Raw genomic sequence first — 72,089 nt, forward strand, 5'->3', positions numbered from 1 at the left:
CTAGGACCCATGCGGGTACCCAAATCGACACCTTTTACTTGAAGGAAATGCATGGAGTTGAAGGAGAAGTTGTTCAATGTGAGAACAAGTTCAGCCAGGCGGAGGAGGGTGTTGGTGGATGGGGACTGGTTGGGCCTCTGTTCCAGGAAGAAGCGGAGAGCCCTCAAACCATCCTCGTGGGGGATGGAGGTGTAGAGCGATTGGACGTCCATAGTGAAGAGGAGGCGGTTGGGACCAGGAAACTGGAAATTGTCAAAATGACGTAGGGCGTCAGAAGAGTCACGGATGTAGGTGGGAAGAGACTGGACCAGCGGAGAAAAGATAGAGTCTAGATAGGAAGAAATATGTTCAGTTGGGCAGGAGCAGGCTGACACAATGGGTCTGCCGGGACAGTCCCGTTTGTGGATTTTGAGAAGGAGGTAGAAGCGGGCTGTCCGGGGTTGCGGGACTATGAGGTTGGAAGCTGTAGAGGGAAGATCTCCAGAGGAGATGAGGTCAGTGACAGTCCTTTGGACGGTGGCTTGATGTTCGGTGGTGGGGTCATGGTCCAGAGGGAGGTAGGAAGAGGTGTCTGTGAGTTGGCGTTGAGCTTCTGCAAGGTAGAGGTCGGTACGCCATACAACAACAGCACCACCCTTGTCTGCAGGTTTGATGACCATGTCGGGGTTAGACCTGAGAGAACGGAGTGCCTCAAGTTCAGAGGGGGACAGGTTAGAGTGAGTGAGGGGGGCAGAGAAATTGAGACGACCAATGTCTCGCCGACAGTTTTCAATGAAGAGATCAAGAGCGGGTAAGAGGCCAGGGTGAGGGGTCCAGGTCGAGGGAGAATGCTGGAGGCGGGTGAATGGGTCTGCTGGTCGGGGGGAGGACTCCTGGTCGAAGAAGTGAGCCCGGAGGCGGAGGCGACGGAAGAAGAGCTCAACGTCATGCCAAGCGCGAAATTCATTGAGGTGGGGGCGTAAGGGGATAAAACTGAGACCCTCAGTTGAAGGGTCAGTTCCGAGGGGTCACAAGTTTAAGGTGAGGGGCGGGAGGTTTAAGGAGGATTTGAGGAATAACTTTTTTACCCAGAGGGTGGTGACCACCTGGAATGCCCTGCCTGGGAGGGTGGTAGAGGCGGGTTGCCTCACATCCTTTAAAAGCACGTCATAACATTCAAGGTTGTGGGCCAAGTGCTGGCAAATGGGATTAGGTAGACAGGTCAGGTGTCTTTAATGCATCGGTGCAGTCTCGTTGGGCAGAAGGGCCTCTTCTGCACTGTATTACTCTGTGATTCTGTGAGGCAGTTTGTATTCGGAGTTTGAATTCTACTCTGTGACAAAGCCTGAAACTCGAGCCAGGTTAATGATGCAACCAAGAGAACTTTGGAAACTGGTGACATTTCACACAACAGTTCTGGCACATATTTACGGTTATATTTGTCAATAATTGCTTGTACTTTATTTGATGCTGTTGTATTTATGTATTAACCGGTAATCATTGGAAGACAACTTCCTTAACATCTACCACTTCAATGTTACAAGGGTTTATAAAGCTGGAAACTGACCATTTAACACAAACTTCCACTTTTCACTTCCAGTTTATATAAATCTCAGCGATAACGAACTCCACATTCTGACAAAGGGTTTTTGCTGCTGCAATGAAGTGTCACTTGTTTCCCTTTGCTTTCTGACTGTTTCTTTCCTCTGCTCACCTGAGGGATTCAGAGGGACTTTTGTTCATCACTTGCCCAAATTCAGGAGGTTGCAGCTCCTCTGCAGCATCTGCCTTGGAGAAAATAATTGCATTCAAAATATTTCTCTCAGTTTGGCGACATGAGGAGAGACTGATAACATTAGCAGAGGGGTGAGCCAAATAGTCAGGGAGGTGTTATGGTCTGGAATTCACTTTCTGACCCTTTTCTGAAAGCAGATTCAATATTAACTTTCAAAAGACAATTGGATCAAAACTTCAGTTACTCTTAGTTATAGTTCAAACGTTATCACCATGGAAAGAGAAGTGTGAGAGAGAGATGTCATAATGTTAGTGATGAAGAACTCAACACAACTTATTTAGAGAGTTTTTATTTGGAAATGATTGTTTCAATTTTATTTGATGCTGTTGGAACATGTATGGATTATTTTTAATCACTTAAAATAATTTTCTTGACGGATACAGTATAATGTTACAAGTGTTTACATAATTGGAAAACAGTCCTATATCACAAATTCTACATGAAATTATATTATGAAGTATCCCAAGTTTACATAAAGTAAATTTCTAAAATTTGAGGAAACTTTCAAACTCTCAGTCAAAGAGAATTTTCCATCAGCAATGGCGCAGCATCTCCATCTGCTGTGTCCTTGACTCACTGCAGTTCTTGCTCCCCACCTCCCCCACCGCCCTACCCGCACGCCCTCTCACTATCCCCATCTGCTGGTGTCATTGTCTCACTGCAGTTAGTGCTCCCTCTCACAATCTCCCTCTGCTGGTGTCCCTGTCTCACTGCATCTAATGTCCCTCTCTCACCACCTCCATTTGCCGGTGTCACTCTCACTGCAGTTACTGCCCCCTCTCATTGCCTCCATCTGCTGGTGTCCCTGCCTCACTGCAGTTACTGCCACTCTCACCAGCTCACACACACTGTGATTTTCTGCTTTGTCTATTTTTCTCAGTGTCCAGGGTGGGTTTAGTTGAATGCACCTGAGCTTTGCAATGGCGCCCTTTTTGAGAAACAATTCCCGAATCTTATACAGAACAAGCTCCGCCTCAATAGGTCAGATTATCGATAAAATGTAACCTCACAATCTGATTTAAAATCATTTCAGTGTTCCGTGCTGTAAATATAAAATGTTCTTTCTGTCCAGTGATGACAGTAGGGAATGGAATATGAAATGGGATGTAGTTCCAGTTCTTGAAACCCTTCATGCTCTTTCTATGATTTCACTGATTTAACAATGATATTGAGAGAGTATTTCAATGTGTTCTTCAGCTCCTGTCTGAATTGAGTCTGGGTCACAGTGTAAATACACGTGTTAGTGCAGACACTGAGTACCTGCAGCATCTGTGATGTGTGTTCTGTGATGAAGAGAGGGTCAGTGCAGGATGAATAATACTGAATATCGGCAATTTGCGCAGAAATAATAAGCACAAGCAGTGTCATCTGTAACAATAAAGAACTGCTGGAAATATTGAAGAGCAAAATAATTGATTTTCTGCGATTCTCTATCTCTGGGTCCTTGTGATTCTTTCCATTGTTGTGGCCCCGGAATTCCCTGCGGACTTTACTGGAGAATAAAATCCGTCTGACTGTCAGAACTATGAGGATAAAAATCAGAAAGACCGAGACGCAAGACGTTAAAATGAGGTCAGACAATTTAAATGCCCCCCATATGGGGGAAGCATAGAAGCTCAGTTTATAATCACAACCCATGGGAACATTATCAATAATGTAACCTTGTTCCAGTGCAAAGTACCAGCTGAGAGACTCTAAACAGCCCAGCACACTCACTGTTCCGACAACCACAGGCGTCATTTTCTCACTGCAATATTTTGTTTCCAGCTTCTCACAACAAATGGCCACAAATCGATCAAAGGTAAAACTGGCTGTGAGCCAGACAGTAAAAACTGTGGCTGCATTAAGCCGAACAGCAATTAGAGAACACACAGGAGTAAATCAGGAATGAACATGGGAAATAAATTAAAACAATCCTATGCAATATGTGATTAATGATAATGACCAGGAAATTAGCCACTGCCATTCCCACCAGGTAGACAGTGATACATTTGGAGAGACAACACTTTCCTCGGGACAGGATGACAATCGCCACCAAGTTAACTGGAAGAGAGAGAAATGGAAGCAGAGAAATTACTGATCAAACCTGGAGACAAATCAGCAGTTTGACAGGAATTGGACTGAAATTTCCAGCTTTGTTGCTGCATCGAGCAGTGTAAACTGATTCATTGACCGGGCAGTGCTTTGTCACAGTGAAATGTTTGAAAACACAATTATTAGTAATGAATTGGGAAATTGATACGGAAAGTGAATAAAGTCAGCACCGGATTTACTGGAAGGACTGAGTGAGGACGTAGAGCCAGTGGGGAAATGAGAAGGGGTTTTTCAAAGATTGGATCCAATGGGTTACTGGAAATTTATCTCCAGACTGTTGGTTGAGAAGGTTTTTTCGAGAGCGAGATGTGCAGCTTGTTTGTTGCTCTGAGTTCAGGGAACCCACAGGAACTGTTACCAAATGGGAAAAGGTTGAAAACTGCAGTGCTGAGTTTGAGTATCAGCCCTGATCTGGAATGGCGGAGCAGACTCTATGGGCTGAATGGCCTCCATATGCTCTAATGCATTACAATCAGGTTGGACGAGGCAGCTGGAGACGGAGCATGTGAGTGTGATTGGGAGGATGGAAAATGACATGTTGGAGCCGGAGGGGAGACTGGAGCAGATGGTTTGGGACAGTGGATAAACTGAAGCAATGGTTGAGGAGACTGAGGATTTAATACAGTGAGATTAGAGGCTGAGATTCACAGTGATAGACTGCAGCAGAGTGTTAGAGGAAATCTAATCTATAGATCCCAATAATACAACTCAATTAATACATTCAAACAATAATCCCTGTGGTTATTGCTGTTGGAGAACAGTTCATTATTTATAAAATATAGTCATTATATTTCGACTGTACAGGCAATCAAATGTACATTTAAATATATATCTGATATCAGTCTTGCTCTTTATTGAAATAAAAACAATAAATGCTGGTACCACTCAGCAGGTCTGTCAACATCTGTGGAAAGAGAAGCAGAGTTAACGTTTCGGGTCAGTGACCCTTCTTCGAAGAAGAAAGCACAATGAACAAAGAACAGTACAGCACAGGAACAGGCCATTCGGCCCTCCAAGCCTGCGCTGATCTTGATGCCTGCCTAAGCTAACACCTTCAGCACTTCCAGGGAACATATCCCTCTATTCCCTTCCTACTAATATATTTGTCAAGATGTCTCTTAAACGTCGCTATCGTATCTGCTTCCACCACCTCCCCTGGCAGCAAGTTCCAGGCACTCACCACCTTCTGTGTAAAAAACTTGCCTCGCACATCCCCTCTAAACTTTGCCCCTCACACCTTAAACCTATGTCCCCTAGTAACTGATTCTTCCATCCTGGGAAAAAGCTTCTGACTATCCACTCTGTCCATGCTGCTCATAACTTTATAAACCTCAATTATGTCGCCCCTCCACCTCCGTCGTTCCAGTGAAAACAATCCGAGTTTTTCCAACCTCTCCTCATAGCTAATGCACTCCAGACCAGGCAACACATTGGTAAACCTCCTCTGTACCCTCTCCAAAGCCTCCACATCCTTCTGGTAGTGTGGCGACCAGAATTGCACGCAATATTCTAAGTGTGGCCTAACTAAAGTTCTGTACAGCTGCAGCATGTCTTGCCATTTTTTATACTCTATGCCCCGACTGGTGATAGTTGAGCCTAGGTTGGTGAATTCTTGGACCACCTCCAGAGCGTGGTCGCCAATATTGTTGGATGGAGCATTTCCGAAGTCCTGTCCCATGATGCTCGTTTTCTTGAGGCTGATGGTTAGGCCAAATTCATTGCAGGCAGCCGCAAACCTGTCGATGAGACTCTGCAGACACTCTTTCGTGTGAGATGTTAAAGCAGCATCGTCAGCAAAGAGGAGTTCCCTGATGAGGACTTTCCGTACTTTGGAATTCGCTCTTAGACGGGCAAGGTTGAACAACCTGCCCCCTAATCTTGTGTGGAGGAAAATTCCTTCTTCTGATAACTTGAACGCATGTGAGAGCAGCAGGGAGAAAGTAATCGCAACAAAGTGTGGGTGCGAGAACATAGCCCTATTTCACGCCACTCAGCAAAGGAACGGGGTCTGATGGGGTGCTGATATGTTGAATTGTGCCTTTCATATTGTCATGGAATGAGTTGATGACACTTAGTAGCTTTGGTGGACATCCAATCTTTTCTAGTGGTCTGAAGAGATCACGTCTGCTGACGCGGTCAAAGGCTTTGGTGAGATCAATGAAAGCAATGTAGAGGGGCATCTGTTGTTCGCGGCATGTCTCCTGTATCTGCTCGAAAGCCACATTGTGCCTCAGGGGAGATGCGCTCGGACAGCTTCTGGAGCCTGTTTAAAGCGACCCGAGCAAAGACATTCCCAACTACGCTGAGCAGGGAGATTCCACCATATTTGTTGCAGTCACCGCGGTCACCTTTGTTTTTATAGAGCGTGATGAGATTGGCATCGCGCATGTCCTGAGGTACTGCTCCCTCGTCCCAGCACAGGCAAAGCAGTTCATGTATTGCTGAGAGAATAGCAGGCTTGGCACTGTTGAATATTTCAGGGGTAATGCTGCCTTTCCCAGGGTCTTTTCCGCTGGCTAGAGAATCAATGGCATCACTGAGTTTCGATTTTGTTAGCTGTCCGTCCACCTCATCCATGACTGGGAGAGGCTGGGCTGCATTGAGGGCAGTCTCAGTGACAACATTCTCCCTGGAGAACAGTTCTAGGTAGTGCTCAACGCAGCGGTCCATTTGCTTGCGTTGGTCAGTGATTATGTCCCCTGATTTAGATTTGAAGGGGCCGAACTTCTTGAAGATTGGCCCAAAAGCTCTCTTAATGCCATCATACATTCCTCTGAGACCAGCTGAATATGACTGCATAGGTGTTGCCTGTAGTCATTTGTGCAGCGCCTGGCTGTTCTTTGTGCAGTGCTTCTGGCTGCTTTAAGTGCTACAGATGTTAACTCACTTGGGGCTTTCTTGTAGTACAACCGTGCAATGCACTTAACGGCTATGACAGGTTCGAGCTCCTCAGTATGAGATTGAAACCAGTCTGCATTCCTCTTCGCACGTTTGCCGTAGGTGGTCAATTTGACTCATAGATGGCGTCTCTAATGAGGGCCCACTTGGTCTCAGCATCCCCTGTGGGAGTGTTTTGAAGGGCTGTTACAAAGATTTCTGAACTCTCTTGTAACAGCCCTTCAAAACGCTGAAACGGAACACAAAAGTCCGTGTGTATCAAGCCTGTGTCCTCAGTACCTTGGTCTATGGCAGCGAGGCCTGGACAACGTATGTCAGGCAGGAGCGACGTCTCAATTCATTCCAAATTCGCTGCCTCCGCAGAATACGTGGCATCAGGTGGCAGTACCGTATCTCCAACACAGAAGTCTTCGAGACGTCCAACATTCCCAGCTTATACACACTACTGAGTCAGCGGCGCTTGCACTTGAGATGGCTTGGCCATGTGAGCCGCATGGATGATGGCAGGATCCCCAAAGAAACATTGTACAGCGAGCTCGCCACTGGCATCAGACCCACCGGCCGTCCATGTCTCCGCTTTAAAGATGTCTGCAAACGCAACATGAAGTCCTGTGACATTGATCAAAAGTCGTGGGAGTCAGTTGCCAGCGTACGTCAGAGCTGGCGGGCAGCCATAAAGGCGGGGCTAAAGTGTGGCGTGTCGAAAAGACTTACCAGTTGGCAGTAAAAAATACAGAAGCACATGGAGGGAGCAAACTGTGCAACAGCCCCGACAAATTTTTTTTTTGCAGTACCTGTGGAAGAGCCTGTCACTCTAGAATTGGCCTTTATAGCCACTCCAGGTGCTGCTCCACAAACCATTGACCACCTCCAGGCGCTTACCCATTGTCTCTCGAGATAAGGAGGCCAAAGAAGAGAAGAATGCCCCGACCGATGAAGGAAGGCATGCCATATGCCTTCTTGATTACCTTATCAACCTGCGTTGCCACTTTCAGTGACCTATGAACCTGTACGCCCAGATCTTTTTGCCTGTCAATACTCCTAAGGGTTCTGCCATTTACTGTATTCCTCCCAACTGCATTAAACCTTCCAAAGTGCATTGCCTCGCATTTGTCTGGATTAAACTCCATCTGCCATTTCTCCACCCAAGTCTCCAACTGATCTATATCCTGCTGTATCCTCTGACAATCCTCATCATTATCGCAACTCCACCAACCTTTGTGTCGTCCACAAACTTACTAATCAGACCAGCTACATTTTGCTCCAAATCATTTATATATACTACAAACAGCAAAGGTCCCAGCAGTGATCCCTGCCGAACACCACTAGTCACATCCCTCCATTCAGGAAAACACCCATCCACTGTTACCCTCTGTCTTTTATGACCGAGCCAGTTCTTTATCCATCTTGCGTGCTCACCTCTGATCACGTGTGACTTCACCTTTTGCAACAGTCTGCCACGCGGGACCTTGTCAAAGGCTTTACTAAAGTCCATACAGACAACATCCACCGCCCTTCCCTCATCAATCATCTTCGTCACTTCCTCAAAAAACTCAATCAAATTAGTAAGACACGACCTCCCCTTCATAAAACCATGCTGTCTCTCGCTAATAAGTTCGTTTGATTCCAAATGGGAGTAAATCCTGTCCGGAAGAATCCTCTCTAATAGTTTCCCTACCACTGACGTAAGGCTCACCGGCCGATAATTTCCTGGATTAGCCTTGCCACCCTTCTTAAACAAAAGCACAAAATTGGCTATTCTCCAGTCTTCTGGGACCTCACCTGTAGCCAATGAGGATGCAACGATTTCTGTCAAGGCCCCAGCAATTTATTTCCTTGCTCCCTCAGTATTCTAGGATAGATGCCATCAAGCGCTGGGGTCTTACCTACCTTAATGCTTTGCAAGACACCCAACACCTCCGCCTTTTTGATAATGAGATGACTGAGACTCCCTGCACTCCCTTCCCTAGGCTCATCATCCACCAAGTCCTTCTCTTTGCTGAATAATGATGCAAAGTACTCATTTAGCACCTCACACATTTCTTCTAGCTTCACACATAGATTCCCATCTCTGTCCTTGAGTGGGCCAAACCTTTCCCTGGTTACCCTCTTGCTCTTTATATATGTATAAAAAGCCTTGGGATTTTCCTTAATCCTGTTTGCCAATGACTTTTCATGACCCCTTTTAGCTCTCCTAATTCCTTGCTTAAGTTCCTTCCTACTGTCTTTATATTCCTCAAGTGTTTCATCTGTTCTTCGCCTTTCAGCCCTTACAAATGCTTCCTTTTTCTCTTTGACTAGGCTCCCAATATCCCGTGTTATCCAAGCTTCCCGAAACTTGCCAAACATGTCTTTCTTCCTCACAGGAACATGCTCGTCCTGGATTCTATTCAGCTGACGTTTGAAAGACTCCTACATGTCAGATGTTGATTTACCCTCTAACAGCCGCCCGCGATCTAAATTCTTCAGTTCTGAAGAGGGGGTTACTGACCCGAAACATTAACTCTGCCTCACTTTCCACTGATGCTTCCCGACCTGCTGAGTGGTTCCAGCATTTCTTGTTTTTATTTCAGATTTCCATAATCCGCAGTATTTTGCTTTTATTGCTCTTTATTGAATTCAGCAGTCACAGAGATTTTAAAGTGCGGTATTTAAATCATGACTTACCATCAGTGAAGAACTGATTCTATTCTGTTCATTCAGTCACTAAGTAAAGAATAGGAATTTTCAGCAAAACGAAATGTGGACCTGACAGAAATCAACACAAAGGATCAAATCCAACAGGAAAATGAACACAAACTGACAACAGACAACTTCATCTCCCAATTTATCTAATTACTTTTTCTGGACATGCCAGCACTTTCTGATAGTGAATTATTCACACTGCTGCTATTTCTCTTCCTCTCTACTTCTGCGTATCTCTTTCCCTCGGTTTCATTCTCCTTGCTGCTTTCTCCTTCCCTATCTCTCTGGAGTACTCACACCCTGCAAACTATTATTTAATTCTAATTTTCACATGCAGTTTATTCAGCCCCTGTGCTCTTTTCACATGCTCCAGGATCATTGATTCTATTCTGAGAATTAGTTTGTTCAGTGGTGAAACCTCTGTGAATAATATAAAGTATCTGCAGAACACTCACGTCTCCACCTGTTCACCTACACTCTTCACATCATCTACAATGCATGGAATAAACAGGATCTAAAGATTTCTCCAGACAAACCTCACAGTCATTGAAATTACTTCTCCTCCAATTATAAAGTAATCCATTAGAATGTGGGATTGTTTAATTAATAAAACACCAACATCAGCGCTGTGGCTGATAATCTGCAAGAAAACGGAAAGACTCTTGATTCCAACTGATAGAGTGTCGACCAATAAAGCATCACATCAATACTTTCTATTTTACAATGTCGTCCAGTGACTCTGATGGCGCCACTGTGAAGAAGAGGAGAGGTGAAAGTGTCAGCAACAAACTCAGTTCAGTAGCCAGACCTCTGAACCAGCGTCAGACACACACAGAATGAAATGATCTTTGATAACAGTTATAACCAGTAAAGACATATAAATCCCAGTTAAATTGAGCCATGTTGTTGGGGAGGGAGGGCATTGTGCTCTCCCATTGGAACACTGAGTCGGCGAGATGTCTCATTATCACTGAAAAAAAAAAATCATAAAAATATTCCAAGGCCGGTTAGATTCACATCATGAAACTGTTAAAAACTCCTGATGGTATGATATATGCCCCTCGTAATTGTGCTACCTCAATCAGGTCCCCTTCAGCCTCTCTACTCCAAGGAAAACAATCCTAGCCTATCCAGTCTCTCTTCATAGCTGAAATGCTGCAGCCAGGCAACATCCTGGTGAATCTTCTCTGCACCCTCTCCAGTGCAATTACATCCTTCCTCTAATGCGGCACCCGGAACTGTACACAGGACTCCAGCTGTGGCCTAACTAGTGCTTTATACAGCTCCATCATAACCTCCCTGCTCTCATATTCAATGCCTCGGATAATAAAGGCAAGTATACCATATGCCTTCCGAACCACCTTATTTAATTTTGCTGCGGCCTTAAGTGATCGATGGACAAATGCATCAAGATCTCTCTGACCTTCTTTTTTTCCTAGGGTCCTACCATGCATTGCATATTCCCGAGACATGTTAGTCCTCCCAAAATGCTTCACCTCACACTTCTCAGGATTACATTCCATTTGCCACTGCTCCGCCCATCTTCCAGCCCATCTGTACCGTCCTGTCATCTAAGGCTCTCCTTGTCACTATTTACGGCACCATCAATTTTCCTGCCATTTGAGAACTTACTGATGATACCTCCTATATTCACATATAAATCGTTAATACACCCTACAAACAACAAGGGTCCCGGCACAGATCCCTGGGCTACACCAATAGAACAAAAATCAAAGAACAGCACAGCACAGGAACAGGCCATTCGGCCCTCCAAGTCTTCACCGATCTTGATGCCTGCCGAAACTAACACCTTCAGCACTTCCGGGGCCCATATCCCTCTATTCCCTTCCATTCATATATTTGTCAAGATGTCTCTTAAACATCGCTATCGTATCTGCTTCCACCACCTCCCCTGGCAGCAAGTTCCAGGCACTCACCACCCTCTGTGTAAAAAACTTGCCTCGCATATCCCCTCTAAACTTTGCCCCTCACACCTTAAACCTATGTCCCCTAGTAACTGACTCTTCCATCCTGGGAAAACGCTTCTGACTATCCACTCTGTCCATGCCGTTCATAACTTTGTAAACCTCTATCATGTCGCCCCTCCACCTCCGTCGTTCCAGTGAAAACAATCCGTGTTTTTCCAACCTCTCCTCATATCTAATGCCGTCCAGACCAGGCAACACCCTGGTAAACCTCCTCTGGACCCTCTCCAAAGCCTCCACGTCCTTCTGGTAGTGTGGGGACCAGAATTGCACGCAATATATTAAGTGTGGCCCAACTAAGGCTCTGTACAGCTGCAACATGACTTGCCAATTTTTGTACTTTATGCCCCGACCGATGAAGGCAAGCTTCCAATTGCAAAAGGAACCCTCGAGCATCATCCTGTGCCTGCTGCTACTGAGCAAATTTTGGATTCAATTTGCCAAACTTCCCTAGATCCCATGGGCTCTTACCTTCTTGACCAATCTCCCATGCGTGTCCGTATCAATAGCCTGACTGAACCCCAGGTAGACTACATCAACTGCTTTCGTCTCATCTGCACACATCGTCACCGCGTCGAAAAATTCAATCAAGTTTGTTGGACATGATCTCCCCCTGACAAAGCCGTGCTGTCTATTGCTGATTACTCCCTGCCTCGACAAGTGGAAATTAATCTTGTCCCTCAGAATTCTTTCCAATAGTTTCCCTACCATTGAGGTTCGGCTCACTGGACTGTAATTACCTGGTTTGTCCCTACTACCCTTCTTGTATAATCGTACCAGATTCGCTGTCCTCCTGTCCTCTTGTACTTCATTGGTGGTCAATGAGGATTTGGAATTCTGCGTCAGTCTCTGTAATCTCTCCCTTGCCTCACATAGCAGCCTGGAATACAGTTCATCTGGGCCTGGGGAGTTATCCACCTTTAAGCCAGCTAAAACCGCTAATACCTCCTCCCTTTCAATGCTAATTTGTTCAATTATAATCACAATCCCTTTCCATGATCTCTGCACCTACATCGTCCTTCTCCATCATGAACACAGATGAAAAGTAATCATTTAAAATCTCAACTACAACCTCCGGCTTCACACACAGATTGCCACTTTAGTCCTTAATGGTTATCCTAATGCCCTTAATATACTTTTCGAACACCTTGGGATTTACCGTTAACTTGCCTGCCAGTGATTTTTTCATGTCCCCTCTTCGCTCTACACGTTCTATACTCCCCTCGGTCCTCAGTTGTTCTCAGCCTTTGAATTTTCAATAGGACTCCTTTTTATCCCTTCTCCAATCTTCTATATCCCTTGACATCCAGGGTTCCCTGGACTTACTGGTCCACCATTCACCTTGATGGGAACATGCTGGCCCTGTACTCTCGCTATTTCCTTTTTGAATGGCTGCGCAGCCGACTGGCAGACAGTGGACCTTGGAGGAAACAAACCCGAGCGGGAGCTCTAAAAACCAAGACTGAGTCTCGAGGCACTCAGTCAACTGGGAGCTGAGCGGAGTGGCAGAGAGCGGACCTAGAAGGAAACAAAACCGTGCTGGAGCTGTAAAAACCAAGACCGGGGTCAACGCCCTCTTCTCACCTGGGGCGGAGCGGAACAGCAGACAGCAATCTCTCTTTCTCTCTCTTTCTCTAGCTGTGTACGCAAACGCTGAGTTAAAAAAAAAACTTAGGTGAGATCATAGGAAATCTGTAAGTGGATTGCTTTGATCCTCGTTACAGGGGAAGAAGTTAATTGGCTTGTAATTGTCTATGTGCAGAGAAGGGCAGCGGTGGTGGGAGGTTAAATCCGGCAGCAGAGAGCTGAAGTGTGACGTCACGGGAAAACAGGTAGGTGGGTATCTCTTCCTTGTCTCTTTTTGGCCAAGTGGTTTATATCAGGAGACGTTATTACAGCTGATGTGTACAATTAATACATTAACTTTTAAAATATTTAACATCTAAATTAATTAATTAAGTAGAATAGAGATGGTTGGGCAGGCGATGTGTTGCAGCTATCGAATGTGGGAGCTGATGGACGCCAGTGTGATCGACGGTGACCATGTCTGCAGCAAATGTTGGCTGCTCAAGAACCTTCGACTCAGATTTGATGAGCTGCAGTCCGAGCTGCGGACACTGAGACACACCATTGAGGTGGTGAGTTACCAGGACATTTTGCTTCAGGAGACACAGTGAGTGGAGTGTCACAAAGATCAGTCTTAGGACTTCAATTATTTACTGGCTATATTAATGACTTGGAAGAGGGGGCAGCGTGTAGTATATCCAAATTTGCTGATGGAACAAACATAGGTGGGAGGGCGTGTTGTTATGAGGACATAAGGAATCTGCAAGGGGATATAGATAGGTTGAGTGAGTGAGCAAAAACGTGGCAGACGGAGTTTCATGTAGGAATGTGTTAAGTCATGAACTTTGGTGGGAAGAATCAAAAGGCAGACTATTATTTAAATGGAGAGAAACTTCAAAAATGTGCAGTACAGCGGGATCTGGATGTTCTTGTGCACGAAACACAAGAAGTTAGCATGCAAGTGGAGCAAATAATGAAGATTGCAAATGGAATGTTGGCCTTTATTGCTGGGGAGTTGGAGTTTCAGAATAGGGAAGACTTGTTGCAACCGTACAGGGTATAAGTGAGGCCACACCTGAAGTACTGTGTACAGTTTGCTCCCAGTATTTACGAAAGGATATACTGGCATTGGAAGCAGTTCAAGAGAGATTCACTAGGTTCATTCCTGGGATGAAGGTGTTGACTTATCAAGAACGGCTAAACATGTTTGGCCTTTATTCATTAGAGGTTAAAAGAATGAGGGGCGATCTTATTGAAAAATACACGATTCTGTGGGGGCTTCACAGGGTAGATGTCGAGATGATGTTGCCACTTGTCGGGGAGTCTCGAGCTAGGGGACATAGTGGTAGAATAAGGGGCCACTCATTAAAAACTGAGTTGCGAAGACATTTCTTCTCTCAGATGGCAGTGAATATCTGAAATTCTGTGCACAGAGAGTTGTGGCGGCTAGAGCACTGAAAGTACTTAAAGAGAGGTAGATAGATTTTTGAAATATTGGGAATTGGAGGGCCTTGAGGAGACGGCACGAAAGAGGAGTTGAGGTCTGGGGCTGATCAGCCATGAACTTACTGAATGATGAGTAGGCTTGAGGGGCCGAATGGTTTACTCCTGTTCTTATTTCTTATGTTCTTATGTTCCCACTGGTCTGATGTAGACTTTCCTACAGATAGCTGATCCCAGTCCATTTTGGCCACATCCTGTTTTATCATACTTCCCCCAATTCAGTACCTTTATTTCTTGTCCATCTTTGTCCTTTTCCATAACTAGCTTAAATCTTACAGTTATGGTCACTATCCACGAAATGTTCCCCACTTACACTTCTACCATTTGTCCGGCTTCATTCCCTAAGATTTGTTCAAATACCGCCACTTCTCTTGTAGGATTTTCTGCATGCTCTCTCAAAAATCTCATTTTGATCCGCTTTAAGAATTATGCCCCCTTTAAGTCTTTTGCCCTATGCTATTACAGTTAATATTGGGGAAGTTGAAATCCCCTTCTCTTATTACCCTATTATTTTTACACCTGTCTGAGATTTGCCTACATATCTGCTCTTCAATCTCCCATGACTGTTTGGCGGCCTTTATTACACACTCCCAGCACAGTGATTGACCAATTTTGTATTTACGTTCTACCCTCCATTCTCCAACGCCATAGTTTCCTTTGTCAAAATTGTTCGTCATTTTGAACAGCTTTATCAAATCTCTTCTGAACATTTTCAGGCAAAAGAGAAAAACACGAGTTTCTTTCATTCTTAGAAGTAAGTGACGTCATGCAGCGCTATTCCCATTGCGTTAAACCTTCACTGCATTCACTCAGTCTGGAAAAAAACAATGTGCTGCCCAGGTGGGTTGGGACACGCCCGGCAACTTATCAGTTCTACACATTAAGGGTGGACGAGTGTCCTACCCCCAGGGGCTTCAATTAGGGCGTGTTACAAGATCTGCATGGTTAGTCAAATGACTGTGCTTCCCCATGTGTTTTAATACAGACAGGGCCCTGTCATGTATACATCTAACCACTCCAGATGTATAACCATACCATATGTAAAGCAAGTCTTTATTCAATTCATGTAGACCATCACCTCTGATCACAAATATGTTTTGCACACGAATCAGCCTCACTTCTTCAAAGCTGAAAGGACCTGAGATGGCAATTGATTGCATGCATCAAAAATGGCATGTCAGCAGGACTGATTGTGGATTTGAACTCAGGACCTCTCCCATCTCAATCACTCAAAATTCTTAAGTGGAAAGAAAAAGAGGATAGCAAGCCATTGGTGATATTACAGTGCAGATAAGTTGCAAAGAATTTCACTGCCACATATAGGATCCTTTCAAGCCACGTTTGTCCATCCACTCTCTTTTTTATTTCGACGTGCAGCAACATCAAGTTGTACACTAATGATTTCAAGATGAAAAATACAAGCTTCTGTTCAAAATATTCTCTTCCATGGGATAACAATTTTATCAAAACCAATTGCTCTGAAGCTACATTGACTTCCCTTTGGCTAATGCTGTTGGGGAACGTTTAAACAAACTTGGTAAAGGGATGGGAACCTGGATGTATCATCAGGAAGGATAATCACGTTTCACAGAAGGTTGGGAGCAGTAGCTAGCACTCGAGTGGCAAATAATAAACTAGTAGGTGGGATCAGGTTCATAAGTAATTTAGTAAGGCCCAAATTCGGTTTACTATGCATGTATATAAACACATGGATGAGGCAAATAAGGTTAATGAGCTGCAGGTGCAAATAGGTACAGTTGAATACGATGTCGTGACGATAACAGATACATGGCTCAATCGAGGACAGGACAGAGTAATAAATATTTCTCGCTGCACAATGTTCAGGAAAGATAGGGATGGAAAGTTATGAGGAGGGATGGCAGTATAGATTAAGGGGTACATTACCGTTCTGGAGACTAAGGGGTCAGGGAGAGAAACTATTTGGTTGTAGGTTAGAAAGAAGAGAGATACCATCACAATACTGAGTGTTTTCTATAGGCCAGCAACCAGTGGACAATACATAAAGTAGCACATTTGCAGGGAAATTTCAGAAAGGTGAAAAAACTATACATTCGTGATAATGTGTAACTTTCATTAAAATAATATAGACTGGTAAAGTAATAGGGTAACTTGGTGTGATGGAGAACAACTTCAGCAGTGTCTTCAGGCTAATTTTGTTGATGAATATGTTTGAAGCTCAACATTAAAGGAGACATATTTGGATCTGTTTCGGGGGAATAATGTGGCCGACCAAGGATCTTTACCCGAACCTGATAACCTAAAGGCTATGGAAACTTCTGACAGGATACTTCAGCGGTTAACTCAAATGATGTGTTAAGGGAGAAAAGGTTAACTGGTGAGTGGCCTCTCTTTGTACTGATTGTAATTGGGTCGCGTCTCAATTGATCCTACAATAAAATCAGAGAATTGAAGGGCAGAAAAGGTGGACAATCAGTCCATTGCTCAGGTGCTGGTGCTTTTGGTGGATACAATTTCATTCTGCAAACTTTTAGGAACAGGAATCATAGAATTATAACGTTTATGTTATTTATGGAAAAGGGCAAAAAAGACAATTTGAAGTAAAAATACTGGATTGACTAGGGTCAATTTCACTAGAGGGAGAACGGATCATCCCCAGTAAAGTGGAATCAAAGATTACCAAGCAAAAATGCAAATGATCACAGGATTACCTTTAAAGAGGATATGGTTTTGGGACAATCGAGTTACATTCCCACGACTGGGAGGTAAACACAACCAAAACCAAAGCTCCCGAGAGGACGAAAGAGATAAAGATGAAGATGAATCAGAAAAATGGTGCCCATGCCAGATTGCAGGTTGATAACACAAGTGCCAACCAGGCTGATAAGAGGAAGCTCACGGGGGAAGTGAAAAGGGAAAGAGAAACGATTGACAATGTGTGAGTATTAAAAGAGAACAGCAGCTATCATAAAAGGGAATTTAAAAGTTGTACATAGGTATATACATACTAAAATAAAAGCAAAATACTGCGGATGCTGGAAATCTGAAATAAAAACAAGAAATGCTGGAACTACTCAACAGGTCTGGCTGCATCTGTGGAAAGAGAAGCAGAGTTAAATATTCGAGTCAGTGACCCTTCATCGGAACTGACAAATATTAGAAAAGTCACAGGTTATAAGCAAGTGAGGTGGGGGTGGGGCAAGAGATAACAAAGGAGGTCGAGATTGGACCAGGCCACATAGCTGACCAAAAGGTCACAGAGCAAAGGCAAACAATATGTTAATGGTGTGTTGAAAGACAAAGCATTAGTACATATTAGGTGTAAATACACTGAATATTGAACAGCAGCAAGTGCAGACCTGAAAAGAAAAGTGGGTAAGCAAACTGAACAAACTAAGATGAAATGAAATAAATGCAAAAAAAAGGATTGTAAACAATGTAAAAAAGAATGTAAAAAAAGGAAGAAAAAATAACTAAAAATGAAAGTAAAATGGGCGCTGTCATGCTCTGAAATGATTGAACTCAATGTTCAGTCCGGCAGGCTGTAGTGTGCCTAATCGGTAAATGAGATGCTGTCCCTCGAGCTTGCGCTGATGTTCACTGGATCACTGCAGCATTCCCAGGACAGAGATGTGAGCATGAGAGCAGGGGGGAGTGTTGAAATGGCAAGCAACCGGATGCTGAGGGTCCTGCTTGCGGACTGAGCGGAGATGTTCCGCAAAGCGGTCACCCAGTCTGCGCTTCATCTCCCCAATGTAGAGGAGACCACGCTGTGAGCAGCGAATACAGTATACTACATTGAAAGAAGTACACGTAAATCGCTGCTTCACCTGAAAGGAGTGTTTGGGGCCTGGGATAATGAGGAGAGAGGAGGTAAATGGGCAGGTATTACACCTGCTCCCGCCCCGAACTGGAAAACTTTATCAACTTTGCTTCCAATTTCCACCCTTCTCCCACCTTTACATGGTCCATCTCTGACACTTCCCTTCCCTTCCTCGACTTCTCTGTCTCCATCTCTGGGGATAGGTTGTCTACTAATATCCATTATAAGCCCACCGACTCCCACAACTACCTCGACTGCACTTCTTCACACCCTACTTCCTGTAAGGACTCCATTCCATTCTCTCAGTTTCTCCATCTCCGACGCATCTGCTCTGATGATGCTACCTTCCATGACGGTGCTTCTGATATGACCTCCTTTTTCCTCAACTGAGGATTTCCCCACACTGTGGTTGACAGGGCCCTCAACCTTGTCCGACCCATTCCCCGTACGCACCTCTACCCTCACCCCTTCCCCTCCCGCCAAGAACAGTGACAGGGTTCCCCTTGTCCTCACTTTTCACCCCAACAGCCTCCATATCCAAAGGATCATCCTCCGCCACTTCCGCCACCTCCAGCGTGATGCCACTACCAGTCGCATCTTCCCCTCCCTTCCCCTGTCAGCATTCCGAAGGGATCGTTCCCTCCATGACACCCTGGTTCACTCCTCCATTACCCCCACCACCTCGTCCCCGTCCCAGGGCACCTTCCCCTGCAATTGCAGGAGGTGTAATACCTGCCCATTTACCTCCTCTCTCCTCACTATCCCAGGCCCCAAACACTCCTTTCAGGTGAAGCAGCGATTTACTTGTACTTCTTTCAATGTAGTATACTGTATTCGCTGCTCACAGTGTGGTCTCCTCTACATTGGGGAGACCAAGCACAGACTGGGTGACCGCTTTGCGGAACATTTCCTCTCAGTCCGCAAGCAGGACCCTCAGCTTCCTGTTGCTTGCCATTTCAACACTCCCCCCTGCTCTCATGCTCACATCTCTGTCCTGGGATTGCTGCAGTGTTCCAGTGAACATCAACGCAAGCTCGAGGGACAGCATCTCATTTACCGATTAGGCACACTACAGCCTAACGGACTGAACATAGAGTTCAATCATTTTGAGCATGACAGTCCCCCATTTTACTTTCATTTTTAGTTATTTTTTCTTCCTTTTTTTTTACATTCTTTTTTACATTGTTTACAATCCTTTTTTTTGCATTTACTTCATTTCATCTTAGTTTGTTCAGTTTGCTTTCCCACTGTTTTTTTTTTTCAGGTTTGCACTTGCTGCTGTTCAATATTCTGTGTATTAACACCTAATCTGTACTAATGCTTTGTCTTTCAACACACCATTAACATATTGCTTGCCTTTGCTCTGTGACCTTTTGGTCAGCTATGTGGCCTGATCCAATCTAGACCTCCTTTGTAATCTCTTGCCCCACCCCCACCTCACTTGCTTTTAACCTGTGACTTTTCTGATATTTGTCAGTTCCGATGAATGGTCATTGATCCGAAATGTTAACTCTGCTTCTCTTTCCGCAGATGCTGCCAGACCTGCTGAGTGGTTCCAGCATTTCTTGTTTTTATATACATACCTGATGGGTTGTAAAATGAGGAATGCAGTTGAATAGCAACCAAAACGGAGATTAGATAATGGAGGCAAAGGGTATGGATGAGGTATTAAATGGATATTTCGCATCTGTCTTTACCAAGGAAGGAGATTCTGTCAAAATCATAGTAAAAGAGGAAATATTTGCATTTTTCCTTGAACTCCCCCTCCCATTTCCCATCTATATGCTGTCCCTTGGTGACATTATCTGAAGATGAAACATTAATTTCTGTATGTACGCTGATGACACCCAGCTCACCACAAGCCGTCCCGATCCCTCCATTTTCGCTATGTCATCAGACTGCCTACCCAACATAGAGCAGCTGATAAGCAGAAATTCCCACCAATTAAATGTCCAGATGGAATGTATGAGGGTCGCTAAGGGGAAGAATCCTAGAAATAGTGGAGGTGATGGCCATCATTTTTTCAATTCTGTTTGAATTGGGAGGCGTGTTGGAGGACTGGAGGATTGAAAATGCTACCGCTTGTTTATAAAAGGAGAGAGGGACAAACCTTGCATGTGCAGGCCAGTCAGTCTAACTTCAGTGGTGGGGGAATTTTGACCATAATATATTTGTTGCTTTGAAAAAACACGGGTTTATAAATGACAACCAGCATGGACTTGTTAAAAGCAAACCGCATCTTACAATCTTGATTGAGCTCTTTGGTTAAGTATTGGAGAGAATAAAGCCATTGTTCCTGATCTCTGCCACAATCTCTGTTCTTCAACTATCGACTCAATACCTCTCCCTGGCGTCTTGCTGAGGCTGAACCATACTGTTTACAAACAATGTATCATGCTTTTCCCCGATATCAGAAATGAATGACATATTCACGCCGTCACTAAGGCCACATATTTCCATCTCATAATTTCGCCCATTAGCAACCAACCACCCGACCCACCACACCTCAGCTGTTCAGCTGCTAATCCTCTCTTTCATGACTTAGTTACCTCCATACTTGGCGAAACGATCAAAATGCTTGCCAGTCTCCTACTTTCTGCTCTCTGTAAACTTGCGTTCATCGAAACGACTGCTGGCAGTGACCGAACTCGCAAAAAATGCCATGCAGAGATTTCCCATGTTTTCACTGAACTACACTGTCTCGCAGCTAACGAGCACCTCAATTTTCAAATACTAATCAAGTTGCCAAATGTCCCCACGGCCTCATGCCTTCCTACTTCCGTAATCTCTTCCAGTCCTAAATTTCTAGGCGACGTCTGTGCTCCGCTAAATCCGACCTCCTGAATTTCCCGGTTTTAATCGCTCCACCAATGATGCATATGCTTTCAACTGCTTCGGCACTATGCTATGGAATTCCCTCCCTAAACATCTCCTCCTATCTACTTCGCTTCCCTCCTTTAAGACACTATTTAAATGTTACCTTTTTGACCAAGATTCTGGTCAATAAACAATTGATTTTTCACACTGACTTTTGATCCATTGGTTTCAGTTTCCTCACATGTCTATAAAATGGGATTTGGCCAAAGCCTTTGAAAGTCCATATACATAACCTCAACGGTACGAACCTAATTAATCCTCTTTATTACTTAACCAAATAACTCAATCAAGATTGTAAGATCCGGTTTGCCTTTAACAAGTCCGTGCTGGTTGTCATTTATAAACCCGTGTCTTTTCAAAGCAACAAATATATTATGGTCAAATTCCCCCACCACTGAAGTTAGACTGACTGGCCTGTACATGCAGGGTTTATCCCTCTCTCCTTTTATAAACAAGCTGTAGCATTTTCAATCCTCCAGTCCTCCAACACGCCTCCCAATGCAAACAGAATTGAAAGAATGATGGCCATCACCACCACTATTTCTTGGATTCTTCACCTCGGCGACCCTCATACATACCATTCGGACATGGTTAATCTCCTTTATTGTGGTACAGAATCTGTTGGACTGGAAGAGGTTAACAAAAGCTGTTTGTTTAGTGACTGTAATTAATGCCAATCTCCAAGGCTGCTAATTGTGTCACTGGAGGCTTTCCCTCTTATATTATAAAGGGTTGCCATTCAATTTGTTATCTCATATTGTCAGCAGAAGAACCAGCTCCAGCACTAACGGGGATCAGTGGCTCCGGACATAGGGAGAGAATGGATCTGAATGCGAGCACAATAGATTGGAATGTTGCAACAATGGGTAAGAATTTGTTTAGAATAGATTTGAATGTTACAACAGGCAGGAGTTTATACACTTGGGTTGATTTTCTTTCTGCAGATTATGATTGGCTTACATTTGATCTTCGAATCTACTACGCACTTCGTGTTATTCAAACAATTTATTATCCTTGCCTCGCTATTGTTGGCGTCCCTGGTAAGTCTCTCGATTCAGCCATTTCTGCTATAAATCATTCCGAACTATATTACTGATCGTGTAACGTCCGCTTTCATTTTTTCTATTGTTGGTATCGCTGTTAAGTCTCGATGTCCAGCTATTAACGACAATTCATTGCATTACTGCTTTTGTTGTTTATGTATTGGGAAGTTGGAAGACATTCTCTTCAATACCGTTCACACACTCTGTTTGTGACACTATCCCTCTCTGAGGCCAATAACTGAGGCTGAACGAGTCTGTTTGAAACATTGGTGATTCGTATGATGCTGAGCTCTGTCTCGACCACATATCTTCTCTATTACTAATCCTGCCTACAAACACCTCCGTTATATCGTCCGTTCTCTCAAGCCATCACTGCATAACTCTTATCCATGCCTTATTAAATCCAGAGATTAAATTTACGATGCTGCCCTGACCAGTCTCCAGTTATAAACATTCATAAACAACTCTGCTACCCATATTCGAACTCACAGCAAAATCCCATTTATTCATCTTCCCTGTGCTCACTGACCTACAATGGCGTAGAGTCTGGCAATGTCTTGATTTCAATATTCTTCAATGTTCAAATCCCTTCATGCCTCAATCCACCATTCCACCATTCATCTCCTATATTCGTGCAGCATGTCCACATTAAGTATTTATCGAATTCCCGTCTTAAAGTGATGTGATTTACCTCTGTGTACCTTACTGGGTACAATTTTGTCCTCCTTAAAGTCACTGGCGCCGATGCTATGCAGCTCATAAAACATAAACTGGTGTGGGACATGCTGCCAGCCACTTACAGAGTGTCCCGGTGGTGCTCCATGCTAGGCTCTTGTTAGTCCCTGACATTGCTTACGAGCCATCAGCTCTCACCACTTGTTGCTGTCTGTTACTAGGCTCCAGCTCACACTGTTCTCCAGCCTCTGACACTGCGGTCCTGTTCTATCTGCTCTCCAGAATCGGTTTCTGTGTTCTTGCTTTAGGTGATCCCCGGCGTCGGTTCCAGTGCCCTGTCGCTCACTGCTCCCCAGCCTCAGGGACTGGGTTTCAGCTTTATTCCCTCATTGCTGCACCGCCTTGATTAGTGTGCTCTGGTTCCAGGCTCTCAATATGCGACAGCCTACGTTATAGAGTTCTAGCGCTCTCTGGGCCCTGATCTTGGTTGCTTGGCTCTGTCTCCATTTGTGGGATCAGCTCTCGCTGCTCAGCAGCCTCAGTTATTGGTCTCTGACCCTTGGTGCTCCCCAGCCTCATTTACTGCGCTTCAGCCTTTGCCACTCATTGTACTTCATCTTGGTTACCAAGTTCTGGCCAAGGCTCTCGCTGCCGTCCCCCTACCCCCACCACACCCTCCAACCCCCGACCCTGTCTTTGTAACCAGCCCCAGTGTCTGGGCTCAGATGTCCCTTCTCCCCAGTCTTGATTACAGGGCTCTGGCCCTCGTTGGTTCCATGTCTTGGTTACTTGGCTCCAGCCACAGGCTGTCACTGTTTGCTGTTCTCACTTCCTGGGTACAGCTCTCGCTGCTCACTGGACTTAGTTTCTGGGCTCCAGCTCTCACTGCTCCCAGGCCTCGGTTACACGGTTCTGGCTCCTGTATTCACACTCACCAGCCTCATTTCTGAGGTGCAGCTCCCGTTGTACCCTAGCCTTGATTAATGGGCTTACCTACTATAATCTGGGCACAACTTGCACCCACTTGGCTACCTCAAGCATCCAATTTGGCACACCGTGAACACTTTTGGTCACCCCAGCACGCTAATGGACACACCTATTACCCTCTTCCCATCCACTAACACACTCTTGGCCATGACTGACATGCATTTGAGCACGCCTAGCAGACACTTGCTCACTCCAACACACTCTTGGGAACCTGTAGAACGCTCTTGACATTCTATAACACACTTTTTGCACCTCATCACACACCTGGACACCACTGCCACGCACTTGTTATCGCCGAGTACACTATTGGGCATACCTAGATAGCTCTTGTGCATCCCTAAGATGCTCATAAACGCCCTTATCACACAACTGCTCACTACTAAAATATTCTGGGCACTTAAGTGGGCAAGCTATCGCACTTTTGGGCACACCAAGCAGGCACTTAGATACACTAGCACACATTTGCCATCCCCTAGGACATGATTGGTCACCCAGGAAACACTTGGGGACCCCTATCAAACTCTTCTTTACCCCTAGCACACACTTGCTCTCTCCTATCACACCCTTGGGCAACACTTTTGCCGTCCCTTTGTAAAGTTTTGAGCACCTCCGAATATTCTTCGGCACCCCTATCACAGTATTGCACACTCGTGAAGCTCTAGAACACTCCTGGGCACACCCCATTACACATTAAGGCACCCCATCACACTTTTGGGCAACACTTTCAAGTATGTGGTCACACCTAGCACATGATGCCATGCCCTAGCTCTGTCTTGCGTACACGAGTACACCATGGGCACAGCATGCACACATTTAGGCCACCTTAGCCCGATCTTGGGCACCCCGAATAAATATTGACACTCTCCAACAATTCTTTCAGCCGCTAGCACATGTTTGGGCACCAGTATCACATTCGGGGCACCTGTCGACAACACCTGGGGACCTACAGTACACTCTGGGCTCCCAAGGAGGCCCTTGGCAAACTATCACTCTCTTGAACAATGCTAGCACAATCTGGGACACACTGCGAGCACTCCTTTCTCTCTCTCTGTTCTTCTGATCGCTCTATCTCTGCTCTTCTGATCTCTCTCTCTCTCTCTGTTATTCTGATCTCTTTCTCTCTCTGTCTGGTCTTCTGTCCTCTCTCTCCTGGACTATAGCTAATAGCTCTCCCTGTTCCTTGACCTCGTTGACTAGGATCTGGCTCTTGCTGTTCCGGGGTCTCAGTTACACGTCAACACATCTCACCATTCCCCATTCTCAATTACTGGGCTTTTTCTTTGGTTCCTCCCAGGCCTTGTGGCTTTATTTACTGAGGTTCGTCTCTTTCTGCTCCCCGGCCACCACTTACCGGCCAACACTTTTCAACACTTCCCATACTCAATTACAGGTCTCCGACTCTAACTACACGCCAGCCTGAGTTACTGAACTTTGTCTCTGACTGATCCCTGACAGCGGATACTTAGATCTCTTTCTCAGCGCCCCCTGGCCTCAGATGCAGAGCTCTGTTTCCTGTTGCATTCAGCCTTGATCAGCTATCTCTGGCCTCTGCAACCTGCTTACTGGCCTCAGGTACTAGGTTCTGGCTCTCATTGCTGCTCAGCTTAAGATCCTGGACTACAGCTACCAGGGCGGCACAGTGGTTAGCACTGCAGCCTCACAGCACCAGGGACCCGGGTTCGAGTCTGGGTACTGCCTGTGTGGAGTTTGCAAGTTCTCCCTGTGTCTGCGTGGGTTTTCTACGGGTGCTCCGGTTTCCTCCCACAAGCCAAAAGACTTGCAGGTTGATAGGTAAATTGGCCATTATAAATTGTCACTAGTATAGGTAGGTGGTAGGGAAATATATAGGGACAGGTGGGGATGTTTGGTAGGAATATGGGATTAGTGTAGGATTAGTATAAATGGGTGGTTGATGGTCGGCACAGACTCGGTGGGCCGAAGGGCCTGTTTCAGTGCTGTATCTCTAATCTAAGCTCTCCCTGCTCCTCGAACTCGTTGGTTGGGATCTGGCTCTTGCTGTTCTGGGGCCTCATTTACAAGCCAACACATCTCACCATTCCCCATCCTCAATTACTGGGCTTTTTCTTTGGTTGCACCCAGGCCTTGTGGCTTTGGTAACTGACTCCGGCCGTCACAGGTTCCTGGCCTCGATTTCTCGAATTTAGCCCGCAGATCTCACTGCACCCCAGCCGCGGTTACTGGGCTTCAGCTCTTGCTGCTGTTTGGTCACGGCTGCTGAAATCCAGCAGCCTCTTCACGCTGCTCTATGGCCCTGGTTACTTGACTCCGGTATACGCTACTTCTGACCTTGGCTACTAGGCCCTGACTGTCACAACTCCTCCACCTCTGTTGCTGGGATACAGCTCACTCTGCCTCTCAGCCTAGGATACTGAGCTCCAGCTCTCACTGCTACATGGCCTTGGTTACTGGGCTCTGGCACCCTGCTCCCACTGTTTACAGGCCTCAGTTACTGGGGTCCGGCCCTTGGCTTCGCTTCTGCCTTGCGCCAGTTAGTGGGCTTTCGGCCCCAGCACTTGCTGCTCCCTGCACTCGGTGACTAGGCTCTGGCTCTGACTCACTGCTACCCGGCCTCGGTTACAGGATTATTTTCCTCACTCTCATTGCTCCATGGAATCGGTTACTCAGCGCAAGCTCCCATCTCTGGCTGCTCCCAGGTCTCAGTTACTGATCTCGGGCTTTCATTGCTCTTTTGCCTTTGTTACTGGGCACCAGCTCTCGCTGCTCCCCAGTATCAGTATTGGGCTCAGGACCCCGACTCGCGCAGCTCCTCAGCTTCGATTACTGGCCCCCACTATTACTGCTGCTCGGCCTCAGTAACTGGGCTCTGGCCATGCTGCTCCCTGACTTCGGTTTTTGACTCCCAGTTCCCACTGCTCCATGGCATTGCTTACTGGTTCCTAGGTTTCATTGCTCCCGGGTCTCAGTTACTGGGCTCCGGCTCTCACAGTTTTCTGCCTTTGGTGACTGGTCTCCAGCTCTCACTTGTATGGTCCCTGATATTTGACGAGTTCTTGGTCAAGATCAAAGGACAACTGACGATGGGTTTGATGCAACAAGTCATCAGAATATAGAAGGTAAATTCATAAACATAATACTGAACGACAGTAGACAAGCTGCTTTCTATCCTTGCTCCTCGAAGTTGCCTGAACACAGGTTATGTTTTCTTCAGCCCTACACTGGTGTGTTCTTCTGCCCTGGTTTCTTCTTCTGTCTGTGTTCTTCTTCTGGGTTCCTCTTCTCCTGGGTGTTGTTCCAATGCGTCTGCCTACGCCTGTGCGAACTGTCGCCTTGAGAACACTGCTTTCACATCTTTATTTTCAGAGCTGCCTAAGTCCCAGTCTTTGCATACTCTTTAGCTCTGCACCTGATTCTCCTTCCTGAACTGATACAATTCTCATTCAATTTAACTTACCTGGCTTGATTTGATTGCCGTTTTTTCTCTCCCCAGACTTTCTGGCGTCATTGCAGCCCGCTTTTGAAACAGTAAAGAACAACTTAGCCGTTCATTAACAACCTTTGAAGAAAACATCTTTAAATCTTCTCACACACCGATCTTTTCAGTACAAATCTTGTCATAAAATACGTTAAAGATATTTTACACTCTTACCAATCCGAACATGAATTTAAATATATTGACACCTACTTTAATCAAAACATGGATTTAAGCATATTTAGCTCCTTTCAACAGACTTCACCCCGTTTTGGCTATTAAGTTCCAGCTCTCACTGCTCGCCAAACTCGAACATTATGCTCTGGATGCCACATGTCAATTCTCCAACGTCTCAGTTGCTGGGTTCCTGTTCACTCTGCCCCCTGACCTCAATTACAGGCCTTCAGCTCTCATCAATCCATTGTGTGATTTACTGCTCCCAAGCTTTCACGGCCCCCCAGCCTCAGGCTCTGGTTCATGCTGCTCACTTGACTTGCTTACTGGGCTCCAGCTCTCGCTACACACTGATTTCGCTTACTTGTCTCTGGCCTCGGCACCAATCTCTCCCTGGCCTCTATTATTGGGCTTCGTTTCTTGCTACTCTCTAGCCTTTGTAACTGTCTCTGGCCCTTGCTTCTCCCTGGCCTCGGTCACTGGGCCATGGTCTGCTGCCTTTCACTGCCATTTGCCCTCAGTTGAGAGGATATGATTCCAATGTCTTGCTGTGTGCCAGCGACAGATACCAGGCTCCATCATTCAATGCTCCCTGCCCTTGGTCTATGGATGCCGGGTCTCCTCTCTCTGAATTCAACTATTATACCATGGCCTGATGCTCCTGGTTCTCCCTGGCCTCCGTTGATCAGCTCCAGTCCTGAGCAAGAAATGTTCCCTTACCTTGGCTACTGGCTTCTGGATTCCAGTTCTAGCTGCTACTCGGCTTCAGTTACCGGGCTCTGTCTCCCTGCTCTGGTTGCTCACTGTCCTCGGTTACTCAGCTCTGGCTCCCAACTTTGGCTGCTCCCTGCCATCAGTTACTGGTCTTCATCTCGCATGGTTCCCTGGTCTCAGTAATTAGTCGCCAGACCCAGACTTTACTGCTCCGTGGCCTTGGTATCTGATGAGAGATATGGGAAGAGAAATAAATTAGTGAAGACAAATGTGGGTCCCTTATAGTCAGAAACGGGGGAATTTATAATGGGGAACAAAGAAATGGCAGACCAGTTAAAGACATAATTTGGTTTTGTCTTCACAGAGGAGGGCACAAATTACCTCCCAGAAATGTTGGGGAATATAGGGTCTAGTGAGAAGGAGGAACCGTATGAAATCAGCATGAGTAGGGAAATGGTGTTCGGTAAATTGATGGGATTGATGGCCGATAAATCCCCAGGGCCTGATAATCTACATCCCAGGGTACTTACGGAAGTGGCACAGAAAATAGTAGATGCATTGGTGGTCATTTTTCAAAATTTTATGACATTGGAACAGTTCCAACGGATTGTAGGGCACTATCAAAAAAGGGAGGTAGAGAGAAAACAATGAATTATAAACCGGTTTGCCTGACATCAGTAGTGGGGAAAATGCTAGTACCCATTATAAAATATGTAACAGCAGTACATTTGGGAAACAATGACAGGATCGGACAAATTCAACATGTATTTATGAAAGGAAAATCATGCTTAACGAATCTACTGGAATTGTTTGAGGATGGATCAGAGGACTATAGCAGAATAGATCAGGGAGAACCAGTGGATGTGGTGTATTTGGACTTTCAGAAGGCTTTCAATAAGGTCCCACATAAGAGATCAGCATGAAATATTAAAGCACATGGAAGTGGAGGTAAGGTACTGACATGGATAGACAGCTGGTTGGCAGACAGGAAACAAAGAGTAGGAATAAACGGGTCTTTTTTCCGAGTGGCAGGCAGTGACTAGTGGAGTAAATCAGTGCTAGGACCCCAGCTATTCGCAATATATATTAATGATATTCATGAGGGTAGTAATGTAATATAACCAAGTTTTCGGACGACACAGAGCTGCCTGGGAGTGTGATCTGTGAGGAAGATGCAGAAAAACTCCAGTGGGATTTGGACAGGTTGAGTGAGTGGGTCAATACATGGTAGATTCAGTATACTGTGGATAAATGTGAGGTTATTCAGTTTGGCGGCAAAAAAAGAAAGGCAGAACGGCGGTAGATTGGGAAAGGGAGAGGTGCAGCGAGACCTGTGTGTCCTTGAGCACCAGTCGCTAAAAGTAAGCATGCAGGTACCGCAGGTAGTTAAGAAGGCAAATGGTATTTTGGCCTTCATAGCGAGAGGATTTGAGTACAGGAGCAAGGATGTCTTGCTGCAATTATAAAAGGCCTTGGTGAGACCACATCCGGAGTATTGTGTGCAGTTTTGGTCACATTAGCGAAGGAAGGATGTTCTTGCTCTGGAGGGAGTGCAGTGAAAGTTCACCACACTAATTCCTGGAATGGCAGGACTGACGTATGGAGAGAGATTGTTGTCGGTTCGGCTTGCATTTGCTAGAGTTTAGAAGAATGAGAGGGAATCTCATAGAACCTACAAAATTCTAACAGGACTGGACAGACTACATGCAAGAAGGATGTTCCCGATGGCGGGGGAGTCCTGGACCAGGGGCCACACTCTAAGGATAAAGTGTAAGCCATTTAGGACTGAGGTGAGGAGGGATTTCTTCACCCAGTGAGTGGTGAACCTGTTGTATTCTCTACCACAGGAAACAATTGAGGCCAAATCATTATATTTATTCAAGAATCAGTTAGATATAGTACTTAGGGCTAAACGGATCAAGGGATCCGGGGAGAAAGTGAGAATAGTGTACTGAGTTTGGATGATCAGCCATGATCGTACTGAATGGCAGTGTAGGCTCGAAGGACAGAATGGCATATTCCTGCTCCTTTTTTTCTATGTTTCCGGCCCTCCCTAGCCACTGGCCTTCAGATGCTGTGCTCTGGCTTTTACTGAAAGCTACTCCCTGTCGCATAAGCTGAGCAACATCTTTCACTACTCGCTGACCTTTGTTATGGCGTTATGGTCGCGGGATATCACGGCCCCCCGCGCCATGTTTATGTGCTATGACCTGATGCTCTTGCTGCTGCATAGTATCTGATACTGGGTCCCTGATCTCGTTGCAACCTCAGATCAGTTACCAGGGCTCCAGCTCTGATTAAACCCTGGCCTCCATTAGTGGGCTCTGGCTCTTGCTACTCCTCAAACTTGTTTACTAGCTTCCACTCACCAGCAGCGCTGCTTCCCAATCTTGGTTACTCATCACCGCCTCTCACCACTCGGCAGCTTAACTTGATGGACTCTGCATTTGCTGCTCCCTGTCCTTGCTATTAGGTTCTGGCTCTCGCTGCTCCCTGCCCTCCGCTACCTGACTGTGGACCCCTGTTCTTGCTATGCCCATATCTCATTATTGGTTTCTGTCCCCTTGCTAATCCTGCATACAGACGTTGGATACTGACCCCTTTCTCTTCAGCTCCCTGGTCTTGGTAACTGGCCATTGAACACAGACTGTTGCTGTTCCCCAATCCTGGTGACGAGGATCAAGTCCCTAGCTGCTGCTACTCCCCAACAAAATTCATTTTCTCAGTCCAAAGCCCAGGCTCTGGCTGCTGTTCAGCTGTGGTTAATGGGCAACAGCTCTCGCTGCTCCCCGACCTCAGTTGCTTTGCGATGGGAACCTGATTGTACTGTTTGCTAGACTCAGTTAATGGACTCCAGCCCAATGCTTTTGCTGCACACTGGCGAACTTCACCGGGCTCCATTTCCTGCTGCTCTATATAACTCTGTATAACTAGCTCTAGCACTCACACATCTTTGCCATGATAATAAGCTCTAGCCCTAAGTTCTCCCTGTTTCCTGGCCTCGGTTATAGGGCTCCAGCTCTTCTTGCACCCTTGCCTCAGTTATGGAGCTCAGACCTTCGTTGATGCCCAGCATTGGTTACAGACATTGGGCTACCTAACTTCAGCACGGCCGCCGTTTCTGGGCTACGATTTCCAGCCTCGTTGCACCACGGCCTCAGTTACTGGGCTCTGGCTCTTCTTGCATCCTTCCCTTGGTACTGAACTCTGGCTTTATATGCACCCCTTCTTCAGTTACTGGGGTTGGGCAACTGACTTTAGATGCTCTCCAATCTCAGTTACTGGGATCCAGCTTTCACTTCTCCCTGGGCTTGAATCTGGGCTCCGGAAATTGCTCTCACTGTTCCCCGACCTTGGCTACTTACCACAGCCTCTCAGCTCTCCCTCGCTTTAGTTACTGTGCTTTGGCTCTCAGTATTCCCAGACTAATTTGCTCAGCTCCAGCCCTGAGCTCATGCTGCTTGCTGGCCTTGGCTTCTGGGCTGCGGCTCTCATTTGTCCCTGAACTCATTGACTGAGTTACGGTTATTCCCAGTTCTCCTATCTTGGTTACTGTACTCTGCCCCCCCAGCCGTCGCAGCTCCCCAGACTCGTTTACTGTGCTGTGTCTGAAAACAGTTCTCTGGCCTCCATTACTGTGCTACTAACCCACCACCTCCTCCCCACACCGCATACTCTCTCTGTTTATTGCTTCCTGACCTCTGTTTGTGCACTCTGGCACCGAGCTCTTGCTTTTCCCTGACCTCATTTATTCTCCTTCGGCTGTAGTTGCTCTCCAGCCATGTTTACTTGTACCTGGCTCCTGCCTCTCCCCGTTGTCGATTCGTGCACTGCACTGCCTCGCCCTGACAATTCCCCAGCTTAATTTCCTGGCCTCCAACTCTCGCTTCTCCCCATCCTCGCTTATTGGCCCACAACTCTTACTGCACCCCGGTCTCACTTACTGGGCTCCAGATCTCCCTGCCCCCTACTGTTGGTTAATTGGCTCCAGCACCCACCTCTCACTGCGTCCCAGCTTCTGCTACTGTGAACTGCTCCCAGGCTTTCAATTCTCCATGGAGTAAGTGACTGTGCTTGTGCTCTTGCAGCTCCGTAGGCCTGGTTACAGAGTTCCACACCCCATCTCCTGCTGATCCCCAGCGTAATTTTCTGGTCTCTGGCTCCTGTCTTCGCTGTTCACAGCCTTTGCTCCTGGATTCTGAACCCGGGTGCTCGCTGCTCCCCGACTACGGTTATTGGGCTGAACTGTTTGCTGCACCCTGGCCTCGGTTACTGGGTACAGGCTCTTGCTGGTCCCTGGCCTTAGTTGCAGTGCTTGGGGCCTCGGTTCCTATTGCTCCCTGGCTTGTTTTCCGTGCTCCCGCTCTCTCTCATCCCCAGTCCTGGTTACTGGGCTATGATCCCTTGATCTTACTGCTGCCTGGCCTCAGTTATTCGGCTCTGTCCTCCCACTGACAGCTCTTGACAATGATAGGTTGGGAAGGTGCATAGCATAGGAATGAGATGGCAGGGAATGATGGAACGTGGTTGACTCTTAAAATGCCCTCTGCAAAGGCCCAGCAAGCCGTTCAGTTGTACCTAACCGCTAAAAATACGTTAAGGAATGAAACTGGACAGACCACCCGGCATCGACCTCGGCACCGGAAATGACAATGTCAAACACATCCCTGTCGACCCTGCAAAGTCCTCTTTACTAACATCTGGGGGCTTGCACTAAAATAGGGAGAGCTATCCCACAGAGCAGACAAGCAAAAGCCTGACATAGTCATACTCATCGAATCATAACTTACAGGCAATGCCCCAGACACGAACATTACCATCCCTGGATATGTCCTGTCCAACCGAAAGGGCAAAGGTGGCGACACGTGGTATAGAGTAGGCGAGTGTTGCCCTGGGAGTCATCAACATTGATTCCGGACCTCATGGCATCATGTCAAACATGGGCAGTGAAACATTCTGCAGATTGCCACCTACCGCTGCACCTCCCCCCGCCCCGCCCCCAAACCATCAGCTGATAAATCAGTACTCCTCCATGTTGAACAGAGGGTGGCAAGGATGCAGAATGTACGCTGCGTGGGGGAGTTCACTGTCCATCACGAAGATTGGCTCGGTAGCACCACCACAGGACTATTGAACGCCAAACAGCAAAAGAAGAATGTGATAGATAGAGCTAACAGATCCCACGACCAACTGATCCAATCGAAGCTATGCAGTCCTGCCACATCCAATATTGGATAGTGATGGACAGTTTAACAAATAACAGGATGAGGTGGCGCCACATTTATCCACAACCTCAATGATGGGGGAGCCCAGCACATCAGTGCGAAAGATAAGGCTGAAGTATTTGCAGCCATCTTCAGCCAGAAGTGCTGAGTGGATGATCCAAAATGGCCTCCCCCTGAAGTCCCTAACATCACAGATGCCTGTATACAGCCAATTTGATTATCTCCGCATGATATCAAGGAATGACTGAAGGCACTGGATACTGCCCTGACAGCCTTCCAGCAATAGTACTGAAGACCTGTGCTCCAGAACTTGCCGCATCCCTAGCCAAGCTGGTCCAGTACAACTACAACACTGGAATCCAACCAGAAATGTGAAATATTGTCCAGGTATGTCCTTGACATATAAAGTAGGACAATTCCAACCCAGTCAATTACCATTCCACCAGTCTACACTCAATCAACAGTAAAGTGATGGAAGGTGTCATCAACAGTGCTATCAAGCGACACTTGCTTAGCAAAAAACTGCTCAGTGACGCTCAGTTTGGGATCTGCCAGGGCCACTCAGTTCTTCACCTCATTACAGCCTTGGTTCAAAGAAAAACACAACAACTGAAGTCAAGAGGTGATGTGAGAGTGACTCTCCTTGAAATCAAGGCAGCGTTTGACCGAGTATGGCATCAAGGAGCCCTAGCAAAACTGGAGTCAATGGGAATCGGGGGAAACTCTCAGCTGGTTGGAATCATAACTAACACAAAGGAAGATGGTTGTGGTTCCCGGAGGTCAATCATCTCAGCTCCAGGACAACACTGCATGAGTTCCTCAATGCAGTGTCCTAGGCCCAACCATCTTCAGCTGCTTCATCAACGACCATCCTTCAATCATAAGGTCAGAAGTGGGAAGGTTCACTTATGATTGCACAATGTTCAGCAGCATTCGTGACTCCTCAGATACCTCGACAGTATCCAGGCTTGGGTTGAAAAGTGTCAAGTAGCATTTGTGCCACACAAGTGCCAGGCAACGACTATCTCCAACAAAGGGGAATCATCCATCTCCCCTTGACATTCAATGGCACTACGATCGCTGAAACCCCCACTATCAACATCCTAGGGGTTACCATTGACCAGAAACGGAACTGAAGTAGCCATATAAATAGCGCAGCTGCAAGAGCAGGTCAGAGGCCAGAAATCCTACGGTGAGTAACTCACCTCCTGACACCCCAAAACCTGTCGAATATATCTGCAAGGCACAAGTCAGGAGTGCGATGCAATTCTCTCCACTTGCCTGGATGGGTGCAGTTTCAACAACACTCAAGAAGCTCGACACCATCCAGGCCAAAGCAGCCCGCTTGATTGGCACCCCATCCATTAGCATTCACTCCCTCCAGCACCGGTGCACAGTGACAGCGGTGTGTACCATCTACAAGATGCATTGCAGCAACGCACTGAGGCTACTGAGGCATCTGCTTCGAAACCCGCAAACTCTACCACCGAGAGGTACAAGTGCAGTAGATGCGGAGGAGCACCACAACCTGCAGGTTCCCCGACAAGCCACACACCATCCTGACTTGGAACTATATCACTGTTCCTTCACTGTCACTCTGTGTAAAAATCCTGGAACTCCCTTCCTCATAGCACTGTGGGTATACCTACCTCACATGGACGGCAGTGGTTGAAGAAGGCAGCTCACCACTACCTTCTCATGGGAAATTAGGGATGGGCAATAAATGCTGGCCTGGCCAGCGACGCTCACATCACATGATATGAAATTTTTTTATAAAAATGGAGAGGTGTATGTAAAGGATTGTTTGGTTGGGGATGTGATGTGCATTAAAAGAGATGGATGGAAGGGATGGGATTAGTCTGGCAGGGCAGGGAAGATATGAAAAGAATAGAATGAATGGTATGTGGATATAAAAAATTCACTTGAAATAATAATGCTAATTCCACCACAAATATTTTGTGGTATTCTTCTCGTGTATTAGAAACAGTGATCTGAGTACCGAACCTGGGGAATTCACAACATACATACCGCCAGTCCAAGCAAATAACCAATCACGCCAATGTTGATATAAGACCACCAGACGTTTGTTACTGACCTCATTAATGCCTCCAAGGTTGCTGATGTGTTATAGGGATGTCATTAACCACGATTACTTTAATACTATTGTTTCATTTACTTCTCATTCCATTCCTGATTACAATTCAAAATCCTTCTTTTTCTCTCCATTTCCCAATACAGTCATTATTATTTAACTTAAACCCTCTCTCTTCAGAAAACCTTGTCAAAAGTGCAACAATTTCGATCTATCACTTTATGTGGTAACATGCATCACCTGAACACCTTCAAGCCTTTTTTTTTCTCGCAACATGATAAGTAATTTTCCGTGTTTACTGGTAACTTATTGAAGTTTGGGATTATTTGCTTCATTGATGTTTCAGTGAACTAATTTGCTATCATTGTTTCAACATAACTGATTTCCATGCTGCCTGTTACAGGTGAGGGAATCTCTCAGTCAGTCCAACACTTAACTTTCGATAAAAGAACAAAGTACTGCGGAAGCTGCTAATCTGAAATAAATACAGAAGGTGTTGGAAATATTCAGTGGGTCTCTAGTATCTGTAGAGAGAGAAATATACTTATTTTTTTTCGGGTTGGTGATGCTTTGGCAGAACTGGGGGTGCTCAGATATGTAGCAGTATTTTCAACGAGGCAGGGAATGGTGGGAGGGAAGGGGAGGATAATGATCAACATTGAGTTCAGCAATTTCGTACCATCCTTTTGTCATTTCATGTTTCTGCCTTCCACCATATCACAAAACCTTCCCAGGTACAATCATTTCAATACATCATTTGCCACAGTAATAGATTTGCAAATCTCAATCTGTACACGATCAAATTGGTAACGTTGCTCCTAGTCTGGTGTATAATTTCCCTGTTTATTCCTCTCCCCCACAGTTAACTTAGTCACGATTGTGATCCTGTATCGGGGAAAGTGTGGTCTTTCTGAATGTGTCACTGGCTACCTGATGGCCATGGCAGTGGCGGATCTACTGGTCATTATTCTCGACTTGATATTGCGGCATATTCCGATTCTGTATCAGGAACATTTTTATTTCCTGCGAGATATTCCCCTTTGCGATATCCACGCTGTCCTTCTTCATGCAGCCACAGACTGTTCTGTCTGGTTCACCGTCACTTTCACCTTTGATCGATTAGTGGCCATTTGTTGCCAAAAGCTGAAAAGTAAATACTGCCTGAAGAAAACGGCGTCTGTGGTTCTGGGAACAGTGACTTTGCTGAGCTGTTTAAAGAACATTTTCTGGTATTTTATGTTAACAGATCGTTATTGGCTAATTAACTACCCCTACTTTTGTGAGATAACAGGTCATGTTCTGTTTTCTCATACCTGGACAGCAATCGAGTTCCTTCATTACATTCTAACCCCTTGTGTCCCATTTTTTTTGATTCTGTTGCTCAATGGTTTCACCGTCAGGCACATATTAGTGACCAGCAGAGCCCGGAAGAGACTCCGGGCTCAGAGGAGTGTAGGAACTCCCAGGGATTCGGAGATTGAGAGCCGAAGGAAATCCATCATTTTACTGTTTGTTATCTCAGGGAATTTCATACTGTTATGGTCATTGTTTATGGTGTTTTCCGTATGGAACAAAATGTATTGGTTGGGCTTTAGGTCGGTATATCTACCATTTTTTGTACAAGAAATAGGATTCATGTTCCAGCTCTTGAGTTGCTGCACAAATACGTGCATTTATGTGGTGACATAGACTAAGTTCAGGGAAAAGTTGAAGAATGTGGTGAAACACCCTTTTAATCTAATTATAAAATTCATGAAATGATGAGAAGAATTAAGAATTCCCAACATGAAAACTAAATGAAGCTTCATTTCAAAGGAATCTATCCCTCGGGATAAAGTTCCTTCCTGGTGTGAAGTCAGAAAAGAACAAAATCAAGTCACACAGATAAATTCCACGAACATCTCACAATTAATACTAAACATAGTAAGGTCCATCTATCTTTCTCGTTAGCTGTGCTTGAATCGCTTGACTGGTTTTTCACGCAGGCTTTGGGACCCCGACACCAGGACGAAATAGGGGTCTCAAGTCCCACTTGCAGTCATAGGGACTGGCGGAGGAATCTCCAGGAGGCAGCCTCCTAATTTGTCGCTCTGTGTTCGACATCCAATTAAGGGCAGAGGGAAGGCTTTAGAATATTTCAGCACAATCAGAGGGCCAGTAACTCTGGAACCTGGGCAGCGTGGTGGGAGACCTCGGTGCTGCTGAGGCAGGTCCAAGACTGCGAGGGCACCCCGACATGAAACGTCCCTCACTGACCGTCATAGTAATCATAAAAGGACCAGTTTAATCTTTCACCCATGCAATTGAATATTAGTCTTGAGCTACAAGCACACATTGCTGAATGAGGATATGCCGAAGTTGCAATAAGGAAAATGTGGCTTACAAATTGTCTGATCTCGGCACTTAACATTCAAGAGTACAATGCGTTCAGCTAATATCGGGAAGGAAGAAGGGAGATGGTGTGGCAGTACTGACAAGAGAACACATTGTACTGTTATAAATAAAGGATATAATTGAGGGTGAAAAGCAGAATCATTTAGAATAGAGTTGAGAAGCAAAGATATCATGATTCCGCAATTGGTGGTATTCTGTAGACCTACAAATAATGAAAGAAAGATAAAGAAACAAATCAAAAAGAATCTGCAAAATCTATAGAGTGGTGATGTTGAGTAACTTTTGTTAAACAAATATCGATTGGGAAAATATCGATTGTGATAATGTTAGAGTAAAGGGAAAGGTGGGGGTTGGGGGGGGTAATTTCTGAAATATGTTCAGGAGAACTTCCTTGACCTATATGCCCGCAGTCGATGTGGGAATGGGGCATTGGTAGATATGCTGCTGTGGAATGGACGAGGTCGCTGTGGATGATCATTTAGGTAAGAGAGATCATGGCAAATAAGGTTTAGATGAGCAATGGCGAAAGGATGTAAGGGCATTCCTAGGAACTACAGGCCAGTCAGTTTAACACTTATGGTGGGTAAGGTTTTAGGAACAAAAAGCAGGGTAAAGATCAGCAGGCAATTGGAAAGCTCTGACTTAATCAGGGAGAAGGAGCACACATTTGTAAAAGAAAGACTAATGTGCTTGACGAATTTAGTTTTATTGCAGTAGCAAAGAAGGTTAATGAAGGGAAAGCAATGGATGTTGTCAATATGGATTTTAAGAAAGTATTTGAGAAATTTCCACATGAAAGGCTGGGTAATAAAATTAAGGCTCCTGGAATGGAAGGTTCAATATCAGCTTAGATAAATGAATGAAATTCAGGACATAGAACAACAACGAATAGTTGCTTTTCAGAATGGAGGATAGTAGACAGAGGTGTTGCCCAAAATTCAGGAACAGTGTCACTGCTTTTTTGATACACAAAAAAATGACTTAGATAATGTAAGAGAGTACAATTTTTAAAAATGCTGATGGTACCCAAGTGGAAGTGTTCCAGACAATGAGGACGATATCAATCAACTGCAACAGAAGATAACTAGGATGGCAGAATGGGCAGAGATGTGGCAGAGGGAAGTCAATACAAATAAATCTGAGATGATGCATTTTCACAAAAGGGGTAGGGAGAGGGAATACATAGGAAATGGCAAAGTTTTAAAGAGTGTAAAGTGACAGAATAACCAGGAGGTTCGTGTGTAAAGATGTTCAAAGGAGGCAGGACATATTGAGAGAATAGTTGGCAACGCATATGTGATCTATGGCTGCATAGGTTTGAGTAATTAGCGCCAAAGCAGGATGGTCAGCTGATACTTTACAAAGCCTCCGATTTGGCCAACACTCGAGTATTGTGCACAGTTTCAAATACCACACTTTAGCAAGGATGTAAGCCCTTTCAGAAGACGCAATGGAGGTATACCAAAATGGTTCATGGGATGAGAGATTACAGCTACAAGATTGGGTTGGAGAAGTTCGTGTTATTCTCCTTCGAGCAAAGAAGATTGAGAGGAGTCTTAATAATGGTGCATAACATTCTGACAGGTTCGGATAGGGTAGACAAGAAAAAAATACTCCTGTTAGTTGATATTACAAGAACTACAGGATGCAGGTTTAAGGATTTTGTTACGAGATGCGGGGGGTGGGGGATGTGAAGAAGAACTTTTTTTCAGCTGGTCGTAATGAGCTGGAACTGGCTGCCTACGAGGTTGTTGGAATCAGAGACGTTCAATAAATTTGAAAGGAAATTAGATGGGCCTTTGAGTGAAATATACTTGCATGGTTACTGGGATAAATTGGGGAATGGGACTGACTGCATTTCTCTACAGAAAGCCTGCATGAATTCGATGGGCTGAATGGCCAGCATTGGTGCAGTTATGAAACCATGGGCTTGATTTAGACATGCCAGCTAGCTCCTGGCGCTTCACAGAAAAGCAACCCCGCTCCAGCGTTCCTCCATGGCAAGATTCAATGGCTTTCAGGCACGAAGTTCCAGGCACCAGGATACCCGTCCCTTTGCAAATATCCTGTCTTCAGATCTGCTAGTCAATATGAGGGCAACAGATTCTGGAAATTAGCTGTGCCACCAGAAGTGGCGGAAACTGCCAGTTCTACAGTAAGGTGGGATCAGTCCCAGCACTTGAGCCCTGGACGAGAGGTAAGTGAGGCAGAGTCAGCGAGAATATTCCAGGACAGCATTGTGGGGGGCGATGGGCGCTGAGGGCGAGTGGGGGCGGGGGTTCTGATGGGCCTCAAATTGCCCAGGAAGGATGAATAAGTGATCGGCTGGAGGAGTACAGGTGCTGGGCCGGAGGGGGCAGGAGCACTGCTCTTGGTGGCAGTAGCTTGTGCTGTGGCCGACGGGAGGTCGGGGAAATGGGTGAAGTGAACTCGGGGGGGTGGGGGTGGTGGTGATGGACAGGATCCTGAGTGGGTCAGATGTTTGATGGAGGGGGAACAGGGCAGGAATTTAAGGGAGGGGAACAAGGATCCTGGGGACATGAGATCATAGGGAAGGGGAGGGGCTCAGTGGAGCTGAACATGAGCTGGAGAACATCAGGATATGAGCTCATGGGAGGATGCAAGAGCTCGGAGAGTGGCAAACGCGTTCCAGAGAGAGGCCAGGAGATCGGATAATGGGGAAAGTATGGGTGGAGGCAGAGTGGCCTGGAATGCCTGGTTGTGCAGGGAATTTCGGGGGCGGGGTGGTACAGGAGCTTGGTGGAGTGGTAACTGTAGCTCACGGTACGTAACACAGGAGCATGGGGCAAGGATTCGCATCTGGGAAGGGGGTGGGGAGACGGTGCTCCAGCGGGGTGAGGAACTAAGAGTTGGACAGAGTAGCTCGGGAATTGAGGGAGGGGAGCTTTGGGCATGGGGCTGGAGCTCATGGATAGAATAACAAGAGCTCAGGGATGGGAAAGTACCTCATGGGAAGTGGTTCTGGAGCTCGGGAAGGGGGCAGGCTCACAAGGGAAGGCGGGAGATTCCTCCGTGAAGGTGTCAGCAGCTCAGAGTAGGAGGAGAGAAGCTTAGGGATGGGGAGACTGGAGCTTGAGGCATGAGGACAGGAGCTCGTGGATAGGTGAACAGGAGCTCAGCGGGTGGAGGCAAGATCTTAGCAGAAGTGAGAAAAGCAGCTCGGCGGTGAGGTGTCAGAAGGGTGGAGCAAGGTTGGAGGTAGGTGGACAGGGAGTTGGCTTTATGAGAACAGCACCTCATGGTGTTAGCAGCAGTTTGACTTAGGGGACAAGAGCTCGAGGGATTAGGACGGGTGCTCGGATGCAGTGGTGCGGGATATTGGGGAAGGGCAGGAGTTCGCAGGGAGCGTCCTGAGCTCAGGGGTGGGGGAAGAGAACCTCAGTAGAGGCGGAAACAGGGACCGATGGGAGGAGCAGGAACTCGATTTGAATGTGTATGGGAGGGTGACAGGCGTTGGGGATGTCAGATGGGACCTATGGGAGGTGTCAGGACCTTAGGGAATGAACGGACAGGAGCTCTGTGGGGGGGTGGACTGGAGCTCAGAAGAGCTGGACAGCAGCTCAGTACAAGCTGTCATGAGCTTGGGGGTAGATTTGCAGGTAGGTCAGGGCAGGGGTGCTATGAGCTTGTGGGGGGAGTTACAATGAGATATCTTGAGGAGAGCGACAGGAGCCCGCAGGAGGGCAGGAGTTATGGAGAGGGTGCAGGAGCTTGCTGGAGGGAAAAAGGACTTGGTGGGTAGGAAATTGTAATATTATTGGCTTAAAGAGGGGCAATAATGGCAGCTTAACATCCATGGACTTTTCAGGCGGGTTCGAGAGGGAAGTAAAATTGAGGGTGTGTAGCATTATTGGTTAAGGAGTCAATACCAGCTGTGAGGTGGGGTGATAAGCTCAATGAATGATCAAATGATGCCTTATGGGTTGAGCTCAGAAATGCAAAACTTGTAGCTGCACTACAATGAATGTACTGCACCGCAAAATAGTGAAAAGGGAATTGAAGAACAATATGTCGGTAAATTGTTGACTGCAAAAACTATAGGGCAGATATAATTGCACTTTTCAACGACCCTACGATCAACTGGGACAAAAACAGTATGAAGGGCACAGAGGGCACAGCATACTTGAACGGCATTCAAGAAAACATTTTTAGCCAGCAGGTAACAAGCCCGAGTGCAAACGCATTTCCAGATCTAGTCCTCGGTTATGAATCTGGGCAAGTGGATGAAGTGGGTGACCATTTTGGAGATGGTGACCATAATATAGTTAGTCTTAGCATAGTCATGGAAAAGAATCACAGAACAATACAGTGCAGAAGAGGCCCTTCGGCCCATCGAGTCTGCACCGATGCATTAAAGACACCTGGCCTGTCTACCTAATCCCATTTGCTAGCACTTGACCCATAGCCTTGAATGTCATGACGTGCCAAGTGCTCATCCAGGTACTTTTTAAAGGATGTGAGGCAGCCCACCTCTAGCTCCCTCCCAGGCAGTGCATTCCAGATCGTCACCACCCTCTGGTTAAAAAAGTGCTTCCTCAAATCACCATTAAACCTCCTGCCCCTCACCTTAAACTTGTTTCCCCTCGTAACTGACCCTTCAACTAAGGGGAACAGCTGCTCCCTATCCACCCTGTCTATGCCCCTCATCATCTTGTACACCTCGATGAGGTCTCCCCTCGTCTTCTCTGCTCCAGTGAAAATAACCGAAGCCTATCCTACATCTCTTCATAGCTTAAATGTTCCATTCCAGGCAACATCCTGTTGAATCGCCTCTGCACCCCTCCAGTGCACTCACATCCTTCCTGTAATGTGGCGACCAGAATTGCACACAATACTCCAGCTGTGGCCTTAACAAAGTTCTATACAACTCCAACATGACCTCCCTGCTTTTGTAATCTATGCCTCGATTTATACAGGTAATTGTCCCATATGCCTTTTTCACCACCCTATTAACCCGCCCTTCTGCCTTCTGAGATCTATGGACAAACACGCCAAGGTCCCTTTGTTCCTCGGAACGTCCAAGTGTCACCCCTTTTATTGAACACCTCAATATCACATTATTCCTTCCAAAGCGTATCACCTCACGCTTTTCAGGGTTAAATTCCATCTGCCACTTTTCTGCACATTTGACCATCCCAGTCTATATATTCCTGTAACCCAAGACACGCCATCTCACTGTTAACCACATGGCCAATCTTTGTGTCATCCGCGACCTTACTGATCCTACCCCCCACATAGTCATCTATGTCATTTATATAAATAACAAACAATGGGGGACTCAGCACAGATCCCTGTGGTACACCACTGGACACTGGCTTCCAGCCACTAAAACGGCTGTCTGTTATCACTCTCTGTCTCCTACAGTTAAGCCAATTTTGAATCCACCTTATCAAGTTACCCTGTATCCCATATGCAATTGCTTTCTTGATACGTCTCCCATGTGGGACCTTGCCGATGGCTTTTCTGAAATATATGTAAGCTACATCAATGGCACTACCGCCATCTGCACACCTAGTCACATGCTTAAACAATTCAATCAAATTTGTTCAGCATGACCTCCCTCTGACAAAGCCATGCTGATTATTCCTAATCAAATTTTGCCTCTACAAGTGGAGATGGATTCTCTCCTTCAGAATTTTCTCCAATAGTTTCCCTACCACTGACGTCAGACTCACTGGTCTGTAGTTCCCTGGCTTATGTCTACAACCTTTCTCAAATAGTGGGACCACATTAGCAGTTCTCCAGTCCTCTGGCACCTCCCCCAGAGAGGAATTCAAAATTTGGATCAGAGCTCCTGCAATCTCCACCCTCTCCTTCCACAGCATCCTGGGACACATATCGTCTGGACCTGGAGATGTGTACACTTTCATGCCCGCCAAAACCTCCAATACCTTGTCGCTTATATGACAATTTGCTCAAGAACCTCACACTCTCTCTCTCTGAGTTCCACATCAGCAGTCTCATTCTCTTGGGTGAAGACAGATGTTTAGTTTAGAGATACAGCACTGAAACAGGCCCTTCGGCCCACCGAGTCTGTGCCGACCATCAACCACCCATTTATACTAATCCTACACTAATTCCATATTCCTACCACATCCCCACCTGTCCCTATATTTCCCTACCACCTACCTATACGAGGAGCAATTTATAATGGCCAATTTACCTATCAACCTGCAAGTCTTTTGGCATGTGGGAGGAAACCGGAGCACCCGGAGGAAACCCACGCAGACACAGGGAGAACTTGCAAACTCCACACAGGCAGTACCCAGAATTGAACCCGGGTCGCTGGAGCTGTGAGGCTGCGGTGCTAACCACTGCGCCACTGTGCCATACTGTGAAGTATTCCTTCAACACCCTACCAATGTCCTCTGGCTCCACACACAAATTCCCCCCTTGGTCCCTAATGGGTCCTACTTTTTCCATGGTTATCCTCTTCCCTTTGATATACATATAGAATATCTTCGGATTTTCCCTACTTTTACCAGCTAGAGCTTTATCACATCCCCTCTTTGCACTCCTAATTTCTTTCTTAAACTCCATCCTACACTTGCTGTACTCCACGAATGCTTCCGTTGATTTGCTCTCCTTGTATTTGCTAATCGCCTCTCTTTTCCTTCTCAGCATACCCTGAATGTTTCTGGTCAACCATGTTTCTCTGGGCTTTTTGCTCCTACCTATTACCCGAGAGGGAACACGTTGGGTCTGTACCTTCCCGCTTTCCTTTTTAAATGCCCCCCACTGCTCTTCTGTAGATTTCCCAACAAGTAACTCTTTCCATTCTACCTTGGCCAGCTCCTGCCTTATTTTACTGAAATTCACTCTCCCCCAATCCAAAACATTTTTCTGCAACATCTCTATTTCTTTCTCCATAACAAGCTTCAATTGTACCATGTTGTGGTCGCTATCACCAAAATGCGCCCCCACCAACACATCAAACACCTGTCCGACTTTATTCCCAGAATTAGGTCCAGCACTGCACCCTCCCTTGTTGGATCCTCTACATATTGCGCTAAAAAGGTTCTTCTGTATAAATTTTAAGAACTTCACTCCATTTAACCCTTAACACGATGACTATCCCAATTAATGTTGGGAAAGTTGAAATCATCTAATATAATTATCCTATTGTTATTTTTACACACCTCTGCGAATTGCACACATATTTGCTCCTCAATTTCCCGCTGACTATCTGGGGGTCCAAAATAAAAACGTAGCAATGTGGCTGTCCCTTTTTTATTCCTAAACTCTACCCATAAAGCTTCATTTGGTGCCCCCTCCTAGATATGATCTCTCCTTACTGCAGTAACTGACTCCTTAACTAATATTGCAATGCCCTCTCCTCTTTTGCCCCCTCCTCTGTCGCGCCTGAAGATTCTATATCCGGGGATATTGAGCTGCCAATCCTGCCCCTCCCTCAACCATGCCTCCGTAATGGCTAATATATCACAATTCCACGTGTCAAACATTGCCCTTAACACATACGTTTTCCCTGTAAAACCCCTGGCATTGAAGTAGAGGCCATCAATCCTGTTCTTTCTCCCTTGAAACCTACTTCCACTGTATTCCCACTGACTTATTTGCTTTCCTGTGTTTAGCTGTCTCCCTATTCTGCTAGGAGTCTGCGTCCCCTACCCCTGCCAAATTAGTTAAAACTCTTCCCATCAGCACTAGCAAACCCGCCAGCAAGGATGTTAGTCCCCCTCTGGCTCAGATGTAGACCTGTACAGGTCCCAACTTCCCCAGAATCGGTCCCAGTGGTCCAGGAATCTAAAACCCTCCATCCTGCACCAACTCTTAAGCCACCCATTCATCTGTGCTATTCTCCTATTTCTATACTCGCCAGCACGTGGCACTGGGAGTAATCCAGAGATTACAACTCGAGAGGTTCTGATTTTTAGTCTAGTGCCTAACTCCCTGAATACTTGATGCAAGACCTCAACCCTCTTTCTACATATGTCATTGGCACCAACATGCACCATGGCCTCTGCCTTATCACGCTCCCCCTTCACGGTGCCCTGCTTCCATTCAGTGACATCCCAGACCCTGGCACCAAGGAGGCAACACACCATCCTGGAGTCTCGTTGCCGGCCACAGTAGCGCCTATCTGTTCCCCTGCCGATAGAATCCCCTATTACTATTGCTCTTCCTCTCTTTCCCCCTTCCTGTGCAGATAAGCTGCTTGTGGTTCCAGAAGCTTGGCTCTATCCGCACTCCCTGGAGGAACCAGCCTCATCAGCCTCCAAAATGGAATACCGATTTGCAAGCGGCACCCCAGGGGACTCCTGAACTACCTGCCTGTTTCTCTTGATCTGCCTGGTAGTCACCCATTCCCTCCCTTGCTCACGTCCTTTCAGCTGCGGTGTGACCACTTTCCTGAATGTGCTATCCACGACTCTCTCAGACTCACGGATGCTCCGCAGTGTTTCCAGCCGCCATTCCAGCTCTGAAATCCGAGCTTCCAAGAGCTGCAGCTGGACACACTTCCTGCACACATGCCGGTCCCAGGGCTGGAAATGTTTCCGGATTCCCACATGCAGAAAGAGGTGTAAACCATGGCCTTAAGCTCTCCTGCCATGACTAAACCCTTTAAATTTAAAACTTTAGAAGACCATTATAATAAAAAAAAAATCAATTAAGTCTTGCTAAAATAATGACTTCCAATTCAATCCAGTTTGAAAAATACCCACCAGAACTTTCTCGCCAGTCAGCTGCGCTCTTTGGAAAGTCTTGCCTCCCCTCACGCTCTTTGAGTACAGGGAGGAAATGAAAAGAGCTCCTCACTCCCGCCTCACAGAAGTCCCTCAGTCACAAACCTCCCACTTTAGCACTCTAATGCAGCCCCGAATCAGCACTCTAGTGCAAAAGGACAAAGATAAAAGAAGAGTAAAAGTTTCAAATTTGGTGAAGGCAAATTTTACGAAATTGAGTGTTGACCTGGCCAAAATGGATTTGATACACCTACGTGAACGATAATCAATGGCAAACTAATGATAGGCATTCAAAAACGAGATTCTGCAGGCACCGCGTAGGCATGTGCCCATAAAAATAAAGGGCGGTATGTCCAGATTTGGAGGCCCTGGTTATTTAGAAGCATAGAGGGGAAATTATAGAAAATAAAGAAATTTTCTGACAGTCGAAAAAATCTTACTATTTTAGAAAGCTGAGAGGAGTATAGAAAGTGCAGGAGTATAAAGGAAATTAGAAAACCAAAGAGAGGATATAAAAAAAAAACAAATGCTGGCAGGTAAAATCAAGGAAAATCCAAATATGCTTCAAAAGTACATGAAGAGCAAGAGGATAACTGAGAACAGGATAGGGTCTATCAGAGATGCACAAGGGACTTATGCCTGGATGCAGAAGGCTTGCACAGGGTTCTTAATAAGTTTTCATTTTGCCTCTGTTTTCGCAAATGAGAGGGACGAAGGAGATATTGCTACAAAAGACGAAGATTGTGGAATATTAGATATGATAAGAATAATGAAAGAGGAAGTACTGGAGCATTTGACATCCTTGTAGGTGGATTTTTCGCCAGAACCAGATGGATTGCATCCTAGATTGTTAAAGGAAGCGGGGGAGGAAATGGCAGATGCGCTGAGGATCATCTTCAAATCCTCACTGAATATGGGCGAGGTACCAGAGGATTGGAGGTTAACCAGAGGATGGAACGTTATACCATTGTTTAAAAAGTATGCGAGAGATTGGCAAATATTTATAGGCTGCTCGGTCGGACCTCGGTAGTGGGTAAATTATTAGAATCAATTCTGAGTGACAGGGTAAACTGCCCCTTAGAAAGGCAGAATTAATCAGGGATAGTCAGCATACATTTGTTAAGGGAAGGTGGTGTCTTACAATACTAAAAGCAAAATGCTGTAGATGCTGAAAATCTGAAATAAAAAGAAAAATTGATGGAAAATCCTCAGTAGCTCTGGCAGCATCTGTACAGAAAGAAGCAAGGTTAATGTTTCAGATCTGTGATCCTTCATCAGACCTGAAACGGTAACTCTGCTTCCCTCTCCACAGATACTGCCATACCTGCTGAGTATTTCCAGGCCTTTTTCCTGATGTCTTATTAACTTCACTGAGGTTTTTTCAGGAACTGACAAGAAGTATTGATCAGGGTAGTGCAGTGGATGTGGTTTACATGGATTTTACTAAGGCATTTGTCAAGGTGCCACTTGGCAGACTGGTGAGAAAAATGAAACCCCATGGGAAGCAGGGGAATGTGGCAGGTTGGATCCAAATTTGGCTCAGTGGCAGGAAACAAAGTGTAGAATTCGATGCTTGTTTTTGCGAATGGAAGGCTGTTTCAATTGGTGTTCCACAGGTTGCCTTGCAGTTTGTGGTTTATATTAAGGATTTGGACTTGAATGTAGGTCGTCCGGTTGGGAAATTTGCTGGTGACACAAAAATTGGCCGTGTAGTTGATATTGAAAAGAATGGCTGGATACTCCGGAATGATATCAATGGTTTGGGTGAGTGGGTGGAAAAAGTGGCAAACGGAATTCAATCCGAAGAAGTGTGAGGTAATGCATTTGGGGGAGGGCAAACAAAACAAGGGAACACACAATAAAGGGAAGGATATTGAGAGGGGTAGATGAAGTGAGAGAGATGGTGGTGCATGCCCACAGGTCCCTGAGGTGGCAGGATAGGTAGATAGAGTGGGGAAGAAGGCATATGGAATGCTTTCCATTGTTGGTCGATGTATGGAATACAAACTCAGGGATGTAGTGCTGGTACTGTATAAAACGCTGGTTAGGCCACAGCTGGAATATTGTGTACAGTTCTTGTCACCACATTACAGAAAGGACATAATTGCACTGGGGAGAGTACAGAGAAGATTTAAAAGTCTGTTACCAGGGTTTGAAAGTTGCAACGATGAAGGAAGATTGGATCAGCTAGGGTTGTTTTCCATCGAACAGAGGAGGGTAAGGGTGACTTAATTGAGGTGTACACGATTATGAGGGGCCTCGTTGCAGTAGACAGGAAGGGACTATTTCCCGCAGAGAGGTCAATTACCAGAAGGCCCAGATTTATGGTGATTGGTGGAAGGATTGGAGGGGACATGAGGAAAAACCTTTTCACCCAGAGGGTATTGGGGTCTGGAATTCAATGTCTGCATTGGTGGTGGAGGCAGAAACCCTCAACTAATTTAAAAGTTGCCTGGACATGCAGCTTGAGTGCAGCAACCTGCAAGGCTACAGACTAGGTGCTGGAAGGTGGGATTAAATTGGGTGGCTAGTTTTTTCAGCCAGTGCATACATGATGGGCTTAATTCCCTCCGTCTGTGGCGTAATTTTTATACAGAGCTGTAGTTCTATGTTTCTATTTCCATCAAAATGTGTGGTTGAGTCATGTGAAGCTATCTAAACCAGCAGAATCGATAGTTTAAATGAAATACAGAATTCTCTTTTTTGTAGTCAAGTGTACAGAAACTGATCAAATCTACCTGCACACATTGTAAAGGCTAAAAGGCTTTTCAAACGAAAATAATATTTCAACATATGGAATGTCTGACCGGGAGACCCAAGTGTCATAACAAGGATTGACACCAACGAGCAACCTTACCTTAAAGTTCTGTTTTGCTTTGCATCATTGTTAGACTCTAAGTGAAAAGTTTTATTTCAACAAGTCTTATCAGAGATTAAACTTGATAGAAAGAACATGGAATCAAGATGTCTGTTCCAGGTTGGATTTTAAAGCTCAACTACAGAGATTCGGCTAATTTAAGCAGTGTACAGTTTACTTGGTATTTGCAAGAAGATAACAAAAACTGACATCAATGGAGGTTGTCAAAGTTTGTCTTCTTTTTCAATGCATAAGTTTCAACTATGGGTGTTTCTCTGTGCTTCCTGATGAAGTCAGTTTTTAATTCACCGGAGAACAACTTTGAAGACGTCAACAATTTGGGGGTCTCTGAATGCTGAAATATCTTGTTGGTCCTGGAATGTGTGACCAGGCAAAGAAGCGACTGTTGCTTCTGCTGATCGCGATCTCAAGCCAACTGCAGAATTCAAAAGTGATGAAAAATTACTGATGGAAGTAAAAAGCAAAAGGGCAATGTCGATGCACCGCTTAACTGCAAGATTTAGAAAAGAAATTCAACATATCATTGTACAGCTGCCGCTTAAATTGAATCTTGATAGGACTGTACAACCCTGTTAAAGGAACATCCTCCCCACCTTGAAAGAAGGATATGCAGATTATTTTAAAGACCGAATTGGTGCTGCAGCCAAGAAATTTAGCAAGTTGATGAAAGGTACAAGCAACTGGAGGTGAACACTCATCGGGTGAATATATGTCGAACCTTTTGTAACGTATGTGTGACAAACGGGTGCATTGTATTACTAACGGATGTACTATATTGCTAATTAGTTTTCCTACAAAAGCTGGTAAAGACATTAATGTTCGATTTGGACTTTGGGTGTGGTCTCAATATTTCTCGAAATTTGTGCACGTGAACAGCAGAGTAACTGGTCAAATGTAGACAGTTACATCTTACATTAATCCATGATTATATTGGATATGAAAGAGGATAGTGACATACGCAGATCCCAAGGTAACAACTATCGATGGGGTGTTCATTAAATATGTCACGGGGGAATTGCACCTCTTTGAGAGGTGGGTGTAGAAGAGCATAAGGACATATTAAATAGGAGCAGGAGTGGACCATATTGCCCGATCAATTTCTTGTCAATGTTAACACTAGGATGTTAATGGTGGGGGATTCAGTGCCGTTGAATGTCAAGGGGCGATAGTTAGACTTTAAACTACTGGCCTATCGTTAAAGGGCTTATCCAACTGTCCTGCTTTAGACAGGGCGTAATATTGTTATATCTCCCGCCCTCTCAGAGAATTACCATATCTGAGCGGGATTGAAGCATTCTGGCCAGTGACTCTGCTCTTTCTGCTTTGTCTTCCCTTAGCAACCCTCATACATTCCACTCAGAAAGGTTTTTTTTATACTTTATTTAGTATACAAAGTTTTCGATTGAAAGTGGTTAAATGAACTTCTTTGTGTAGCGACCGTAACAAATTTCAGTCTCCATGTGTTCCTAATTGTGTCACTGGAGGGTTTCCTTTGTCTATTAATAAAGCACGTCTTCAATATGTTGTCCCATAGTGTGTGTCAGAGTGTCACCTCCGGCACTAACAGGGAACAGCAGTTCCAGAGAGATGGAGAGGATGGACCATAATCTAAGAAACATTGATTTTAATGTTACAACAATGGACCAAAATCTGGGAACAATAGATTGGAATGTTACAACTAAGAGTTTCTCCTATTGGTCTGACGAACTTTCTGACGGTTCTTGGATGACATTAACTGATCGAATCTTTTATGCACTGAAGGTTATTCAAACGATTTACTATCCCATCCTTGCTATAGTTGGTGTTCCTGGTAATCATCTCCATCCAGCTATTAATTCCATAAACCATGGTTAAATGTTGTACTCTTCTTGTCATTTATTCTGCCCGCATTGCTGCTATTTTTGTTCCTGTATCCAAAACCTCTGTATCTAACTATTAACAGCAAACCTCTGTGAACTGTATTACTGTTCAACAAATTTATGCCTCACTGTTTTCTGCTGGTGATGTTTTTAGTCAGTGTCTATATCCAGCTACTAGATCCGTAAACCATGATTCATTATGTTACTGCCCTTTGTTTCCTAAGTGCTGGGACAATGGATGACATTTTCTCATGGTAAAATAAAAGCAGATTACGTACCCCTCTCAGGCTAATGTCTGAGGCTGAACCAAACCGTTTGCTCCCTTGCGAATCCTTTTGGTCCGGAGCTGAGTTGCGGCCCCACATTCCTTCTATCAACAATCTTGCCGAGTACCGCCTCTCTAAAATCAGCCTTCACATCTGCCTCTCTGCTACATAAACCCATATCTGCGTCTTTGTTAAATCAAATTGGACGATCCTCATGCTGTCCTGGTCATCCTCCCACTTGTAAATCTCCATAAACTGCAGCTCATCCAAAATCTTGCTGCTCACAACACAACACACAACAAATCCCTTTTACACATCATCCCTGTGTTTAATGACATACTTTTTTTCCTGGTCTTGCAGTCCCTCAGTTTTAATATTCTCACCCTTGTGTTTAAACCCCTCCAAGCCCTCACCCCTCCAATTAATACCATTTCCCAGTCTGTTTTCCATATTCGTGCAACTTGTTCCGTCTTAAGTATTTATCCAATTGCATTTTAATGCGAAATATATTCCTCTGCATCTATCCCTTTACGCTCTGTTGGGTTCCATCGAGCCAATGGTGCAAGTGCTACGAAGTGCAGAAAACGTACAATGGTGCAAGACATGCTGTCACCACGAGTGGCGTGTCCTATCTGGTGTTCCATGTTTGGCCGAACGTTTCAGCAGCTTTGACGCACATCTCTGAAAGTTCTGCTATGTGCAAGTGTGGGATTTATTGGTCGTCATTTACTATCCGTTTCTCTGACTGTTACTGTACTGTGTGTGAGTGTGGCATTTTCCTTATGAGTTACTGTTCCTGTCACTGTCTCAAGCTACTGTGTGAGTGCGGCATTTATACAGTGCAATTTCTGGTACTTGTCATAGAAACATTGAAAATAGGAGCAAGAGTAGGCCATTCGGGTTTTCGAGCCTGCTCCACCATTCGTTATGATCATGGTTGATCATTCAACTCAGTAGCCTGTTTTGGCTTTCTCCTCACACCCTTTGGTTCCTTTAGACCCAAGAGCTATATTTAACTCCTTTAAAAAAAAGCAGTACAATGTTTTGGCTTGAACTGCTTTCTGTAGTCGCGAATTCCACAAGTTTACCTCTCTCTGGGTGAAGAGATTTCTCCTCATCTCAGTCCAGAAAGGTTTACTCCGTATCCTTAGACTATGACCCCTGGTTCTAGACTCCCCCACCATCAGGAACATCTTTCCTGCATATACCCTGTCAAGTCCTTTTAGAATTGTATAGGTTTCTATGAGATCCCACCTCACTCTTCTGAACTCCTGCCAATATAATCCTAACAAACTCAATCGCTCCTCATGCGTCCGTCCTGCCATCCCAGGAATCAGTCTGGCAAACCTTTGCCGCACTTCCTCTTTGGCAAGAACATGCTTCCACAGTAAGGAGACCAAAGCTGCTCACAATGTTTCATGTGTGGCCTCACCAAGGCCCTGTAATACTGTTGCAAGACATCCCTGCTTCTGTACTTGAATGATCTCGCTATGAAGAGCGACATACCATTTGCCTTTTTTACCATCTGTTGCACCTGCATGTTTACCTTCCTCGACTGGTGTACGAGAACACACCCAATAATTCAAAGTTTTTTCAAGAGCTAGCAACAGTACCACAGCTTCCTTCGCCACCATCCAGGATCCCATTATCTATTTTTTTTTTTGCAAAAATATCCAAATGGTCTGTCAATGCCTAATTCATAAAATAGGAGCAGGATGGCACCTACCCCTTGGTCACTAGCACCCACTGACACTTTAAATGGTTTGTTAAGGTTTGGAGCTGCCATCGCTGGTTCATTGGTTAAGGTTGTTTCCAGCCTCTTGAAAACAGTTAGCATCTACCTGAGCACACATCGTTTGTTTATTTTTTCTGTAACAAATCTGTCAGTGGGACTGCTATAGTGCTGAATTTAGGACGAGTTTGTGGTGAAACCCATACATTCAGAAAAACACTTTATTTTGTATTTGGCCACGGGGATGGGAAAATGTATCAGTGCCTGTACCTTTGATTCTCTGGACAACATTCATCCTTGATGCACTGTACGCAGCTAGGTAGATTATTTGAGCTTCAGCAAACTCGCTCTTAACTAGATTGTCCACATGGTCAGTTGCCCATAACCATTGCAAGAGCGCTTCGAAATGTCTAGGTGGCCGCCAGGTGTCAATTCACACCAACAGATCATCCATGTACACTACACAGTTGGGAAAGCCATCCACTGTTTGGTCCATCAACCTTTGGAAGGTGTGGTGGATTTGCTTAATCCAATGGGCTTCGCCCATCAATGGAATAAACCATCTTAGGTGGTTAAGGGAACCTACCAGTACCCTTTTAACAAGTCTATTTTATTATGTCTGTGGCGATTCCCACCCTGTATATAGTCTTCCAGATGGGGAATTCGGTTGGAATCAGCTCTGTTCACTGCATTAATCATTCTGCAATTGATTCTGAACCTTGTTGATTCATCAGTTTTCGGCACCAGCACAACTGGGGAACTCCAACTGGGGAGCTCTGACTGTGCTCAATCGGTTTATGCTGCAGCATTTACTGATTGTTCAACCGAACCTGGTTCACATTCCTGGCACGTAAGATGTAGGGATATTTTTTTCTATTGGAAGGGTCTTTCCTGTGTCCACATCATGTAGGGTTAGGGTTCTGCACCCTGGTTTGTTCCTGCTGTGAGCAGGGGTCTGAGGTCCCTTCTCAGTTCTGCATTTAAACAGGAGCCTGTTTATTTTGCATTGACTCATGCTGTCTCATTTCTGGAACATTTCAGTGTTAGCTGACTGGACAGCAGAAGGTTCTATTAGGGGATCCTCCATGCCTCCTTCGAACTCGTTTTTAATGTCCCGTTCTCCTTATTCTTTCCTAACTGTCTAACAGATCTCTTTGTTTGTCCACTTACCGTCTGTGAAGCCGTTTTAACGTATTAATGTCGCCCTGACTTTGCTTTTTTTTTCCTCCGTTCTGCAGTGTCAATTATATAATTCACATTGTCAATTATCTTTTTTACTCTGTGCAAGCTACTGAAACGGGCTTTCACTGATTCTCCCTGTACTGGTAATAGCACTAACACGTGGACAACGGGCCGAAATGTTCTGGCCTTGGCATATTTATCCAACCTCATTTTAATAGTTGGCTGGGAGGGTTTCCTGACCCACTGCCTTTCGTTCAATACAACCAATTTTCAACAAATCAGATCTTACTGAGAAATACCACACCATGGAAGCATTATTAATGTTCAAACGCACTTGTTCAGTTTCCATAGTTTTCCTTATGCATCTGCGTCCCTTTGGGTGGTTTCAGAAACACTCATCTTTGAAAAGCATCACCCTACAGAAATATGGCTTTCATGACAATTGATCTACGCTCCCATAAATATGTGGTCAAAGGAGACAAAAAAGATTTGCAAGATTGATTTTCCAGCTTTGGGAGAGTCCACTCTAACATTGTATCACCCAATTGTTCTTCAGAATCCCTTTCAACGAGCCTCAATTTTACCTTGTAAATTCCATCGGGAAAGACGTTTTCAGTGCAAGTCCATCTATGTAACAAGACTTGTTTTTCCCCCATCTGGTACCTTAGAATAAACCCCAAACACTTGACAACTCTCCAATGCTTCTCTTATTCGTTTATCCTCAAGTTTATTGGCAGCCATTAAAACATCACGGTCATGAGGACTTCTATCGCTAGTTTTATTTGGAAATTGCACTCTAGCCTTCATTTCTTTGTGAAATATATTCAACCTACGGCCACTATTAGCACGCTGATATCTTTCGGGAACACTACTAAAAGTTTCCTTTGCACATTATCGGAGTGAGGGAGAGAGAAAACAGGGATTACAGACCTGTTAGCCTTAGATCAGTCCTTGGGAAAAAGCTAAAATATATTCTCATGGATGTGGTAATTGGACACTTGGATCATAATGATCTGATTGGGCATATGAGACTAATGAATGGGAAATTATGTTTGACGAACTTCTTGGACTTTTTTGAGGAAGTTGCTAACAGAATTGATAAAGGGGATTTGGTGGACGTGATATACTTGAATTATCAGATAGCTTTGGATAAGGTCCCCCACAGGAGTTCGGTGAGCAAAGTTAAAGCACATGGGATCGGAGGTAATATACTGGCATGGATTAATGATTGGTTAACAGGCGGAAAGCAGGTTATAGGAAGAAACAGGTCACCCTCGTGTTGGCAGGCTGTGCCTAGTGTGGTACCACAGGCATCAGTGCTTGGGACCGAGATGTTCATAATACGTTTCAATGATTTGGATGTGAGGACCAAATGTAGTATTTCCAAGTACGTGGATGACACAAAACTAGGTGAGAATGTATGTTGTGAGGAAGATGCAAAGCGGCTTCAAGGGGGATTGGACAGACTTAGTGAGTGGGAAAGAATGTGGCAGACAGAATACAATGTGAAAAACTGTGATGCTGTCCACTTTGGTAGGAGCAATAGATGTGCAAGGTTTCTTTTAAATGGTAAGAGATTAGGCAGTGTCGGTGTATAAAGGGTCCTGAGTGTCCCTGTCGAAAAGTCACTGAAAGCTACCATGCAGGTGCAGCAAGCAATTAGGAAGACTAATGGTATAATGGCTAAGGCCTTTGTCGCAAGAGTATTTGAGTATTTGAGTAGTGAAGTATTGCTTCAATGGTACAGAACATTAGTTAGACACCATTTAGAGTGCTGGGTGCAGTTTTGGCCCCCTTACCTTAGGAAGGATATTATTGCCATTGCGGGAGTGCAACGAAGGTTCACCATACTTCTTCCCTGGATGGCGGTACTGTCCTATGAAGAAGTATAGGGGAAACGAGGCCTGTATTCTCTAGAGTTTCAAAGAATGACAAGTGATCTAAGCTACAAAATACTTAAATGGGTCGATAGGGTGGATGCATCTAAGTTGTTTCCCCTGGATGGGGAGTCTAGAGCCAGAGTACACAATTTCAAAATAAGAGGGGAGCCACTTAGGACGGAAATGAGGATACATTTCTTTATTCAGAAGATTGTATATTTTTGGAATTCTCCACCCCAGAGGCTGTGGCAACTCAGTCATTTCGAAAGTTTAAAGCAGTGACTGACAGATTTCAAAATATAAATGACAGAAGGGGATATGATGATAGTGTGGGAAAAAGGAATTGAAGTGGATGATCAGCCATGATTATATCGAATGACGAGACAGGCTCGATGGACTGAATGGCCTATTCCTACTCCTATGTTCCTATGCTCCAGTGCATGATCACTTCTTTACACAAGAACCACTTCCAGACCCACTATTAGAATTTGCTTTACACATCCTTACCATGCACCCTTTCACCCCATTCTTCCAGACCATGAATATTTGTTCTTGGCCATCATTTTGAACATTCAACCAATAGTTAATCTTTCCTGTAGATTTTCCTGCATGGCACACAATTGTTGCATGCCTCCAATGTTTAGAAAGCTCTGGTATATATGTCATCCGCGGACCTAGTCGGGACAACTGTCCTTTGATGCAATGGTTTTCCGAGGTATCATGACCACACACATTATCCAACCCTTTAGCTCTTTAAAGTTCTTTTCAACTTTACGTTACAGTACTTGTTGACTATCGATGTCGTGCCAGTATTTAGCCTTAGATGGAGTTTACCACCCACTTTGGGCTGCATTCACAAGCAACCCGACTCTGAGAAGACTCGATCCCAACAGCTCGATCCCAACGAGCTGGGGGCCACGAGCAGCCTCACACCGTCGTCAGACTAAGCCTCGATCTGAGGGAGTTGGGCCCCTTGGGGAGGTGGTGGCGTAGTGGTATTATCACTAGTAACCCAGAGAACCAGAGCATTTCTCTGGGGACATGAGTTGAAATCCCGCCACAGCAGAGGTGGAGTTTGAATTTAATTAATAAATCTGGAATTAAAAGCTAGTCTTATGATGGCCATGAAACCATTATCAATTGTTGTAAAAACCCATCTGGTTCACGAATATCATTTAGGAAAGGAAATCTGCTGGCCTACATGCGACTCCAGACCCACAGCACTGTGGTTAAGTCTTACATGCCCTCTGAAATGGCTTAGCAAGCCACTCAGTTGTACCGCAATGCTACAAAGTCAATAGAAAGGAATGAAACCAGACGGACCACCCGGCATCGACCTAGGCAGCGGAAACGACATGGGCATACCCAACTCTGTCGAACCTGCAATGTCCTCCTTACTAACATCTGGGGGCTTGTGTCAAAGTTGGGAGAGCAGTCACACAGACTAGTCAAGCAACCGCCTGACATAGTCATACTCATCGAATCATACCTTACAGACAATGTCCCAGGCACCGCAATCACTATCCCTGGGTATTTCCTGTCCCACGGCAGGACAGATCCAGCAGAGGTGGCGGGACAGCGGTCTACAGTAGGTAGGGAATTGCTCTGGGAGTCCTCAACATCGACTCCAGACCCCATGATGTCTCGTGGCATCAGACCAAACATGGGCAAGGTAACCTGTTACTGATTACCACCTACCACTCTCCCTCAGCTGTCGAGTCAGTATTCCTCCATGTTGATCACCACTTGGAGGAAGCATTGAGGGTGGCAACGGCACAAAATGGACTGTGGGTGGGGGACTTCAATGTCCATCACCAAGAGTGGACCGGTAGCACCACGACTGGCCGAGTACTAAAGGACATAGCTGCTAGAATGTGTCTGCGGCAGGTGGTGGGGGAAACAACAATAGGGGAAAACATACTTCACCTCGTCCTCTCCAATCTGCCTGCCGCAGATGCATCTGTCCATGACTGTATTTGTAGCAGTGACCACCACACAGTCCTTGTGGAGACGAAGTCCCTCCTTCACATTGAGGATGCTGTTCATCGTGCTAAATGGGATAGATTTTGAACGGATCTAGCAATGCAAATCTGGGCATCCATGAGGCGCTGTGGGCAATCAGCAGTAGTGGAAATGTACTCAACCACAATCTGTAACATCATGGCCCAGCATATCCCCCACTCTACCATTACCATCAAGCCAGGAGGCCAACCCTTGTTCAATGAAGAGTGCAGGAGGACGTGCCAGAAGCAGCACCAGGCATACCTCAAAATGAAGTGCCAACCTGGTGAAGCTGCAACCCAGGATTACTTGCATGCAAAACTGCATAAGCAGCGTGCAATAAACAGAGTTAAGCGATCCCATAACCAACGGATTGGATCTAAGCTCTGCAGTCCTGCCACATCCAGCCGTGAATGGTGGTGGACAATTAAACAACTAACTGGAGGAGGTGGCTCCACAAATATCCCCATCTTCAATGTTGGGGGAGCCCAGCACATCAGTGTGAAAGGTAAGGCAGAAGCATTTGCAACAATCTTCAGCCAGAAGTGCCAAGTTGATGATCCATCTCGGCCCCCTTCTGAAATACCCAGCATCACAAATACCAGTCTTCAGCCAATTCGATTCACTCCATGTGATATCAAGAAACGACTGAAGGCAATGGATACTGCAAAGGCTATGGGTCCTGACAATATTCCGACAATAGTCCTGAAGAACTGTGCTCCAGAGCTTGCCGCACCCCTAGCCAAGCTGTTCCTGTATAGCTACAACAGTGGCTTCCACCCGTCAATATGGAAAGTTGCCCAGGTCTGTCCTGTACAGAAAAACCTGGACAAGTCCAACCCGGCCAATTACCGCCCCATCAGTCTACTCTCAATCATCAGTAATGATGGAAGGTGTCATCAACAGTTCCATCAAACAGCACTTACTTAGGAATAACCTACTCAGTGACACCCAGTTTGGGTTCCGATAGGGCCACTCAGCACCTAACCTCATTACAGCCTTGCTTCAAACATGGACAAAAGAGCTGAACTCAAGAGGTGAGGTGAGAGTGACTGCTCTTGACATCAAGGCAGCATTTGAACGAGTATGGCATCAAGGAGCCCTAGCAAAACTGGAGTCAATGGGAATCAGGGGGAAAACTCTCTGCTGGTTAGAGGCATATCCAGCGCAAAGGAAGATGGCTGTGGTTGATGGAGGTCAATCATCTGAGCTCCAGGACATCACTGCAGGAGTTCCTTAAAGTACTGTCCTAGGCCCAACCGTCTTCATCTGTTTCAACAATGACCTTCCTTCAATCATGAGGTCAGAGGTGGGGATGTTTGTTGATGATTGCTCAATGTTCAGTACAATTCACGACTCTTCAAATACTGAAGCATTCCGTGTAGAAAAGCAACAAGACCTGGACAATATCCAGGCTTGGGCTGATAAGTGTCAAGTAGCATTCGCGCCACACAAGTGCCAGGTAATGACGATCTCCAACAAGAGAGAATCTAACCATCTCCCCTTGACATTCAATGGCATTACCATTGCTGAATCCCCCACTATCAACATCCTAGGGGCTACCATTGACCAGAAACTGAACTGGAGTAGCCATATAAATACCGTGGCTACAAGAGCAGGTCAGAGGCTAGGAATCCTGCGGCGAGTAACTCACATCCTTACTCCCCAAAGCCTGTCCACCATCTACAAGGCACAAGTCAGGAGTGTGATGGAATACTCTTCACTTGCCTGGATGGGTGCAGCTCAAACAACACTCAAGAAGCTCGACACCATCCAAGACAAAGCAGCCCGCTTGATTGGCACACGATCGACAAACATTCACTCCCTCCACCACCGACGCACTGTGGAGGCAGTGTGTACCATCTACAAGATGCACTGCAGCAACGCACCAAGGCTCCTTAGACAGCACCTTCCAAACCCGCGACCTCAACCACCTAGAAGGACAAGAGCAACAGATGCATGGGAACATCACAACCTGCAAGTTCCCATCCAAGTGACACACCATCCTGACTTGGAACTATATCGCCGTTCCTTCACTGTCGCTGGTTCAAAAGCCTGGAACTCCCTTCCTAACAGCACTGTGGGTGTACCTATCTCACATGGACTGCAGCGGTTCAAGAAGGCAGCTCAACACCACCTTCTCAAGGGCAATTAGGGATGGGCAATATATGCCGGCATAGCCAGAGACGCCCACATCCCCTGAATGAATAATAATAAAAACAAACCTTTTTCTACTGTATTCATTTCCTCAGGACATTCATCACAAAACACATGAGCATGTGAGTTACAAGGTTCATCATTTCCCGCTGTGTACTGCTCATATTGTGAGATGTTGAAATCAAACCTACGAATGAATCTTATTACTTTGATTTCCATGTTTGATAGCGACTTTCTTTAATTCCTTCATTGGCTGTGGGCAGCGTTGGCAATGTCAACGTTTGTTGCCCATCCCCAATTGCACTTGACAACTGAATGGCTTGATCGGTCTTTTAAGAGGGTGGATAAAAGTCAGCCACATTGCTATGTCTGGAGTCACACGTATGCCAGACCAGTTGAGAATGGCAGACTTTCTTCCCGAAAGGACAAGAGTGAACCAGATGGGTTTTTCCAACAATCAATAACAGTTTCGTGCCCCCTTACTGAGACTCGCGTTCAATTCCAGAATTTATTTTAAAATTAATTAATTACATACATTCATTAATTGAATTTCCACCAGCTGCCGTGGTGGGATTTGAACCCTTTCGCCAGGAGATTAGCCCAGGTTTCTTGGTTATTCAATTCAGTGACATTAACACTATGCCACCGTCTCCCAGAATTTTGTGTCATCCCAACCAATTATCCTTACCAGGACCCTCCCATTCCTTATTCTCCTCTCTTTTATCTTTCACCAAATCTCCTTAATTCTATTCCACCTTGGATGGCATTATGCGATGCCTCAGAGCTCTCCGACTTTTCTCAGAGACATAAACCTTGATTAACTCCCGTCCCCTGCATGTAAAGCATTCCAATGTGATCAAAACAGGACCGAATTGTCCTACCTTCTAGAGCAGGAGGACTATCACACAATTCATAGGGACTATCTAAGCATCTGAAACGAAGTCATGCCAGGGCAGTTGTCTACTTGCAGTATGGCTGGTCAACAAGATCTAATGCAGCAGTTCATCAGTCATTGCGTGATTACTTTCAAACAGTCCTGTGCTGAAAGGACTTCCAGCCTAAGTATTCATAACCATAATGTTAATGTTATCAGACATGTCTCTGAACGCGTCTTTGACAAATTCCCTTCAATTAACAATCACAAACGGAGTTTGTGCTCCAAGTCTGGTCCCTATCCATTTCTACTTAACTTTATCCGTAATCACCCCTTTTCCCTCGCTCTTTATTGTTATAGAAATGTGAAACCTAGTCGCTAGGTCCATAAAATGTAGAATGCAAAGGTTATTGTCTTTGTCCCATACCTTTAAACCCATGATAACTATTTCTTTAAAGTCACGTGCCACTGGGAAGTATACAAGAGGAAGTGAGGGTGTCCTCTAAACCTTTTCACAGATTTCACACTTTTCCTTAATCTATTTAATGTCTTCATTTACTCCTCGATAAACACACCTGCATCATTTAACAGGGTTTTTAATCTCTGACAAGAAAGGTGAGCAAGTTGTCTGTGCAACGTCGAGAAATCTTGCTTTTTATCTCTCTGATTATGGACAGCTGATGCCACAAATACATCTCTAACACTCGAAATAGAAACACCATGTTTTCTTCCGGGGATACAATAATGCTCTGACTGAGTAAACTGAAATTTCACTGACTATCCAAAAACAATTGACTTTTCATGTTCCACATCAAGTTTCCTTTGTGCCTTTGCATTGAAGGTTTAGTCAACAGTAAAGGTATTTCACCAGGGACTGCATCAGTACTGATAAAGAGGCTTACTGCAGCTACTTTACAAAGAATAACTACTCAATTCAATGACTTCAATGTGTTGTCAGCAGCTGGTAGCACTTTTATATTCCTTAACCTGTGTCGATTAAGAAGGAACAGTATTTAAACCAGAAAGGGAAGGATGGGAGTGGAGGATTATGACCAACATTGAATACAACATTTTCAGTGTTATCCTTTTCTCATTTAATCTTTCCCGCCTTCCACCGGATCACAGACCTTCACGACGTTTTTCACGTCCATTACTTTCAATATATCACTGGATACAGAGGCTCGTTTGAACATCTCAATAAGTATTCAATCAATCTGGTAACTTTGCGCCCAGTCTGATGTATAATTTCTGTTTATTTCCTTTGCTCACAGTTAACTTGGTGACGATTGCGATCCTGTCTCGGGGAAAGTGTGGCCTTTCCAAATGTGTCACTTTCTACCTCGTGGCCATGGCAGCGGCAGATCTATTGGTTGTTATATTCGACCTGATTCTGAGGCATATTCCCATTGTTTACCTGAAACATTTTCTTTTCCTGAAGTATTCCATCACCGTGTGTAATATCCACGCCGCCCTGCTATTTGCAGCTACAGACTGTTCTGTCTGGTTCACCGTCACTTTCACCTTTGATCGATTCGTGGCCATCTGTCGCCAGAAGCTGAAAACTAAATATTGCACCAGGAAAACGTCGGCTATTGTTCTTGGGACAGTGACGGTGCTGAGCTGTTTAAAGAACATTTCTCGGTACTTTATGTTGTCAGGGCAGTATGGGCTGCGGAACGAACCCTGGTTTTGTTTTGCAACTACAAGTGTTCTGTACTCTCAGTTCTGGACAATAATCGAGTTCCTCCATTACATTCTAACCCCGTTTGTCCCATTTCTTGTGATTCTAGTGCTCAATGTGTTGACCGTCAGACACATTGTAGTGAGCAGTCGAGCACACAGGAGACTGCGAGCTCATAGCAGTGGCGAGAGTTCCAGAGACTCTGAGATGGAGAGCCGAAGGAAATCAATCATTTTACTGTTAGTTATCTCGGCCAATTTCATACTGTTATGGGCAGTATTAATGGTGTATTCAATATGGAATCGAATGTGGTATCTGGGAAATGGATCTGAATATATACCAGTTTTTCTGCAGGAAATGGGCTTCATGCTGCAACTCCTGAGTTGCTGCACAAACACTTGCATTTCTGCTGTGACCCAGAATCAGTTCAGAGAACAGTTGAAAACTGTGCTGAAGTATCCTTTTTCTCCAATTATTAAATTAATTCAATGATGACAAGAACTGAATCATAGACTATTTTCAACATTTTCCACATTTTAAAGAAATATTTGCAGCAGCGGTGGGCGGGGTTGTCGCTACGGTAACAGAGCAGGGGCTAGACCAGACTCTATGGTGGCAGAGCTCGGTGTCGTGGCCTCTCGTTATGGTGACAGAGCATGGGCGGGGTCTGTTCTCCATGGTGATCAGGAACGGTGGAATGGGACAGAGTCATTACCCCATGGTGATGGGGGTGTGCGGTCGCAGCCTATTCCCAATTGTGATGGGGAGTGGGTACGGGACATACTTCACAGCGTGCCACCACAATGGTCTGGGGGCGGGGCCTGATATTCGCAGGTTCCGGCTGCCAGGGTAAGCTTTGGAGCAGACAGTTAACGCGAGGCAATTGCGTCAATACTGGCACCACCCATCTGTCGTCTCCATGCAGTCCAATATTACAATCACAACAACAGAAGGAACAAGAAATGAGAACATACTGGGAAGCTTCAGCATGAATTCTTTATAATCCTTTAAATGCTTTGTAATACTCTGCATACCTACATGATCCAATATAACCTATATAATGCTGAATAATCTTCATAACTCTTCATGATCCGTTATCGTATTTATAACCATTATAATGTTTTATCAGCATTTACAATTGTTTATAAAACCTTCTAACACCTTCTAATGTTAAGACCATTGATAATTGTTTATTGTATTCTATAATCTTTTGTAAAGCTTTATTATCGTATACAAAATTTATAATTGTTTATGAGACTTAAATAACACTTACAACACTTTGTAACTCATCAGCATGCTTTATAATCATTTGGAATGTTTTGTAACCCTTTATAGTGCTTTATAAGACTTTGTAATCCTTTATAAACATTTATCATCCTTTATGACGTAGTAAACAAATAAAAGAAATAGAATTACTCTTTATAACAATTTATAATCCTTTGTAACCATATCTGACATTCAATAATCATTCATAATCGTTTTTATAACGCGTTACAAAATTCATAGCACGTCATAATACTTCATACCACATTATAATTCTTTATAAAACTTTAGAAACCTGTATCATACTTTATAATTAATTGTGATAATTTACAATATTTTATAACATTTGTAATTTTTTAAAATCATTAATAATCCATTCTAACACTCTGCAATCCTTTATAACCCTTTATAACCCTTTATAATGCTTAATAATACTTTTTGATAATTATAATCATTTATAATCATTTATAACACGTTATATTTCATAATTGTTTATATCACTTAAATTTAAAATTTGCTGTAATTCTTTATAACCCTTGATAATCCTTGGTCCTTTATCACACTTTACAACAGTTTATAATCTTTATAATCCTTTATAACGCGTTGTAGTATTTCATGATCCTCTGTAATCCTATATAACCCTTTAGATTCATTTTAACCGTGTATAATCCTTTATAAACTTACATAGTCTTTTCCAAACCTTTCCGAAATCACTTAAGTCCTTTATTGCACTTTTTAATGCTGGGTGAACATTTGTATTTCGTTACAATTCTTCTGATTTTTTTTGTAATACTTAATAACCCATTTAACACTTTATAATTATTTATAGCCCTTTGCAATGCTTTATCCTGCCTCATAATTTTAATGACTCATTCGTATACGTTATAAATGTTAATATCCCTTTCCAAAACTTTATAAATCGTTCTAGTCCTTTACAACGCGTTTTGTCCTTCACAAAACTTGATAGTTTTTATAATCCTATCGATTTGTATTTGTAAATCCGTTAGAATAATTTGCAATCCTGTATAACACGTCATCACCCTTTATAACCCTTTAGAACCTTATATTAGTATTATTATTACTATTATTATTACTATTATGATTATAGCTATTAATAATAATAATTTCAATCCATAATAATCATTCAGAATTTTGGTAAATCTTATCATCAGTTGTAATTCATTATATTCCCTTGTAAAAATTGATATAACTTTGAACATCCTTTACAATCCTTTGCAATACTGTAGAATGCTTTTTAACACCTTATGACAAATCATAGACCATTATAATCCTGCATAAATCTCTATAATATTGCAAAATTGTTCATCATATTTGAAGGCCTTCGTAATACTCTATAAACTCAGAATCCTTTGAGATCCTTCATAATCCATGCCAATCCTTTGTAATATTCATAATTCCTTATAATCCTTCATGGTTGTTACCCAACCTTTTTAGTCTTTGGATCAATCTTTCATCTTTGATAAATCGGCATCATCCTTTCTATTCCTTTTTAATTGTTATTACATTTTAGTATCATTGAGAACACTTTGCAGTTCTTTATAATCCTTTGAAACGATTTCTACAGGGGGAGGAAAGGGAGGCTAGATAAAGTGCCTGCACACCTTTGGTGTCCAAATATTGGATATTTCGAGTGAAAGAGTGTGCGTACAAGCATTCGAATATATGCATGAGGAGCAGTAGTAGTCCTCTCGGCCCATTGAGGCTGGAGGAGGAGTGTGCACAACTCCGGGCTCGAGATAATGGGCAGACTTTTTCAAGAACGGCACAGCGCACCTGTGAGATGTGAGCCACGGAGCCGCCCTGATATTTGGCGTGGCGGCTCATTTACATGGAGGGGCAGAGCGCCCGCCCCCAATGACGTAAGGTGGCAGGCACTTGTGGCGTCACCATGCAGGTGCCAGCTTCATCTTTAACGGGCTTCAGGCCCTTCCGCTTCATTTCACTATTTAAAGTCACAGTTTTCTGAAAAATAATATTAAACGTTTATTCTCAGTTCAAAACCCCTCTCCCACCGCCTTAATGACTAATCAGTTTATTTTTCTATGCTTCCCTAAATAAGTAAACCCTGGATCCCAACCTTTCTTCCTAAACTTTCTCCACTTTTACTTCAACTCCTTCGGACCATCCCCTCAACCAATCGCATTAATTTTTCCAGTCCCCCTCCCGCCCAAAAATTTGACTCCTTCCCCGCCCCCACCAGTGTTCTGCCTCGGATTTGCGAATACAGATTGGAAGACCTGGGAGTTGTGCCATCCGGCAGGAATATCGGTGTGGGACGGCCATCCTGACGAGGTAAGGAATTATTCATTAATTGCTCTTGATTTTCACATTTAAAATCAGTCACCATCTTGTGCAGAGTTCCCCCCTTCCCCCCTCACCTGTCAGAGTGCAGAGTTCACCCCTTCTCCCCTCACCCGTCAGAGTACAGAGTTCAACTAGATACAGGACTGCAATTTATCAGTGTGTTGTGCTCTGCAATGGTGCGCTGTGAGAGCAGAGACCTTTCGACATGGAAGTGCTCCCTCTCAGTCCCCGCGATATTATGTATGGGGGCTGATTGAAATAGAGGGGCCGGGGCGGTCGCTTCGATGATGCAGAGCGTCCGGCCACCGCATCTCCGGCAATGGCATCCTGTGCCACCGCGCAGGCACCAGCACCATCTTAAATGGGTTCAGCCCTTAGCAATGATATAAATATTTTAATTTACAGTCGTCAGGATGCTTTTAAAACAAATAATTAGGATAGGGAGGCCTTTCCCCAAAACCCTCCAATGGTATTTTAATTGGCCCTTATTGAAAAAAACGTAATTTATTCCACACTCGAACTTCACCACCCCCCCAAACGTTCTAACATTTGCCCTTCAACACCTTCGCACTATCCGTACAGCCAATAAAAAAATATTTTCCCCGCTGCCCCATACTTCCCACCCTGAAAATATTATTCCTCCCTCCTCTACACTAGGTTCTCACTATGGAGCTCCGAAGGCGCACAAGCTGTGTTCAGCGGTTGTAAAATCAGCATGGGGTTGGCCGCCATCTGCAGGTAAGTCATTTTATATCTTAGCATCATAGAAGAAACATGGAATGCTTAAGGCACATAAAGAGACTCCATGGCCCATCGTGTCTTTTAGGTGGAAAAACAATCCACCTATTCTGCCATTGCCGCATCTCTTCCAGGAATGCCTACCTTGAAGAAGTTCTGCTCTTCTGTCCGACCCACTGCAACCTATTCTTATCCCACCTTCCAGCATTTGGTCCATAGCCCTGTAGCTTACGGCACTTGAGGTGCCTATCCGGACTCTTTGTGAATGAGTTGATGGTCTCTGCCTCAACAACCCTTTCAGTCAATGAGTTGCAGACCCTTTAACTTTTCTGCCAATTGTTTTAAATCTATGCCCTCTCGTCACTGACCTCTCTGCTGGAGGTCTCTGAATAGACCCGTCACCTCCACTCAATCCAGGCCCCTCAAAATGTTATACATTTTAATCAGATCTCCCCTCAACCTTGTCTGTTCCAAGGAGAACAATCCCAGCCTATCTACTATTTCCTCATATCTGCATTTCTTCCAGTCCTGGCAATGTCAGCGTAAATCTCCTCTGTACCGTCTCTAGTGCAATTACATCCTGTCTGTACTGAGGTGATCAGAACTGCACACTGTACTCACGTTGTGACCCAACCAATGTGTTATACATTTCGCACATGCCCTCTTTGCTCTTGTATTCTATACCTTGCCTAATAAAGGAAAGGATTTCATATGCCTTCTTTACCACCTTATCGAGCACTCCTGTTACATTCAGGGGTCTGTGGACATTCACTCCAAGGTCACTCACTTCCTCTACACTTCTCAGTATTTTCCATTAATTGTCCATTCCTTTGCCTTGATGACCTCCCCAAAAGCAGCACCTCACACTTCTTCAAGTTGATTTCCATTTGGACTTTTCTGCCCATCTGACCAGACCATCAGTATCTTCCTGCAGCCGACAGATATCCTCTTCACTATCTGCCGCATGGTCAATCTTTGTGTCGGCCGCAAACCTTTTGATCACGCCCGCTATATTTACATCAAATCGTTAAAATACACCAGACAAAAGGGACCCAGTACTGAGCCCTTCAGAACACCATTGGAAACAGCCCTCCTGTCGCTGAAACACCGATCTACAATTACCCTTTGTTTCCTGCCACTGAGCCAATTTTGTATCCACCTTGCTGCATATCCGTTGTTCCCATGAGATTTTTTTAACCAGTTTGCCATGTGAGACCTTGTCAACAGCCTTGCTAAAATCCATGCAGACCACATCAACTGCACTACACTCATCTATCTTCCCTGTTACTTCTTCAAAAAAATCGATCAATTTGGTCAAACTGGAACTTCCTTACCAAATCCATGATGACTATCCTTGATTGGCCTATGTCTTTCTAAGTGACAGTTTATCCTTTCTCTCAAATTATTCCAATAATTTGCCTACTACTGAGGTGAGACTGACTGGCCTGTAATTATTCGGTCTATCCTTCGCTCCCTTTTTAAACAGAGATGAAACGTTGTTAATTTAAATATTTAGACGATGGCCCCACTGTCAAGCGGTAGGGGCAACACCAAGGTTCCCCCGCCAAGGTGGACCCTTCTCTATGTCGGGCATCGAGGTGGGCCTCTCTCCTCAGAACTTTATGCCTCCGTCCCGCCGTGACCCACGGAATCAAGGGGCTAGTAAAATTCATCCCATATATTTGAACTGAGGGATGGCAGCTGAATACAATGAGCGTAGAATTCTGGGCTGCACATTCTAGATAGATAATGGAATGGAGGGTAAGACTGAATAAGGAGAGTGCACAGCTCTCGGCACCAGATCCCAGATATAAAGAGGTTGCGAGGGTGTGAGGTTGGTAAAGAGGTGTTTACAAGCCTGGAATTCAGACAACAGGTACATTGGGCTGGATTTAGTGGTCTCCCAGGCGTCTGAGTCCTTAGGGGGCGGGTGGGGGGGAGGTGGAGCCTTTGAAGATGACTCTGGGATAGAGCCACCACGCACACCGACGCTGAGATGGCCCAACACCATATTGCCAGTGGCGGCAAGGGGTCAGGCCGCCCACGCACCTCCCCCCGCCCTCCCAGCCCAACTGCTCGGCAATGGGACCCTCATTTGCATATTTTAATAAACTAAAATTAATTAATTTGTAATACTTACATCGCCAGCTGAGTTCCCGCTCCGATCTCCAGCCCAGTTGCTGGCACTCCTTCGCCTTCAGATCCCCGTCCCTGGAAACAGGCGTCACATTGGTGCGGAGAGGGGTATCGCTCAATGAAGGAGGGGCAACAGCGGTCAAAGTAACATCATTGGTGTAGGGGCTGGTGGGAAGAATTGGACATTAACGAGTATGCAGTTTTGGGAGGAAGTTTAGATAGCAAAGGTAAGCATTTTGGCAGAAAGGGGAATTTAACAATTGTATGGTTATGTGGGTGGGGGAAGGGCAAATGAGTGTATTTATTGTTGGTGTGCCCTTTATCTTTAAGTATTTAAATCTGTCAGTAGGGTTGGCAGCTTTTTATAAAGGGCACCACCATCAAGTACACCAGGTCCAAGTAAGACTCCACAATGTACTGAAAAACACCCAAACACATCTAAGGCTCTTTGAAGATCCACCCACAACTTCTCTGAAAAAACTACAACATCATCATGATTATCGACATCACTTTGTGTCAATATGAAGAGTCTGGAACTTTCTGATGGTGGTTTTAATCTCTTTTTTTCAATCCGGTAAATTCTGGCTCATGCAGTTTCACTGGCCGCATGACATTTGTCTTTAGTTAATAATAGCATGTAAATTGATCGCTGGTCATTGTGTGCTTTTCAGTCACGTTTTTCGATAATGAAAGCTGATTGAACGCAAATATATCAGTTCTCGGTTTGTTCTGTTCACGTTTAGCTGCAATAATTAATAAGTATATTATTTAGAAACCCCAGTGGTTTAGGAATCATCTGTCTCACTCTGACACCTGACACTGAAAATCTACACTCCGCTTTTGTCTCCCACGAACAAGGATCAATTTATAACGGTTGCAGAATGAATGTGAATGAGGCCTTTTGTCTGCCGGTTACCGAATGCTTAAAAAAAAGGACACAGAATGAATCCGAATAGATGCCACAATGGAAAAGCTGATCTGGAACTTGTGAGAAAATGTGAAATAATACGATATGGGGGCTATTATTGCATCCTTGTCGTAAGGCTATATGACCTATTAACGTGATATCGAGTGAAGCCGCTCCTTGTTTTACAAGTATGTTGGCCGACGTTTCAAATTTGAAAAAAGAAACCATTTGGAGTCTGCCAATCCAGCGCGGTTATTTGCCGCTCTATTAATGTGATGTCTCTGGATTGGTGAACTCAGCAGCTAACTGATTGGTAACATGAATAACACAATGAGAAGCTGCACAGAGTGACCAATCACCAATGTCCTCATCATCATTCCTCCAGAAGGGAGAAGTGTGACGGAGGTGGGCGGATTCTATCATTCTTCCTGAACTGTTTTGTAATGTAGTTTTTACAGATTTTTATGAATCAAGTATATTTTTGGGGAAAAAAATGTCTTGACGAGGGAAGACCGGTGGTAAAGCTCGGGCAAGGCCAAGTCTCGCGACGGGCAGCAGTTCCCGGTGGGCCGTGCTCACAGGCTACTGACAAAGGCGGAACCATGCTGAGCATGTGGGTGCCGTAGCCCGGGTCTATCTGGCTGCTGTGCTCGAGTAGCTGGCAGCTGCAATTCTAGAGCTGGCTGGCAACGCGGCCCAGGACAGCAAGAAGAGCCGCAACATCCCCGGACACCTCCAGCTGGCCCAATGTCTCTTTTCAGAGCCACCCACTTTATCAGTGTAAAGGCTGGTCGCCGTCTGAGAGAGAGCAATTGTCTAATGCTCGCGTTTTGGACTTCCAGAAGGCAGTTGATAAGGTGCCGCACAAAAGGTTAATACGCAAGGTAAGATCACATGGTGTTAGTGGCATTTTATTGGCTTGGATAGAGGATTGTTTAAACAACAGAAAACAGAGGATAAATGGGTCTTTTTCTGGTTAGCAAGATGTAACTAGTGGGGTGCCACAGGGTTCGGGCCTTGGGCCCCAATTAGTTACAATCTATATTAATGACTTGGATGCAGGGATGGAAGGTACTGCAGCCAAATTTGCAGATAACACTCAGATAGGTGGGACAGTAAGTTGCAATAAAGAAATAAGAAATTTACAAATGCATGTGGATAGGGGAGATGAATGGGCCAAAATTTGGCAGATGGAGTTTAACGTGGATACGTGTGAGGTTATCCATCTTGGTCGGAACAAAGAACAAAGAACAAAGAACAAAGAACAAAGAAAATTACAGCACAGGAACAGGCCCTTCGGCCCTCCAAGCCTACGCCGATCCAAATCCTCTATCTAAACCTGTCGCCTATTTTCTAATGGTCTGTATCTCTTTACTTCCTGCCCATTCATGTATCTGTCTAGATACATCTTAAAAGACGCTATCATGCCCGCGTCTACCACCTCCGCTGGTAATGCGTTCCATGCACCCACCACCCTCTGCGTAAAGAACTTTCCGCGCATATCCCCCCTAAACTTTTCCCCTTTCACTTTGAACTCGTGTCCCC

General features: G+C 45.0%; 1 protein-coding gene across 1 annotated transcript; it reads left to right on the forward strand.

Annotated features, from left to right (window-relative positions):
- The first annotated feature begins 22,046 nt into the window (after positions 1-22,046).
- Positions 22,047-37,234, forward strand: LOC137363363 (probable G-protein coupled receptor 139). Its single transcript, XM_068027214.1, has 2 exons — positions 22,047-22,224; positions 36,408-37,234. Exons 1-2 carry the CDS (start codon positions 22,047-22,049, stop codon positions 37,232-37,234), a joined length of 1,005 nt encoding a protein of 334 aa, XP_067883315.1.
- The last annotated feature ends 34,855 nt before the right edge of the window (positions 37,235-72,089 follow it).

The sequence above is a fragment of the Heterodontus francisci genome, unplaced genomic scaffold (assembly GCF_036365525.1).
Source record: "Heterodontus francisci isolate sHetFra1 unplaced genomic scaffold, sHetFra1.hap1 HAP1_SCAFFOLD_128, whole genome shotgun sequence".
NCBI classification, from domain to species: Eukaryota; Metazoa; Chordata; class Chondrichthyes; order Heterodontiformes; family Heterodontidae; genus Heterodontus; species Heterodontus francisci.

Bases quoted from the DNA above. Each gene is read 5' to 3' on its own strand.
- LOC137363363 (XM_068027214.1), top strand. From the start codon at position 22,047: ATGGGTAAGAATTTGTTTAGAATAGATTTGAATGTTACAACAGGCAGG. The intron at 22,225-36,407 runs GTAAGTCTCTCG...TCTCCCCCACAG, and splicing joins CGCTATTGTTGGCGTCCCTG to TTAACTTAGTCACGATTGTG.